This window comes from Coregonus lavaretus (genome assembly GCF_964263955.1).
Source record: "Coregonus lavaretus genome assembly, chromosome: 6".
NCBI lineage: Eukaryota > Metazoa > Chordata > Actinopteri > Salmoniformes > Salmonidae > Coregonus > Coregonus lavaretus.
In genome coordinates, this window is record NC_139993.1 from 12987700 (window position 1) to 13051486 (window position 63787).

Below are 63787 nucleotides of genomic sequence, written 5' to 3' on the forward strand. Positions count from 1 at the left end.
ACCCCAAAACAAATCAGGGGGAGAAAAATATATTTATTCAAAGAGAACAAATCATAGTTGTTATGCTTGAAAGTGGATGTTCATTCTTCCCTGTTCTCGTTGTTTCTCCACTGAACAAAGAGACAGGATGTAGTTTATACCAAAACCTAGCCTGTGGTTGACCTATTATAATTCATTGCTGTAAAATTGGGCCAATGGCCAAATATAAAGTATCCCGTTTCAGGCTTCAATGTATAGATTGTTTGGAACAATGAGAACTTGTCCCACGTAGTTTTGAGTCCGAGTTGGAACCCCTACACAGATGTTGAACTGAAAAACAACTAGTTCCATTGGTCTCTAGTTCTCTATTACAGAAAAACAACTAGTTGCATTGATCTCTAGTTCTCTGCGTTGTATATTTACATTTTTGAATATTCTTACAGAAGGTTTAGGCCTACTGTAGACATGAGCAACATTTTGCGATTTCAATCTTCTGAATATGCTAATTCTGCATTGGATCTGGAATTTTCAACTCCCTACTTGCAGTAAATATCATATTTTAACTTGGCCCCCAGTTTAGTGTGAGCCAGGTACTTTTCAAACTCCTCGTCCATCTGTTTACTTTGGGCTTCACTTAGATGGTTCTTCCAATCTCCAACTTCACCTAGGTAGAAAAGCAAGAGGGAATAATCAAAGGCGAAGCTCATACTACTGTTTACAATTAAACAAATGTTTTTAAATAATACTATCATTTGGCAGACTTTCTTCCAATATAACACACCAATTCAATGTGACTTGTGCAGGAATTAAACCCACAATTGTACTACAAATTTCAATTCATTTTAAATCCGTGTGGGGCATATTCTAATTTCACTGTGCAGAGCACATTGTTTGCACATTTGATCATGCACTTCCCAAAATTCGGTATACCCATTTTGAGTCATGTGCGCGCATCTCCAGAAACAGGTTTTCCAGATTTTACACACCTTGGAAGTCACACCAACTCCCCCAAAGTCACCTCTGGTGGACAACAGAAATAATCTCAGGGTTGAAATCTAGATGCTATGAACCTGCATTCTCAGGTTGTAAAAGCTATATTTAAGGTAGGCTTTAGCGGTGGGAAAGTGCTTGTCTGAAGTATTTCAAAAATAAAAAATCAGAATCATCATGTAAAACAGTCAGCCTATAGGCCAATGGAAATGTTGGCTAATGTGCTTTGTTAAGATACTTATGTAATTGTGGAATGGGAATTATGTAACGATATTGCATATTTTTTAAGAGTTTATATTTGACCAAATGTATAGCTTACTCCCCAATGTGAGGCACGTGGTAGAATAGGCCTAAATTGTGTTAAATTATCCTACATTTTAGAGCAGCTTAGATTGTATTTGAAGATCCTAAGTACTTAATTACTTTCTCCACCAACCATGGAGTATGGGCCTGAGGGCACACACTTATAAAATCGAGCACACAGACATGCAATCTCCAGACAAACCTTGGCAGTAGAATGGCCCGTACTGAAGAGCTCAGTGACTTTCAACGTGGCACCGTCATAGGATGCCACCTTTCCAACAAGTCAGTTCGTCAAATTTCTGCCCTGCCAGAGCTGCCCTGGTCAACTGTAAGTGCTGCTATTGAGACGTGGAAACGTCTAGGAGCAACAACGGCTCAGCGGTGAAGTGGTAGACCACACAAGCTCACAGAACGGGACCGCCGAGTGCTGAAGCACGTATAAATGGTCTGTACTCGGTTGCAACACTCACTACCGAGTTCCAAACTGCCTCTGGAAGCAACGTCAGCACAAAAACTGTTCGTCGGGAGCTTCATGAAATGGGTTTCCATGGCCGAGCAGCCGCACAAATCCTAAAATCACCATGCGCCATGCCAAGCGTCGGCTGGAGTGGTGTAAAGCTCGCCGCCATTGGACTCTGGAGCAGTGGAAACGCGTCCTCTGGAGTGATGAATCACGCTTCACCATCTGGTAGTCCGACGGACAAATCTGGGTTTTGTGGATGCCAGGGGAACGCTACCTGTCCGAATGAATAGTGCCAACTGTAAAGTTTGTAGGAGGAATAATGGTCTGGGGCCGTTTTTCATGGTTCGGGCTAGGCCCCTTAGTTCCAGTGAAGGGAAATCTTAACGCTACAGCATACAATGACATTCTAGACGATTCTGTGCTTCCAACTTCGTGGCAACAGTTTGGGGAAGGCCCTTTCCTGTTTCAGCATGACAATGCCCCTGTTCACAAAGTGAGGTCCATACAGAAAAGGTTTGTCGAGATTGGTGTGGAAGAACTTGACTGGCCTGCAGCCCTGACCTCAACCCCATCGAACACCTTTGGGATGAATTGGAACGCCGACTGCGAGCCAGGCCTAATCGCCCAACATCAGTGCCTGACCTCACTAATGCTCGTGGTTGAATGGTAGCAAGTCCCCGCAGCAATGTTCCAAAATCTAGCGGAAAGCCTTCCCAGAAGAGTGGAGGCTGTTATAGCAACAAAGAGGGGACCAACTCCATATTATTGCCCATGATTTTGGAATGAGATGTTCGAAGAGCAAATGTCCACATACTTTTGACCATGTAGTGTACACTCACTGGCCAGTTTATTAGGTACACCATCTAGTACTGGGTTGGACTGCCCTTTGCCTCCAGAACAGCCTGAATTCTTCTGGGTAGTCTATAAGGTGTCGGAAACGTTCCACATGGATGTTGGTCCATGCTGTCGCTATGGCATCATACAGTTGCTGCGGATTGGACGGCGGTACATTCATGCTGTGAACAGCCCATTCCATCTCATCCCAAAGATGCTCTATTGGCCACTCAAGTAAGTCATGTTCTAGGCGATGTTTTTCCTCTCCTCAGTTGTCCAGACTTAGTAATCACGTGCCCACTGGAGCCACTTCTTCTTGTTTTTAGCTGACAGGAGTGGAACCCTGTGTGGTCGTCTGCTGCAATAGCCCATCCGTGACAAGGATCGACGAGTTGTGCGTTATCAGATGCCATTCTGCACACCACTGTTGTACTACTCCGTTAATTGTCTGTTTGTGGCCCGCCTGTTAGCTTGCACGATTCTTGCCATTCTCCTTCGACCTCTCTTATCAACGAGCTTTCGCCCACAGGACTGCCCCTGTAAACCTTAGACACTGTTGTGCATGAAAAGCCTAGGAGGGCGGCCATTTCTGAGATACTGGATCCGGCGCACCTGGCACCGACGATCATACCACGCTCAAAGTCGTTTAGGTCACTTGTTTTGCCCATTCTAACATTAAATTGAACAGTAACTGAATGCCTCGATGGCTGTCTGCCTGCTTTAAATAGCAAGCCACAGCCACGTGACTCACTGTCTGTAGAAGCGATCCATTTGTGAACAGGGTGGTTGGTGGTCAATGTAAATAGTCCGAGATACGCCGTCGATTTTCCAGATCATCGACGTCATCCCAGAAATGAGCACACCTGGAGATATTATCTTATATTATCTGATTACTAAAAACAAATGATATCAGATATTTTGATACCCTTAAATATATATAGATATTTTTTTATATTATGTTATCACATTGAACTAACTGCTTCCCGTAAAGATATTGATGGCAAAAGGTGTAATTTCAACTGTTGCTGATAGCGATACTGGACTTATTGCAACGATACGGGTGCACAGAGAAAAGGGAGATTGTCTGCATAAAACATCAGATGAGTTTCGAATGCACACAGGAGACACACACACTTTTGATGCAGAATCAGATGTTACACGCACGTAGAGGGGTGCACAGTGAAATTAAAATATGCCCCTGAATGAATGACTATTCTATCCCGGTCCAAAATTCTGGCATAATTCTGAATTCTGGGTCAGATCTGATAATATTGTCACGTATCTCGTGAATGTGTAAGTATAACTGATTTGCCCGTAAGGACCCGAATGCAACTGCTGCAGTAGAGAGAGAGAGAATTGTATAATTTATGCTGCTGCTCTTGCTTTTCACGAGAATGGCTCATGTAGCTTGTTGTTGTTGTTGGCCAATCACAAGTCATCAAAGCAGCACTACTGTCAAAGAGCCTCCGTGTGTAGCAAGCAAGTTAAGAGATATCTATTGAAAAATGGAATTTAAATGACGGAATTAAAAGTTCAATGAGAAGGACAGGCTGCAATGACCAAGAGCCAACATGTAGGCTGCTACTTACTAATTTGAATGCAGTTGTTATTATTTTTAGCTAATTGTAGAAGGACAGGAAGAAAGCGCCTTAAAATGTAGCCTACCTAGCTAACTAGCTTAAATAGCTCTATTTACTCTATTTGATGCAGTCAAGACAGGTACCATGTAATCAAGTGGGATGATAAATAATCTATGGTTCTGGTTGTCCTCGGGTCCGTTCAGAATGGGTCTCTATATTTAAAAAACATATTTATCGGGTCCGGGTAGGAAAGCCACAGGTCCATTTGGAACGGGTCCAACTTTTCTTGAATAGGAAAAAATAATATGATTTTTTATATTTTCATAATATTTGTACTATGTACTTGAGCTGGTCTCCTCAAAGGTGAGTACACCTCAGCAATTTATAACTCTCTTTCCCAGAAAGGTGAGTTCCAGACCTTTCTAGAACTATGTAGGATTACTAATTGTTTTTGGCCATCTCATCAAAAATAATTACTTTTGGGTATGTCTATTTAGGCAGAAATCATACAAGCTAGCAGACCCGGTCTCAGGGAGTTCTAATCTGGAGATCCCTTTGATCTTCACTGAGTTAGGTAAATCTGCTTTTTTGCACCTTACTTGTGGAATAATCTCCAAAACTCTTAAATTGGAAGAGTTGGTGCCTCTAGGGCAATTCAGACAGCTGAGGGCCTTTTTACTGAAGAATGGGTTTGTTTTATATGACTGTTTTGCTTTTTGTGTATTGATGTGTATATTGATGTGTTTAAACTGTACACTGAGTATAACAAACATTAGGAACACCAGAATACTTTTGGTTATGTCTATTTAGGCGGAAATCTCCATTTTATATTATCATTCAAGAGGTTAACCGGTCAATTGCAACTAACATTGTCTCAACACAAGGTGATTTCTTGTTAAACTATTAATATATGCTAAAATCACCCACACTGCTAATCTCAATAGCAACCACTATTGGCCACCGTATTACTGCTCCCTAAAGCTGTTGTTGGTGTTACATTTTAGTCCTGGATGCTGCCAACATTTTTCAAGACTATTTATGGTGGGTATTATCTTCGGTATAAACTAAACCTACTATTTGAGCAGACTAAGCACAGACTTAACTATTTGACAATCATTCCGTACAACGGAATTGAAGTATTTCCTTGTTTACCACAGATAATCTACTGTAGCAATTTACTCTACACATTTTATGAATGGAAAGCTTATGTTGGTGTACTTATGTTCTCATTTCCAATTAATGTAATCCATGAAGAACTACTTGTCTTAATACAATACTGTAATTTCTTATATATATATATATATATATATATATATATATATATATATATATATATATATATATATATATATATATATATATATATATATATATATCCATCCCTGAACTGTCCACATCTAAAATTAGTAACTACATCAAGCCAATCATTGAGTTAATATAATCTGTTTTCATTCAATTATAGTTTAATCAAAGATATTTCAAGTGACAAAGTATACTCTAATGTGTCACATTCATATTCTAATCATGTTGACATTTAAGATGAAATGTTTGTATGAATATATAATCCTATATTCTTACCATAAATAGTTGCGATTTCCAATGTTACTGATAGGTCGATAATATAATTGGGGATGGCAATAGAGAACCTAAACGCAGCTGTCTGCTGTCTAACTCACTTGACATATTCACAACGTGAGATCAACTGGTCTGCTGTTTTATTCTTGTGGGTTTTTGGTTGCAAGCTAATTTGTTTTAACATCCTGCTGCATGTCATCTCCCGTTAGTAGTATTTTAAGAAATCCAGCACTAACCTGCATCTGTGCATTAGGTTCTGCCTGTTGGTTGCAACTTGCAATTGACCTAACCAATTTTAGGATCTTACCTAAACTTTGTTTTTACCACCATGAGGCAAAAAATCCATTTAAATTACAGGTTGTAATGCAACAAAATAGGAAAAAGGGGGATGAATACTTTTGCAAGGCACTGTATATACAAGGTGGTGTCAGAGGAAGGCCCAAAAAATGGTCAAAGACTCGCAGTCATCCAAGTTATAGACTGTTCTTTCTGCTACCGCACGGCAAGCGGTACCGGAACGCCAAGCCTAGGTCCAAAAGGCTCCTTAACAGCTTCTACCCCCAAACCATAAGACTGCTGAACAATTAATCAAATGGCACCCGGACTATTTACATTGACCCCCCCTTTGTTTTTAACACTGCTGCTACTCGCTGTTTATTATCTATGCATAGTCACTTTACCCCTACCAACATGTACAAATTACCTCAACTACCCCCGCACATTGACTCGGTACCAGTACCCCCTGTATATAGCATTGTTATTGTTATTTTATTGTGTGACTTTTTATTTAGTAAATATTATCTTAACTCTATTTCCTGAACTGCATTGTTGGTTAAGGACTTGTAAGTAAGCATTTCACGGTAAGGTCTACACCTGTTGTATTCGGCGCATGTAACAAATACATTTCATTTGTACAATCATGTGTGATAAGTGAATTTGAAGGGCGAACTCTGCCTGGGTCAATAGTTCAACAAGGCAACATTAAACATGTTGTTCTATATCGTGGAGCTCCGCCCCATAGGGGAGCTCTGCTCCTATTGGTTTACCCACTGCCCTAAGGCAGCATCAGGCTGAGACAAAATTATGCACACACCTGCAGCCAATAGGAGTAACCGTTTTTAACCAATGACGCAGTATATTGTGACACTTGTATGGTTTACAGTGGTTGCAGTACTGCGGGAATTGGTTGCAGCCATTGCTAGGCCTGACCTTTTCATTTCGATGGGAAGTGTTGGGCTCGGCAGGGAGTACATTTTGGAGCGCTACGCTCCGCCTTAAACCAATAGGAGCAGAGCTCCCCTATGTGGCGGAGCTCCACGATATAGAACGATTAGTTACCGGAGAGTAACTCCAGTTCTATGAGTGGAGCGGAGCCCCATAGGACTTAAGGCCCTGCCGACCCTCTCTAGTCTCGCTGAAGATAAATATCTCAGGAGGCTGATTGAGGGGAGGCATCCCCTCTTATAGGGACACCTGTACTCCTATTGGCTGCAGGTGTGTGCATAATTTTGTCTCAGGCTGATGCTGCCTTAGGGCAGTGGGTAAACCAATAGGAGCAGAGCTCCCCTATGGGGCTCCGCTCCACTCATAGAACTGGAGTTACACTCCGGTAACTAATCGTTTGGGCCAATTGAAACATTGCATGTGACTAAGAAATGTCAGTTATCGTGTTTGACCACAGATTATCCATTATATTGACCAGGTACTCAAGTGGCTGCTCTTACAATGAAAAGAAATGTCAAAAGAAATGGAATGCAGTTAGCCTGGGTACCAGTTTCTTCAGCTAATCCACTCCCTGTACTCCATGTCATGTGCCAATGAGTCTGGCCTTTCTGCCATCTTCAAATATGAACGGTCTGTCATTTGGTGTGTTCGTAAATTCACTCTGGAGTATCAGAGTGCGCTCAGAGTGCGCTCTGGGCATTCATAAATTCAGAGCATTGTCAGATTGTCAGTTCTTAAATTCAGTGCATTTCGCTCTCAGAGCGTTCAGAGCGCACACTGGACACTCTGGCTGAGGAGTAGAGTTTGTTCTGAACGGCAGCCAAGCCCCAAGCTAACTGGCTAAACACAAATGAGAGAACACCTCACTCTGACTATTTTACTCACCCTAGAAGAGCTGGTTAGACTGTTATCATGTTATCTAGAGCGTTAGTGACTGTAACTGTGCTGCTAGCAACAATTGAATTACGTTTTTGTCCAGATGTTTACTAATACCTGTGTTGCGTGTTCATAAATTCATCTGTTTTTCTGCACTCTGGCACACTCAAACAGAATGCTCAGAAATCAGAGTAGATAGCCAAAGTGAATTTATGAACGCACACATTAATGAACTCGAGGAAAACAGAGGATTTGATCCTTTTTCGATCACCCTCACAGCTATGCTCCAATCACAAGGATTATGCAAATATTGGAACCGGTTTTTGTTTGTCCGGTCTGTCAAAAGTTGCTAGCTCACGTCTATATTCTCAAAGTAAATACATACTGCATTTCCAACTACTAAACGTCTTAGTTTTGATTTTAAGCCTCAAAATACAACAACTTGCCTAGCTAACAGATAAATCGTTGTTTTTGTCTATGTTATCAATTCTAATTCTATTCTCGAGGCTCCACATGTTGTCATGGAAAACATTGAGATTGCCGAAAGGCCAGTCTCTTTGGCAATAACAAGGAGTGGCAAAGAGTGGAATTTTAGCTAAAGAGACTGGGACTAAGACTAGAAGGCAGTCAGGAGGCAAGATCAGGTGGGAACATTCTAGGCAATAAAGCTACAATATGTAACTTTTCGGGCGACCAAACAAAATGCACATAATGTGAGTTATCGATCTGTCATTCTCATTGAAACTAAGTCTAAGAAGCGGTAGATCTGTTCTATTTGTGCTATTTCTATGCTTCCCGTTCTTATATTTAGTTTTTGCGTCTTTTACTTTCGGTTTAGTACACCAGCTTCAAAAAGCTGAAAATACAATATTTTTGGTTATGGAAAGATATTTCACAGCGGTTTAGATGGTACAATGATTCTCTACACAATAACTGCTTGTTTTGTCACATAAACTGAAATTAGGCAATCTATTTGAATTTTAGCAACCAGGAAATGGCGGAGCGATTCGACATTCTCATTGACTGCCATACAAAAACATCACCTGCTGGAAAGACAGATTTTGGACCAAGTTATCCCTCACTTCACCTCTTCACTGGTGTGATTCAGTAAATTACTACAGTAAATTACTATAGCTCCCACCTTGGGCCAATCAGTGTAATTTTGGAAAATCCAAATCTGTATGGGAAGACACATCATTTACCCAAGTGTCGTCAAAATCGGCCCAGTGCTTTCTGAGACATCGCGTGTAACTTACGGACGGATGGACGGACAGAGACCATTCCACAGTCCACTCCCCAATTTCATCGTGGGGACAATAACGAGAGGAATTAAGTAAAGTTTTTGTTTTTCAACATTTAACAACATTTTGTGAATACAATTTATTATAAATGTACCTTTTCGGAAAAACACATTGCCATGTTTTCCATGGGTGTTCTTGGAGCTGTCCTTCATAGCATTGAAGGTACTCTGCCCTGCAATTGTCTGGACTTGCTCTTCAGTCAATGGGAAACCAAAGAACTTGGATATCTGCTGCACCCCTTGACCTAGATTCTGAAGAATAAACAGAGTGGAGTTTAAACTTGTACATCCAACATTGTGCATTTCACAACTCTCAAAAAAGCCAGGAGGTATGTGATGTACAATATGATGTATGAAAAAAATCATAAAAAAATGTGAATGTTAATGACATTTATACAACGGGTGGGTATAATCCTGAATGCTGATTGGTTAAAACCGCATTCAGCCGGTGTCTGTTCCACAAGTTGCCACCGGCTAAATCTATGATGTTAAAATGCCTATTTACTCTGTTCCATCTGACTGCGCAATCCACTTTCTCATCAGCCCAGCCAGGCAACTTATAAACTTGACCTCTACTATAAAAAGCATCTAGACATTATCTCACATTTCTTTTAGACTAACATTTCGTTTTCTACAGCAGAGATTTGAATAAACCTTGCTGTCTGTCTCTCCGACATTTGCAACATTGTTTCAATATTGAAATTCGATCTCCTGCTGTCCCATCGTAATGAACGTGTCGGGAGTCGGGACGAGACAGACAGGCAGGCAGGGTTTCTCAGCCAGTCAAAATCATGAATCAGCTGGCATCATTTTTATGGATATATACAAAAAAATGTCAATTGAAAAAAGGTAAAACAAAACGCAGCTAATTTGCAGTATTTCCAGCTTCAGTTTGAAGTGTTTGTGTTACTGTAGCTGTGTTGTTGGCTAGCTCCACTGAAAAACAGTGTCCTGACGAGTAAGCACATTTTCTATGCCAGGCGAAATCGCGCCTCATTAGCTCATTTTTATGGATGTATCTAAATAAATCTCACTAGAAAACAGTTTAAACATCTCTTGCTGTTATTCTGGCTGCACTTTTTGACGTGACTATAAGTTAGCTGTAGTTGGCTAGCTAGCAAGCAAGGGATGAGAACGTTGCCAGCCAGTATGGCAATGGAACATTTAGAATGAACAAATGGGTCGCGTCCATAGATACAGAACGACTGGGTCGTGTCTCTAGTAACCCTAGATTTGTGTCGGGATTATATCTTCTGGAAGGATGAAACAGCATGAATAAATTAATAAAATAATGTTTTTTATGAAAATATGTAAATCATTATTTGAATATGTTGGTAACCCGTTGTCCTCGAAGCCGGTGTTTGGAGGATATATTGGCACAGTTTGCCAGTCCTCAACTTCGTCTCGGGCCTAACAACACACATGCCAATATATCCTCCAAACACCGGCTTCTCTGGCATTATCACTTAAATAAATGTACATTACTGACACATAATTAGGGTTGTAAAACTCCCAGTAATTTACCAAATCGGAAATGTTGGTAATAAAATCCTTAAGAGTCAATTGACGCACCCGTGATTCAATATAATTAACATAATACAAAAATCCCCATAAAAATCTGTCTGTACTTGAATATTTTTATTCACGTAGTAATATATATTTATTTCTTTTGGTCTGTGTCTAGTAGTTAGACCACGTGGTTCAGGAGAGCCTAATTAATGAAAATATATATAATCAACAATGATGTAATTTCCAATTATCTCTGGAACTCTTCCAACTATTGACTTTTCACAACTGCCACCAGTTCGGCCCCAAAACATTTACAACAAAGATATATTGGCATAGTAAAATAAAATAAAAATATATAGGATATTCCATGCTGAAACCCTCATGTTAAACAACAACGGTATTCAGTAAGTTGATTGGTTATATTTAGGATTCTGTTTTACAGCTATGTGTATCTATTGTTTTATATTACATTTTTCTTTATTGTATTTTATGTCTTTAACATGTTATGAAAACTCGTAGAAATTCAGGTAGTTTACTGGTACATTTCAAACGTTAGGTCTAATATTCACTCTTTTTGCAACCCTATACATAATAATATGTGTTTTACCTCCTTCATTTGCTCATAAGTGATCATCATTATGTTAGGATTGCCCATTAGTTTCTCCCAGGCCAGGGCATGGTCGAAGTAAGAACCCCAAGCCACTGTAAAAAAAGAAACACAAATACCATAAGGTGAATACATTCATGTTTTTGTAGTGTGCTGTATTGTACCATAACTATAGTGTAATTATCCATTTGTTAGTGTGAGACTGTGGAAAGAATTTCATTTTCATTAATTGCATTTATCTGAGAGGGATCTGACATCAATGAAGACTTCTGTAAATGTGCCAGACGTAGCCAGCTAGCTAGTTTTCAACTGTAGTCCCTGAGGCATTTAATTAACAAACATTTAAACTCGCATAATGACAAGTTAGAGCACACATTTTATTTAGGAAATGTAATTTTCTAGTTGTAGTATTTATTACATTCAGCCTATCCAACACGACACTGCATTTCTGTCAAACAATACGAATGTGTTGCGTAGTTCTTTATCCGTTTTTCCTCACCTTCACCCTTCATGAAGTCTGTGAAAAATGAATCCCAGGATTTGGCATTAGGCAAAACAGGGTTTGTGTTCTGAAGTGGTAGTATGATACGACTGTATCTTTTGGGTTTCGGAACACAACCAGCATCTGAAAGTCAAAATTACCACAGATAATTGTTATAATATTGGTGCAATTGAGTTCTAAAGTTTGTTGTAAAACAACAACATAATTAAGATGAACATGGACAGAATATTTTCAGGCATTTCTCAGTAAAAAACAAAAATATTTAGCAGTGAACAGTTAGTCGCCTACAATAGCAGATGACTAACTTACATTATTAGCTTACTTATCTACCGTAAATGCAGTCACTTGGAATCTGCATCCGAAGATGGAATCCGCAGTAGGCGAAACAGCCACTGTCCGCCCCACCAAGGTGAGGAGCGTCGTGCAACGTGCAGTACATATTTGCTGTTCTATCGCGCGTGCAATGATGTAAAAAAATAAACGGTGTTTGTTTTTTGCAGGAACTTCTTTGTTGTTGTAATATCGCAAATGTACATGGCAGTTTCACCATTAAGGATTCCAGCTTTAAACATGTGTTTAATTATTAAGTCCAACATTCCTAATACAAAAGTCAATTCAGATTCAGACACAAAATACGCAACCCCTGTCAACTCCAGGGGAAGTATAATACCCCCGCCTGATTGGCTGGATTTATTCCACATTAAATCAAAATATTTATTTTAAACATCTCAGGACCGTTTGCCTATTTTTAGGAAAGCTTACTCTACCTGCCGAACTTACTTTTATTTTATCCTAGAATTGAGATGAAAATTGCTCTATAATTCCAACGCAAGGCTTGAATTTCAATTGAAAGTGTCAACAGGATGTATAATTAAAATGTGTATTGGAATAAGAGGAATACAATAGATTAAATGAAAAATCAAATGCGCCATTCATTCTACACAGGGGCCCAACTTTGGTTTTAGAAGTGGGGGGAACGTATATATATATATATATATTTTTTTTTCCCCCAGTCGGATAAACACTCCAAACAGCCTACCCGACCGCTCGGAGGCGTCCGCATGGTCCTAAAGCACACCGTAGCCTCATTTTGTTTCACATTCCAATGATAAAAATGCAATTTCAGAATGTGGGGATGTCCCCCCCTTCCCAGTGAAATTTGCGTCCCTGACTCTACACGTCACAATACATTAAATTAAACAAATTTGACATAATATTACATAGATCCAAATAATATGTATAACATTTGGTTCAAACATTTCATTTTAAAAATCCTTCTCCTATTAAAGGCCTAGTGCAGCTGTTTTTAGCTCAATATCAAATCATTTCTGGGTAACAATTAATGTATTTACTGTAACAGTTTTCCATAAATAAAAAATTAATAAAAACAGTTAAAAAATCTCAAGCAAGAATATTGCCCAAGACTGTCTGGGTGTGGTCTGAGTGGTGTGGGGTAGGATCCTAAGCAAGCTATTACCATAGGTTGTGTTCCCCTGCTCGTGGCATGGTTGCATGCCACAACATCGACTGTGCCATCGGGTACCAGATTGCTATAACATTTGATGTGGTTAGCTGATAGGTAAAATACCTATCCAGGCATTGCAATATCTGGCATGCGTCCGCAATGTCTGAGCAGAGGAACACGACCATTGTGTGGATCAATCCACTAGAGCGGAGGGGCCTAATGAGTGGGATATGTAACCTGAAAACTAGCTGTTATTGGCAGAGCGGTTTGGAACTCTCTTTGCAATTGGTCTATAAAAAGGTCCAATACAGAAGGTAAAAAAAAAATCTCGATATCAAATCATTTCTGGGTAACAATGACCTTTTACTGCAGTGGGCTAAATCAGGGTCACACAGAGTGCTTCTTAGTACTCTTAAACACATCTACTTTGAAACAATAGTATACACCTCACACACATGGTTATGGCCTTAAAAAAAGACACCTGTACCATGTCAATTGAAATGTATTCAATTTTGAGTTTGCATCCCAATATTATACATTATAGACATCACAGAAGACTGAAATAAATAGAAACACTGGATTTTCAGCTGTTTAAAAAAAAAAAGTGTTGGTCCCATGTTTCATGAGCTGAAATAAAATATTCCAGACATGTTCCATATGCACAAAAAACGTATTTCTCTCACATTTTGTGCACAAATTTGTTTACATCCCTGTTAGTGAGCATTTCTCCTTTGCCAAGATAATCCACCTGACAGGTGTGGCATATCAACAAGCTGATTAAACAGCATGATCATTACACAGGTACACCTTGTGCTGGAGACAATAAAAGGCTACTCTATATTGTGCAGTTTTGTCACACAACACAATGCCACAGATGTCTCAAGTTTTGAGGGAGCGTGCAATTGACATACTGACTGCATGACTGTCCACCAGCGCTTTTGCCAGATAATTAAATAATAATTTCTCTACCATGAGCCGCCTCCAACGTCATTTTAGAGAATTTGGCAGTAAGTCCAACTGGCCTCACAAACGCAGACCACTGTCACGCCCTGATTCAGGGGACGCTTACATGTTGAGTCAGGGTGTGTATATTCCTTGTTGTGCTTGTTCTATGGATGAGGATCTAGTATGTCTAGTTCTATGTTGGCCGGTGTGGTTCCCAATCAGAGGCAGCTGTCGCTCGTTGTCTCTGATTGGGGACCATACTTAAACAGCCTATTGGCACTGTCTAGTTGTGGGATCTTCTTCCTTGTAAGGTATGTTGTGTGTTCTACCTTAGACTTCACGTTTCGTTTCGTTTCTTGTTTTGTCGTGTGTTTATTTAGTTTAATAAACCTGTACGTATATCACGCTGCGCCTTGGTCTGACCCGTCATTCAACGAACGTGACAACCACGTGTAACCACGCCAGCCCAGGACCTCCACATCCGGCTTCTTGACCTGCGGGATCATCTGCGACCAGCCACCCGGACAGCTGATGAAATTTGTTATTATTTGATCCCCTGCTGATTTTGTACGTTTGCCCACTGACAAATAAATGATCAGTCTATAATTTTAATGGTAGGTTTATTTGAACAGTGACAGACAAGAAAAATCCAGAAAACGAATGTCAAAAATGTTATAAATTGATTAGCATTTTAATGAGGGGAAATAAGTATTTGACCCCCTCTCAATCAGAAAGATTTCTGGCTCCCAGGTGTCTTTTATACAGGTAACGAGCTGAGATTAGGAGCACACTCTTAAAGGGAGTGCTCCTAATCTCAGTTTGTTACCTGTATAAAAGACACCTGTCCACAGAAGCAATCAATCAGATTCCAAATTCTCCACCATGGCCAAGACCAAAGAGCTCTCCAAGGATGTCAGGGACAAGATTGTAGACCTACACAAGGCTGGAATGGGCTACAAGACCATCGCCAAGCAGCTTGGTGAGAAGGTAACAACAGTTGGTGCGATTATTCGCAAATGGAAGAAACCCAAAATAACTGTCAATCTCCCTCGGCCTGGGGCTCCATGCAAGATCTCACCTCGTGGAGTTGCAATGATCATGAGAACGGTGAGGAATCAGCCCAGAACTACACGGGAGGATCTTGTCAATGATCTCAAGGCAGCTGGGACCATAGTCACCAAGAAAACAATTGGTAACACACTGCGCTGTGAAGGACTGAAATCCTTCAGCGCCCGCAAGGTTCCCCTGCTCAAGAAAGCACATTTACAGGGCCGTCTGAAGTTTGCCAATGAACATCTGAATGATTCAGAGGAGAAGTGTTGTGGTCAGATGAGACCAAAATCGAGCTCTTTGGCATCAACTCAACTCGCCGTGTTTGGAGGAGGAGGAATGCTGCCTATGACCCCAAGAACACCATCCCCACCGTCAAACATGGAGGTGGAAACATTATGCTTTGGGGGTGTTTTTCTGCTAAGGGGACAGGACAACTTCACCGCATCAAAGGGACGATGGACAGGGCCATGTACCGTCAAATCTTGGGTGAGGACCTCCTTCCCTCAGCCAGGGCATTGAAAATGGGTCATGGATGGGTATTCCAGCATGACAATGACCCAAAACACACGACAAAGGCAACAAAGGAGTGGCTCAAGAAGAAGCACATTAAGGTTCTGGAGTGGCCTAGCCAGTCTCCAGACCTTAATCCCATAGAAAATCTGTGGAGGGAGCTGAAGGTTCGAGTTGCCAAACGTCAGCCTCGAAACCTTAATGACTTGGAGAAGATCTGCAAAGAGGAGTGGGACAAAATCCCTCCTGAGATGTGTGCAAACCTGCTGGCCAACTACAAGAAACGTCTGACCTCTGTGATTGCCAACAAGGGTTTTACCACCAAGTACTAAGTCATGTTTTGCAGAGGGGTCAAATACTTATTTCCCTTATTAAAATGCGTTTTTCTGGATTTTTTTGTTGTCATTCTGTCTCTCACTGTTCAAATAAACCTACCATTAAAGTTATAGACTGATCATGTCTTTGTCAGTGGGCAAACGTACAATATCAGCAGGGGATCAAATAATTTTTTCCCTCACTGTATACTTAGATCATGTGACAGATCATGTGACACTTAAAGTCCACCTGTGTGCAATCTATTTAACTAATTATGTGACTTCTGAAGGTAATTGGTTGCACCAGATCTTATTTAGGGGCTTCATAGCAAAGGGGGTGAATACATATGCACACACCACTTTTCCGCTATTTATTGTTTAGAATTTTTTGAAACAAGTAATTTTTTTCATTTCACTTCACCAATTTGGACTATTTTGTGTATGTCCATTACATGAAATCCAAATAGAAAGCCATTTAAATTACAGGTTGTAATGCAACAAAATAGGAAAAACGCCAAGGGGGATGAATACTTTTGCAAGACACTGTACATATCTTACTGTGATTGTTTTCAGTTAAAATGGTCAAAAAGTGACAAAATAGCTTCTTAGCAAAGAACAATTCCTCAACCAAGAATGTTGCTAGGACTGTCTGGGAGTGGTGTGAGCGAGGGGCGTTATTGGACAAGCCTAATGGGAGGAATATGTAGTGGAAGAATGAGAGAAGGTGATACTCGCAACTGGCGACTTGCTGGCGTGGGAGCACAGCGTGATGACTCAATCACAATTTATGACATTGTTTGGATGGCAGACCATTTATAGGCTATAACAGTTATCAAACACACCTTATCTGTGGCTTTCTCCAGGAAGGGACGTTCCCACAGAACCCTGGCAGCATGGACACCGTTGGAGGTGTGAAGATAGATGAAAACGTGAAATCGACAGAATGAATGTTAATGTGTGAATTACATTTTCATGTTTGGATTGTTTCAAGAGTTTATAAAGAGCTATGAATTTTGACATGTTGTACTGTATGTTTATTGTACTGTAAGTTCTATGGATTCATTGTTACAAGGAAACTTATTTTGTTCGTCGGATGGTGGATAGTTCAAAGAGGAGCGACACAAGGGTGCGCTCCTGTTATTTAAATTGGATGAATAGATTAAAATCTGGGTGTGTTTTCCTGTCTTTTGTTTTTACTAGCAAAGTGCAAATACATGCTAATTTAGGTTGGGGGGTGAGTTTCTGCTTGAATCTGGTTAAAAGGGCAGCAGTGAATTTTTGTATACTTTGAGAACTTGCTACCAAGCTCCTGTGTGTACCACAAACACATTTTTTCTCTTAGAGATTATTCTGAACTGAAGACACGTTACAAAATAAATCTTAGCCTGTGTGTGTTATTCTGTAATGTATAATGTATTTCATGTACAATGTACTTGTTTGAGTGTCAATTATTTTGTGACTAATAAATTATATTAGTTGAATTGAGTAAATGCATTCCTTGTTTTACAGAGTCATTCTTTGATTGACTATACACTTAACATTTAGTAGGTATATTGGTAGTTGCTATATACACTATACACATAGCATATGCTTGCCTCAATAAATTAATGCTAGAACATTGGTCGGCAGGATTAGCTATTTGTATCTAGTCTCTTAATAATTGCATAACGGTGCAAGTTAGACATGTTCATGTTCATTATAATCATACTGAGTGGTGATGCAAAGTTCGCTACCTTGACTAGATTCCTCCAGAGACATACAGGACATGTTGCATTTATTCACATAATATTGGAGTCAGATTAATGAATGCAGTGTATTATTACAGTGCCTTTGGAAAGTATTCAGACCCCTTGGCTTTTTCCACATTTTGTTAGGTTACAGCCTTATTCTAAAATTAATTAATTAAAACATTTTCCTCAGCAATCTACACACAATACCCCATAATGACAACATATTCTTCAGACCCTTTGCTATGAGACTCAAAATTGAGCTCATGCAACCTGTTTCCATTGATCATCCTTGAGATGTTTCTACTACTTGATTGGAGTCCACCTGTGGTAAATTGAATTGATTGGACATGATTTGGAAAGGCACACACCTGTCTAAATAAGGTTCCACAGTTGACCGTGCATGTCAGAGCAAAAACCAAGCTATGAGGTCAAAGCAACTGTCCGTAGAGCTCCGAGACAGGATTGTGTCGAGGCACAGATCTGGGGAAGGGTACCGAAACATTTCTGCAGCATTGAAGGTCCCCAAGAACACAGTGGCCTCCATCATTCTTAAATGGAAGATGTTTGGAACCACCCAGATTCTTCCTAGAGCTGGCCGCACGGCCAAACTGAGCAATCGAGGGAGAAGGGCCTTGGTCAGGGAGGTGACCAAGAACCCGATGGTCACTCTGACATAGCTCCAGAGTTCCTCTGTGGATATGGGAGAACCTTCCAGAAGGACAACCATCTCTGCAGCACTCCACCAATCAGGCCTTTATGGTAGAGTGGCCAGACAGAAGCCACTCTTCAGTAAAAGGCACGACAGCCCACTTGGAGTTTGCCAAAAGGCACCTAAAGGACTCTCAGACCATGAGAAACAAGATTCTCTGATCTGATGAAATCAAGATTGAACTCTTTGGCCTGAATGCCAAGCGTGACGTCTGGAGGAAACCTGGCACCATCCCTACGGTGAAGCATGGTGGTGGCAGAATCATGCTGTGGGGATGTTTTTCAGCTGCAAGGACTGGGATACTAGTCAGGATCGAGGGAAAGATGAACGGAGCCAAGTTCAGAGAGATCCTTGATGAAAACCTGCTCCAGAGCGCTCAAGACTTCAGACAGGGGCAAAGGTTCACCTTCCAGCAGGACAACGACCATAAGCACACAGCCAAGACAACGCAGGAATGGCTTCGAGACAGGTCTCTGAATGTCCTTGAGTGTCCCAACCAGAGCCCGTACTTGAACCCAATCTAACATCTCTGGAGAGACCTTGTAAATAGCTGTTAAGCAACGCTCCCCATCCAACCTGACAGAGCTTGAGAGGATCTGCAGAGAACAATAGGAAAAACTCCCCAAATATAGGTGTGCCAAGCTTGTAGAGTCATACCCAAGATAGTTTGAGGCAGTAAAACTATTTGACGCTCAAGTAGTAAGACACATCGCCAAAAGTTTGAAAAGTCTTATTTGAATTAGCATGCTGGATTATGCCTGCTCGAGCCGAGGACTCACAGGACTGTAAGAACCCACTTGCTACAGGCCGTTTTCTGGGTTTTGTATTAGATTATTTTAGAATGTTGCCATCCAGTACTTTCTGGAAATGCTAAATAAAAATACAAATGGCAAGCTGTCGAAAGCGAGACAATACACAGCTGCTGGGAGTTGTAGTTCATGTGTGTAGTTCCAATTAAACAGTTGTAACTTTTCGGTTTCGTGCTTTTTCTTCGCCATCAAACACGTTGAAAATGTAAATTCACCCGCAAACACGTATACATTTTATATCTTAAATTATTGCGTTTTCATTGACGATGCAAATTTCAGGCTCATTCATAGCCTACAAAACGAAGATACGGAAGTGAAATTGACCTGTCACTTTCATATCGTATTCATTTCCTATGTTATTATAAAAATAAAAATGTCCCAGACTGCATTAGATTAAGCACTCCACAATTGAAGGGAGGCTAGATTCAAGTTGTTGTGACATGTTCTCTAGCAAAGCTATTAACACTGACCTTTGCTTTCTTCGCAATAAAAGTGCCAGGGATGTTATCAGGGTGCAAATGTGTGCCCAGTAACCACGGAGAAGGCATTTCTCCCACCACCTGTAAAACAAACAGAGGGAATGGACAAATGTTTGGGCCTGCCTTAGTAAAAGCCTTGTGGTGAACCAAACTTTTTGTTATAATCCTACAGAATGATTCCACTGGAATTCCACAAGCCTATCCTCTAACTTCTGCTATAACATAATAGTCCATAGGGCTCCATGGGTCTCGTCAACATCAAGGCTGCACAGGCCATACTATAAGACACTTTTGAAGAGTTTGATAAATGTTGAGATACACTCTGCTAGACACCTTTTTGTATGTTGTGCACTTGTTAAACTATTATTCAAAATGAACTAGTGTCAATGTTGATTAATCACATATCACAATCCTGCAAAAAGGGGAAGGGATTATGTCTCTAATGTGTCTTTGTTGCCGTGTTGTATTCTCAAATGAACATTTCCTTTTTGTCTAGTTGTAAGATCTCCAATCTGTGTTATTTGATTGTCACTCTCTCAGTATATAAGCTATGTGAATCCATTTAGCAGCTTATCATATGGCATACAAAAATGCAGCAGAAAACCACAAGGTACATCATTTGTAAAAAAAAATATTTAAAAAAAGTACATAAAAAGAAATGCTAATTTAGCAGACGGTTTTATCCAGATTAATTTACAGGCGCAATTAGGGTTAAGTGCCTTGCTCAAGGGCACATCGACAGATTATTCACCTAGTAGGCTTGGGGATTCGAACCAGCGACCTTTTGGTTACTGAACCAACACTCTTAGCCAGTGGCAGAATTATAACAATCAAAAGGCAGGAGCATGAGAAATACAAAAATAAAATGTTTGATCCTTTGTGAACAGGTCATTTACAAATACCTTGAAATGCCCGATAAGCACTAGTGCATCCTATTGTAGGTTATTCTGAAATTGTTCTGTGTGTGGCACTTAAAAACTAAAGGCTGATTTACCTCAATTGGTAGCGACAAAAGGAATTCCAAGAATTAGCCAATTCCTGTGAACGAGTAATTTAAAAATATATATTTTTCAGGATAAATAATTACTTTTGGGTATGTATATTAGGCAGAATTTTGACATCACATTTAACCTAAAGATCTGTCATTCTCATTGAAAGCAAGTCTGATAAAGAGAGCGATTTTGATTGACTAGGTATTGACTTAGTTCTGTTATAGAAAACTGTTACGGCATACATACCTTCTGCATGTCCGGAGAGAAAAACTCCATCAGTGGAGGTATTTGAGACACTTCTTGTTGCCCAGAGGCTGCAGCCATGATTTTGCGTAGCACAGCAACCATCCAGTTGAACCCTGGAAAAGCACACTCATTTAGGGCTTTATTGGCAAAAGGAGTATAGGGCAGACTATAAAGTTGATAGTGTCCACAAAAGTGTGTGTACAATGTTTTTAAGGCTGACTAATTCATGTGAGTATCTTCATGGGTGGCAGTTGGGACACATTGATTCTGCAAAGAATGCTCATGATGTGGTTTCAGGAGACACATATTCCAATGCACATGCTCCTGTGGGCTCTTTATACATTTGTTAATGTTCAACAACCAACTGTTGGCTTCTTAGATGTAGAAGCATTTTGTATTAAGTCCTGTAAACATTTAGTCATGGCCAGGACTATATAACAGCAGTATTGTGTTCTGCACTTCTATTTCCACTATGCAGTCCAGTTCACACTAACTACCACAACAGCAGGGATGGTTGCATTTACCACATTTTGGGTAGGCCACCAGTAAAATGTCATCTGGCCTGCCCTCCAGCTCCTTCAGGCCTTTAAGATTTTCTGGGGGACTCATGATTGTAGAGTAGAGGATCCCCTCATGCAAGTACAGCTTATCCTCATCCTTCACATTCTTTGCCTCCTCCATTTTGGACATGCCTTGCACGGACATTGGTTTGCTCATTTTATATCCTCGTGACTTTAACTCCTAATGACAGCCTATTTATGTATTCAGACCACAATGGAGATGCAAAAAAAGGTGCTAGTATTTGCGTTCCCTGCCTTTACAGTAAAACAAGACTTTCCAGTTCACTGGTGTGATATTGCTGAAGGGAGGGACTAGTTCCCTGTGCACAGTGATTGATATGGAGAGAGTGACTTGCTCATAAAATGGGTGAGAGTTCAATTCCAGTCTAGGTTAGATTTGTCTCAGTAAATTGGAATATTCTTAAAGGAAAAGCAACAAAGGGCAACACACGTGGAATGTTAATGACTCATACTAACACTGACCTCACACTCGCTCTTACAATGTATCAATATTCTGCCAACTCACACATCTGTAAACACATGAAAATAGCTTTGTCACTGTGACTATGCTCTCTCTTGTTGAGGCTTATAAAAGCTGAAGCGTATGGGGGTGTGTCTGTTGAAAGAGATTGTCAAAGTTTACATTCCATTTTCTGGTCACAAATGTATGCAGCTTATATCCTTCACATGACTACATCAGCTTGACAAAGCCTGCTCAATGCCAGATTCAAAGATACTTAAAACTTAAGAGTTTTTCCATTACAAATGTCTTCCTATTAAAAAGGTACTATGCCTAACTTTGCTTTCCTCTTGAGAAAGCTAGGCAAATTGCAGCAACACTTAGGCTGAATATAAACAACTCTACCCCCTCCCCCTCATCCCATTTTTCTTTGTGGCTATGGGATCTTGTGGAAGCCAGCGGAGAGCTCGCACTCGATTCTTTTACTTTGTTTGGTCCACCAGCTTCAAACAGCTGAAAATGTGATATTTTAGATGCACATTTTAGATGATTCTCTACACTCTCAACTGCTTGTTTTCTTACATGAACTGAAATTGAGCGACTTCTAATTTACATGTTGGGCGCATTGGATTGGGCGCTTGCCCCAGTCTGCCATTGCTAGTTTTTGTATTTGTATTTATTATGGATCCCCATTAGCTGCTGCCAAGGCAGCAGCTACTCTTCCTGGGGTCCAGCAAATTTAAGGCAGTTGTACAATTTTTAAAACATTACAAAACATTCACAACAGATTTCACAATACATTAAGTGTGTGCCCTCAGGTCACTACTCTATTACCACATATCTACAACACAAAATCCATGTGTACGTGTGTGTATAGTGTGTATGTTATTGTGTGTGTGTATGCATGTGGCTTTGCGTCTCTTCACAGTCCCTGCTGTTCCATAAGGTGTATTTGTATCTCTTTTTTAAATCAAATTTTACTGCTTGCATGAGTTACTTGATGTGGAATAGAGTTCCATGTAGTCATGGCTCTATGGAGTATTGTGCGCCTCCCATAGTCTGTTATGGACTTGGGGACTGTGAAGAGACTTCTGGTGGCATGCCTTGTGGGGTATGCATGGGTGTCTGAGCTGTGTGCCAGTAGTTCAAATAGACAGCTCGGTGCATTCAACAAGTAGTGATGAAGTCAATCTCTCCTCTACTTTGAGCCAAGAAAGATTTACATGCATATTATTAATGTTAGCTCTCTGTGTACATCCAAGGGCCAGCTGTGTTGCCTGTTCTGAGTCAATTGCAATTTGTGGCACCTGACTACACGACCGAACAGTAGTCCAGGTGCGACAAAACTAGGAACTGTAGGACCTGCATTGTTGATAGTGCTGTTAAAAAGGCAGAGGAGCGCTTTATTGTGGACAGACTTCTCCCCATCTTAGCTACTGTTGTATCAATATGTTTTGACCATGGCAGTTTACAATCCAGGGTTACTCCAAGCAGTTTAGTCACCTCAACTTGCTCAATTTCCACATTATTCATTACAATATTTTGTTGAGGGTTAGGGTTTAGTGAATGATTTGTCCCAAATACAATGCCACCCATTCTGAAACTAACTGTAGCTCTTTGTTGAGTGTTGCAGTCATTTCAGTCGCTGTAGTAGCTGACGTGTATAGTGTTGAGTCATCCGCATACGTAGACACACTGGCTTCACTCAAAGCCATTGGTATGTCGTTAGTAAAGATTGAAAAAAGTAAGGGGCCTGGACAGCTACCCTGGGGAATTCATGATTCTACCTGGAGTATGTTGGAGAGGCTTCCATTAAAGAACACCCTCTGTGTTCTGTTAGACAGGTAACTCTTTATCCACAATATAGCAGGGGGTGTAAAGCCATAACACATACATTTTTCCAGTAGCAGACTACGATCGATAATGTCAAAAGCCGCACTAAAGTCTAACAAAGTTGTGCTCGAGGAGATGACCACACCTCTGAGTGACGCTGATGAGAGAGAGATGGTGCAACTTTTCCATTTGACAAGATACCCAACATTTTTGTATCTCAAACAGACTGTTTAAAAAATGTTTGCTATTTCCTAGATGATGTCATCTTCCTGAAGAAAATGAGCTGGCCAATCAGCTGTTTGCTCGCATTAATATTTTTAATGACGGGTATACACCCAAACAATTCTGTTCTTGGGTTACGCCCACACCATTCCAACACAGAAAAGCTTTTTAACATACTTAATTATAATTTTTGGGAAGGAAAACTATTTCACTCATACTGTAAGTAATTATATGTCATATTTCATAGAAGTCTGCAAACACTGGACAGTTACTTTAAACTCTGACACCTTCTGGTGGCATTTTCAAAACAGCACAACATTTTGTTCTTGCCATATTACACACATAACGATTTCAAAACTATAACTCCTACAAACATATGTGGTGCATTCAGTTCCATTCAACGTTTTCTACGTTGCGTGACGGTTTGTGGAAACGTGTCATTCAGTACAAACCGGTGCTCACTGTTCAACAGCCTTTTAGGTACGTTGGTAATGCATTAAAAACAAAAAGCTACGTTTTAAGTGAGAAGTAAGCATTGGTCTGAAGCCGAAAAAGAAAGGAAATTCACATGAGCATCCCAATGCCTACTCCACCCATGCTCTACCAAGGTTTTCCAGCACACAGCTTTGACCTACTACAGTAGCTATATTGGTATGTTGTATTTCAAACAAATCTAAAAGAACTGACCAGACCGCAACGGCTTCAAGTGATTCCTCTTATCAACATGAATTCAACCATACGTTTCAACCGAAATATAGCAAAGAGGATTTTAAACAAAGAGTTGGATTTAGCTAGAAGCACAGCTACTGCCGATGTCTGCATCAAGACGGTCGATGACAAATACGGTGGCTTGCTAAGTAAGGTATTTTTCCTGCAAGCCACCTAGCTAGCTAGCTAACTTTAGTTTATCTACTGAAACCAATATTGTGTATTGCTGGCTAACATACTACTGTGCTACAGTGAGGGGAAATCTAATTATTTTTCTGTTTGCCAACTTAGGTAGCTAGCTAGGTAGGTAGCTAGCTAGCTAGTCTAGTTAACTAGCAAAGTTAGCTAAACAACTACAGGTAGCCATATGTATGACTAAAGTTATGATTATGACCGTGGATGCTTTTCAATCTCACAATATTATAGGCATGACGCAATATATGATTACAAACTATTGTTCTAAATGTAATCTCTGTGCCTGTGCACATCTATGCATGTTCAACTATTCGACCCTAATGTAGATGTTATGCTGGCACAGTTCAACTGTTGTTCAAACTGTACAATAGAGTATAATTTATTACCGTGTGGCGTCTTCCTGGAGTGGATTCTAGATGGAGAGAAACCGTCTTCCTTTGCCTGCATGTGTCATTGTAGCAGAGCTGTATCCCGTGAACAGTATCCCTCTCAATGGATTGGACATTATGATGGATTTCAAGCAGAAGATGACTCAAGAGGAGCTGAATGGCAGTTTGATCATGACAACAGTCCTCCCACAACTGTACTCCCTGAACTTTACTAAAATGATCATATTGTATGTTTCTTTGTGGATGGCAATTTCCTCATGACCACTTCTCCCATCATCCACTGATTACCAGTTCTCTTAGCTATAGATTGTTACACCAGATAATGTAATTTAAACAAAGATTTTTGGTATCCATTACTGGGAGTTGCAGAATAGGTACTGTTCGGCGTAGCACAGATACTTTTTGACCAATCTTAGCTTGGCGATGCAGTCTTCCTCCTCGATTTGGGACCTACAGTTTTAGTCGGAAGTTTACATACACTTAGGTTGGAGTCATTAAAGCCCGTTTTTCAACCACTCCACAAATTTCTTTTTAACAAACTATAGTTTTGGCAAGTAGGTTAGGACATCTACTTTGTGCATGACAAGTAATTTTTCCAACAATTGTTTACAGACAGATTATTTCACTTATAATTCACTGTATCACAATTCCAGTGGGTCAGAAGTTTACATACACTAAAGTTGACTGTGCCTTTAAACAGCTTAGAAAATTCCAGAAAATGATGTCATGGCTTTAGAAGCTTCCGTTAGGCTAATTGACATCATTAGAGTCAATTGAAGGTGTACCTGTGGATGTATTTCAAGGCCTACCTTCAAACTCTGTGGCTCTTTGCTTGACATCATGGGAAAATCAAAATAAATCAGCCAAGACCTCAGAAAAAAGATGGTAGACCTCCACAAGTCTGGTTCATCCTTGGGAGCAATTTCCAAACGCCTGAAGGTACCACGTTCATCTGTACAAAAAAATAGTACGCAAGTATAAACACCATGGGACCACGCAGCCATCATACCGCTGAGGAAGGAGACGCGTTCTGTTTCCTAGAGATGAACGTACTTTGGTGCGAAAAGTGGAAATCAATCCCAGAACAACTGCAAAGGACCTTGTGAAGATGCTGGAGGAAAGAGGTACAAAAGTATCTATATCCACAGTAAAACAAGTCCTATATCGACATAACCTGAAAGGCCGCTCAGCAAGGAAGAAGCCACTGCTCCAAAACCGCCATAAAAAAGCTAGACTGCGGTTTGCAACTGCACATGGGGACAAAGATCTTACTTTTTGGAGAAATGTCCTCTGGTCTGATGAAACAAAAATAGAATTGTTTGGCCATAATGACCATCGTTATGTTTGGAGGGAAAACAGGGTGGCTTGCAAGCCGAAGAACACCATTCCAACCATGAGGCACGGGGGTGGCAGCATCATGCTGTGGGGGTGCTTTGCTGCAGGAGGGACTGGTGCACTTCACAAAATAGATGGCATCATGAGGAAGGAAAATTATGAGGATATATTGAAGCAACATCTCAAGACATCAGTCAGGAAGTTAAAGGTTGGTCACAAATGGGTCTTCCAAATGGACAATGACCCCAAGCATACTTCCAAAGTTGTGGCAAAATGGCTTAAGGACAACAAAGTCAAGGTATTGGAGTGGCCATCACAAAGCCCTGACCTCAATCCTATAGAACATTTGTGGGCAGAACTGAAAAAGCGTGTGCGAGCAAGGAGGCCTACAAACATGACTCAGTTACACCAGCTCTGTCAGGAGGAATGGGCCAAAATTCACCCAATTTATTGTGGGAAGCTTGTGGATGGCTACCAGAAACATTTGACCCAAGTTAAACAATTTAAAGGCAATGCTACCAAATACTAATTGAGTGTATGTAAACTTCTGACCCACTGGGAATGTGATGAAAGAAATAAAAGCTGAAATAAGTCAATCATTCTCGCTATTATTATTCTGACATTCTTAAAATAAAAGTGGTGATCTAACTAACCTAAGACAGGGAATTTTTACTAGGATTAAATGTCAGGAATTGTGAAAAACTGAGTTTAAATGTATTTGGCTAAGGTGTATGTAAACTTCTGACTTCAACTGTAAGTGTTTAGAGCGACTGGTGTATTGTTTAGGGACAATGAGGGACATTGGGAGATGCTTTTGAGAGGAAGGTTCAGTCAACAAAGTGAATGGGCTGGAGGGCAGTTCTTACACAGCATGTATTGTTGTGTATGGAAGATTGAGGAGAAATGGCACAATCATTCTCATACACAACAATAAATTTACTCTAAGCACAACACTGCACAACCAAAAAAAACCTTCCTAATCACAAAAACCTATCTGTAAACCTCCCCTAGCCCATTGACTTGCCCTTGGCAGGGGACTTTTGTAGATGTGCCTTTATGTTGGGTTTTGAGACTCTGCAGAGAGAAGAATGAGGTGGTTGTGTCCATTACTTGATTTTATACATTTCAGTGTCCCTTGCTGGTTTTTGTCCCACAAACTTGTTGTTCTCCATAATCTCAAGGTGTGTCCCCTCCCTCATGTTCGTGTCCCCAAAGTTCCGCCGCTTTGAGGTATTTTTCAGCATGGCACTGTGGAAGGACTCCAGATATGTATACATTTTTTTGTATTTTACCCCCATTTTCTCCACAATTTCGTGGTATCCAATTGGTAGTTACAGTCTTGTCCTGCAACTCCCGTACGGACAAGGAGAGGTGAAGGTCGAGAGTCGTGCGTCCTCCAAAACACAACCCAACCGAGCCGCACTGCTTCTTGACACAGTGCCCTCTTAACCCGGAAGCCAGCCGCACCAATGTCTCGGAGGAAACACTGTACACCTGCCGACCGAGTCAGCATGCACTGTGCCCGGCCCGCCACAGGAGTCGCTAGTGCGCGATGGGACAAGAACATCCCTGCTGGCCTACCCTACCCTGGACGACGCTGTGCAATTGTGCGTCGCCCCATGGGTCTCCCGGTCGCGGCCGGCTACGACAGAGCCTGGACTCGAACCAGGATCTCTAGTAGCACAGCTGGCACTGCGTTGCAGCCTAGTGGTCCAAAATAGCATAACTGGTGTATTTTAACACCAATAAACTGATCAGTTTAAAAATGAATTTAGTATATAAATCTAGCAAACCAGGCAACTAACATCAACTTTCTAAACAATGTTTTGGTTAGTTTCTAGCTTGTTAGCTAGCTAGCTAACGTTAAGTCAGCTGGCTAGCCAGTTCAAATAATGAGCTGACAAAGTCTTAACTTTAGTTCATTTGTATTCGTTATTACAGGAAAATAAACTCACAACAAGATCATTATTTACAAGTTAATGGTAAGCTAATTACAAAAAATTGCTTACGGTTGTGAATGTGACAAAATAAAAGCAGGGCATTCTACCGGAGAATTTTAGAACTTGGACACTGTCTCGTTGGCCTACCGTTATATCCTAATTTGACTTCGATGCAGGTCATGTTGTTCTTCACATTACCGTCTCTGGTAAACAAACACTATATCAAATAAAATCTATGTTTATTTGTCCCATGCACAGAAGGTGTAAGCGGTACAGTGAAATGGTTACTTGCATAGTGGAGTATTTTGTTTAGACATGTAGCTAGCTAGCTAAACAATTAACCATAATCCCAACTCATAACATTACTACCCTGCATGAATCTGCAGGTAATTAAAGCTAACCAAATAGCTAGGTTCAATGTTAGCTAGCTAGCTAACATTAGGCTATAACTAGCAATGCAAATGGCTCTGAGATACGAATAATATTACTACACAGATCATACACGTAACGTTAGCTAGCTAGCGAGCCAGACAGCTAATGTTAACTAGCTAGCAAACAGTATGCTTTAACTTGCAATGAATATGACTTTCTGACCAAATTAGAAATGTATAATATCTGAAAATGTAGCTAGCTAGACTCTCTTACCTGTGTACATGGATGAACGCTTCTCCCTCTATGTCACGGATGCCATGGTTGCCCTTAGTTTGAAGATGTAATCCGGAGACAGGTATTTTATACAACACCCTTCTTCTGTATGTTATCTTTGACTCCCTCTACATTATTTGTATTCAAACACCAGATTTTTTTCCATCTCCTTAACTAACATACTCTGCTTCCACTGGGCATTTCACTGATTTCAAAACTCGGTCCTCCAGAAAGTGGAGAGCATTAGCAACACATATGCAGGTGTGATATCTTTTTTTTTTTTAAAGCAGTGTTAGAAAGGATTATCTACACATACTGAGCAGGTCATGTTATAGACAGAAGCGTGCTACATGGTAGACCAATCCAAACTCATCTCTCGGGATGTCCAGCCCATCCATTATCTCAGCCAATCATGGCTAGCGGGAAGGTTCCTGTCTTTTTCTGTGGCTAAACCAACTAGGCTCATAATTTTAACAATTGTATTCATATTTACAGATGGGATAAACGTTTCTTATTAAGGCACATGCAAGTTCACATGTTCCAGAAGGCATTTCTGCAACAACAACAAAAACGCATTTTGATAAGAAAATGTATGTTTACGTTCAAATTCCTCTCCTGTGAAGTAGTGACGTGCGACATACGCCTAATTTCCTGAAACAAGTCACATATAGGAACTGGTGCTTTTCTTTTTTACCCGTCTTTATTTTCATAAGTAGGAGAGAAAAAGTTCAGCAAACTTAACTACCAGAACCATCTGAAGAATCTTTTTGGTTCCAAATATAACCTTTTCATAAATAACAGATTCTATTTGGAACCAAAAAGGGTTCTTAAAGCATTCTTCAGATGGTGAGGAAAATCTATGAAGAAAATAAATGAAACAAATGTAAATACAAAAATCAAAGTGCATTAAAATGAAAAATAATATAAATAAAAGAGAAGGGAGAAGAGAATGAAAAATAAGGGAAGGGAATTAAATGTAATGGCCATCGCCAATGTCTTGCTTGCTTTTTGGCCTGACTGTCATAACCGCTTGTGGTTAACTCTTCTATTCTGCAAGGGAATTGGTTGCAGTTTCTTTACAAAACCAGTTCCCAAAGTATTGTTGATAGGTGTATTTTTTTGGTCACATCTGTTCTTGTACTGTCTGCTGAAAGTGCATGCCTGCTCCCTCTTCCTTTGAAGATGTGTGCTGTAAGGCACAGGTTGAACCGGTATGTTTGGAGGACCTGTTGTCATGCTCTGTGTGGAAGAGAGACCTAAGACAAATGTGACTTGAGCAGCAGGATTGGAGGGATGTTGGAGGATGAGAGGGAGAGAGGGACTAGGGGTGGAAGATATAGGCTGTACTGAGGGGAGAGCTGGGTGGATTGGGTGTATGTCAAGGAGAGGTGGCAGAGGTGGCACTGATGTTTCAGGTACAGATGGTACCTCTGCCTGTGGTGGAGGTGGTGCAGGGACATGCCTCTCAAGATCCTTCGCAAATAAATCATTCCAATGCCGAAATTGCTAAAAGTATGGCCATCTCTCAAGTGTCTGTCAACGGAATCAACATGTAGTTGAAGAATCTGATGATGTACGGTGTAGAGATTTTGGTGGAAATCATGTTGCCCTACTAGGGTAAATGAGTTTAAAGTTGCAAGGATCCGAGATGCACAACAGGTCTCCTACAGAGGTACGGGAAATAGTTTAAGGAGCAAGTGGAGCTGAAGAAACTACGGCAGTGGATGACCCGCAAGCGGTTCAGAATGTCGCTCAACAGTTGAGGGATATTGAAACATTGATTATAATGGATTTAGTGGCGGTTATTGCGCAGATGATGAATTGTACTGCCCAAACAAACAAGAAGTCTAAGAAACTGGACAGAATTGTAGGTGAGTCTGAAAGGTTTTTGGGTTTGCAGGAATTAATATAGGCTTTACTGTCGCATACACCGGTGCAGTGAAATGTGTTGTTTTAACAGCTGAAGCATTGCAGGGAATACTGAATGAACATGTTCCTCCATCCCAGGACCCTGAACCTGTGTAGTGATTTGATTTGGATTAGATTGGATTGTGACTGAAGGAGTGGGATGATTTTTGATTCATCTGTTGTTATTTGTGCAAAAAAATTACATTACGCAACAGACATTTTTTTTCTACAGTTTACTATCCGTACAGTAGGTGGTGGAATAGACAATAAATGTGTGTGAACGCCATTATACCAAAGAAGAAGAAGAAGTCTGGAGTGGTATTTACCCAAATGATTGACGGGAAGCAGGAAAGCCTATTGGTTTTACATTTACGTCATTTAGCAGACGCTCTTATCCAGAGCGACTTACAAATTGGTGGATTCAACTTATGATAGCCAGTGGGACAACCACTTTTATTTTTTTATTGTATTTTTTATGGGGGGGGGGGGGGGGGGGGGGGGGGGGAAGGATTACTTTTATACTATTCCAGGTATTCCTTAAAGAGGTAGGGTTTCAAGTGTCTCCGGAAGGTGGTCAGTGACTCCGCTGTCCTGGCGACGTGGGGGAGCTTGTTCCACCATTGGGGTGCCAGAGCAGCGAATAGCTTTGACTGGGCTGAGTGGGAACTGTGCTTCCGTAGAGGTAGGAGGGTATCGTATATGAAGATTATGTCTTTGTTAAATGTTTTTCATGAAGAAATGGAATGTTGTTTATGTTAGTATCAAGAGGGAATGTTTTAGTGTAACGCCACATACAACAGACAGGAAGTGTGTTGTAGACAGGGGAGACTGGTGATTGGCCAGAAGAGGGAGCATCTTTTTGCATTGTTTATAAATAGGGGCTAGACTACAGAAAGGGCAGAACGGCCATGGCAATCTGGGAAGCCGTTCTCCGGACACCGCGGGTCTGTAACTTATGCTGTAACCTCGTGATTTTAATAAAAGCCTCTAACACGGTGCAGCTTGAACGGACTCTTTGTTGACAGCAATAATGGCCACCATTCACCCGATACGACAAGGGCTAGCAGGCCAGAGGTGGATGAATGAAGTGCCCTCGATTGGTTGTAGGGTCTGATCAGAGCCTGAAGGTAAGGAGGTGCCGTTCCCCTCACAGCTCCATAGGCAAGCACCATGGTCTTGTAGTTTTGCTGTTGTTTGATGACGTTTTTCTAGCGACTCGTGTAAAATCTGGGTATGTGAGATATGCGGTGAGACTGTATGTACAAAAGCGCTTCAGTGTTATAATTGTAAAAGGTTTGGACACGTGGCAAGTGTTTGCCCGGATCCTGTACTTTTCGCGGCATCATTTATTAATTGTTTCACATTCTAATAAAAGTGATCAGCATTAAATCAAGTTGCCTCCTCGTTATTTCTCCCGTCCCCCAGAAAGACTATCATGTAAAAGCACGTGATCCTTCTGTGTAATCATGCTATCCTGCCACACTGATTCCAGACCTGCTCTCTTATTTGTGAGGGGCAAACTGTTCCTGATGGCAAGCCTTAGCTAGTAGCGCTGCTAATCCCACCAGTTCAGCATCACCACCGTCACCTCCACTAGCTAGTAGGCCTGCTAGCGAGTCAGACTCAGCGGGAGAGGGAGATGGGGAGCTGTGGGGGAGGGGGGTAGTGCATCCACCAACGAAGTGCTCGGAGCAGGTGCAATTTGCAGTTCAAGAACAAGCAAACATATAAATCCTGGCTTGTCATGTAGAATTAGAAGTTGGGCTGTACAACATGCAAAAAAGTAGGGAGCTTGTGTATAGAAATGACTGAAGGGATTAAACTAGCAAAAGAGTGGGTGGGATGTACAGTAAATTAACATCCTATGCCTCAGACGTAAAAAAAAACAAAAACAAAGAGCCCTCCGAAAAAAGGTTTTTGAACATGTGCAAGGCGCATTTGGTGGCAGCAAGCCTTGTAGACAAGGCTAAAGAGGACACCCAGGTTAAAGTTAACACTCAAAATGAAAAAACACTACAGCCAGAGTCATCAGAACAGCCTTAGAAGGAGGCTAAACGTCACAGCCACATGCCCGCTCATGGCTTTGAGCAAGAAATTGACTCTCAGGAGTTAAATAGACTTGACATGGGGAGAGTCATTGTGGGAGGTTTTGAAAACTAAGGTAGGAAAAAATATCTTCACAAACTTGTTCGGTACTGTGAAGGTAATCTGAATATGTGCTTCATATTATCACGTAGGCAGGAGGCCTATATATTCTCATATGTGTGTTCTGCTGTAGCCTACATTGATTTATTTTATTTGAAGTTAAATTCTGATATTGCGATATTTGTTCTACTGCTATATTGATGTCTTGAAAATTATATGAAATTCAGATCTTGTAAGGCCACAGCTGAGTATGTGTGCATATACAGTGAGGGAAAAAAGTATTTGCTCCCCTGCTGATTTTGTACGTTTGCCCACTGACAAAGACATGATCAGTCTATAATTTTAAATGGTAGGTTTATTTGAACAGTGAGACAGAATAACAACAAAAAAATCCAGAAAAATGCATGTCAAAAATGTTATAAATTGATTTGCATTTTAATGAGGGAAATAAGTATTTGACCCCTCTGCAAAACATGACTTAGTACTTGGTGGCAAAACCCTTGTTGGCAATCACAGAGGTCAGACATTTCTTGTAGTTGGTCACCAGGTTTGCACACATCTCAGGAGGGATTTTGTCCCACTCCTCTTTGCAGATCTTCTCCAAGTCATTAAGGTTTCGAGGCTGACGTTTGGCAACTAGAACCTTCAGCTCCCTCCACAGATTTTCTATGGGATTAAGGTCTGGAGACTGGTTAGGGAACTCCAGGACCTTAATGTGCTTCTTCTTGAGCCACTCCTTTGTTGCCTTGGCCGTGTGTGGAGAGTTGGTCATTGTCATGCTGGAATACCCATCCACAACCCATTTTCAATGCCCTGGCTGAGGGAAGGAGGTTCTCACCTAAGATTTGACGGTACATTTTCCCGTCCATCGTCCCTTTGATGCGGTGAAGTTGTCCTGTCCCCTTAGCAGAAAAACACACCCAAAGCATATTGTTCCACCTCCATGTTTAACGGTGGGGATGGTGTTCTTCGGGTCATAGGCAGCATTCCTCCTCCTCCAAACACGGCGAGTTGAATTGATGCCAAAGAGCTCGATTTTGGTGTCATCTGACCACAACACTTTCACCCAGTTCTCCTCTGAATCATTCAGATGTTCATTTGCAAACTTCAGACGGCCCTGTATATGTACTTTCTTGAGCAAGGGGACCTTGCGGGCGCTGCAGGATTTCAGTCCTTCACAGCGTAGTGTGTTACCAATTGTTTTCTTGGTGACTATGGTCCCAGCTGCCTTGAGATCATTGACAAGATCCTCCTGTGTAGTTCTGGGCTGATTCCTCACCGTTCTCATGATCATTGCAACTCCACGAGGGGAGATCTTGCATGGAGCCCCAGGCCGAGGGAGATTGACAGGTCTTTTGTGTTTCTTCCATTTGCGAATAATCGCGCCAACTGTTGTCACCTTCTCACCAAGCTGCTTGGCGATGGTCTTGTAGCCCATTCCAGCCTTGTGTAGGTCTACAATCTTGTCCCTGACACCCTTGGAGAGCTCTTTGGTCTTGGCCATGGTGGAGAGTTTGGAATCTGATTGATTGATTGCTTCTGTGGACAGGTGTCTTTTATACAGGTAACAAGCTGAGATTAGGAGCACTCCCTTTAAGAGTGTGCTCCTAATCTCAACTCGTTACCTGTATAAAAGACACCTGGGAGCCAGACATTTTTCTGATTGAGAGGGGTCAAATACTTATTCACATCATTAAAATGCAAATCAGTTTGTATAAAAAAACTGGATTTTTTTGTTGTTATTCTGTCTCGCCCTGTTCAAATAAACCTACCATAAAAATTATAGACTGATCATTTCTTTGTCAGTGGGCAGACGTACAAAATCAGCAGGGGATCAAATACTTTTTTCCCTCACTGTACATATGGTGGGTGTTCTGCAGTGTCATTTAAAAATGTTGCTGTACGTTGATGTCTAGAAGATTAGGCTATAAGAAATTGGGACTTGTGTAAGCCCCACAGCTATACTCAAGTATGTGGGCATACTGCAGTGATGTCTAAAATGCTTTGAATTACTCAGCAACTTGGAGAGTGCTGTCCATTTCAGCACCATAGACAGTAGGCTACTTGGCTGTTTACTCTGTCTGCTTTGCTGCCACGTTGTGTTTGACACTTTTTTTCTCAATTTTTTCCGGTACCTCAGCTATGTGTTCCGGGACCTCCCGATTGACAAATTAAGCACTGATCAGGGCTATCCAGCAGGTCTTCTATGTGGAGGCAGTGCAAATAGCGGAAGGAGCAAGTGGAGATGAGAGAGAGGCCCCACAGCCTGCAGTGAATGTAATTTTTCAGAGGGCTCCTGAGATACTAACAGTGAAGAAGGTAGACTTTGTTCTGATTGTTGTGCAAGTGATAAATTGCTCTAGACAAACTAATAAAACATAGAAGAAACTAGAAAATCATTGTGAAGGTGTCAAAATGATTTTTGGATCTTCAGGAGATCACTGAAGATCCAAAAATGTTACAGAAATACTAAATGAAGAGGATCCCCCCTCTCAGGCTCCTGAGCCTGTGTAGGGATCTGAGAAGACATTTGAATCCGATTGAAGGAGTAAAGTTGTTGTTTTTGTTCACCCTTCCCCAAGTATTGCTGCATTAAAGTTCTATCAGTTTTCACCCATCCCAGTAGGTGATTGCATGCATCTCTAACGTTGGTTGCGGACCGCCATAATACCATAGAAGGAGAAACATTTGAAGTAACCATTGAGTAGTAACTTTAGGACATTGTCAGAGATTGGATTATTGTACCAATGTTGAATATCCAAACTGAAATAGCTAACTAGCTATTATGTTAAGGTAAGAATTATTTAAGGTACAAAGTTGTTGCTTTGTTTGTCACTGGGCAGTGATGTTGTATTGCCAATATTAGCGGACACGTTAACTAGCAAATTAGCTAACGTTAGGTCACAGACAACTAGCTAGCTAGCCAAGTTATCTAGCTAGCTTGGCCCTGTTTCCCAAAAGCATAGCTAAGGCTAAGTTCATCGTTAGAACCTACGTAGGAGTCTCCGAGCTGTTTCTCAAAACCATCGTTACGAAAGTTGCTCTTGAAAACACTCGTTACTTAACGACATTCTCAGACCAATACTACTAGAACAGCTAAGTCAGTCGTTAATGCTTTTTTGCACTTCATTCACAGAAGATTTTCACTAAACAAAAAATCAAGATGCTTTTCAGTCTTTCCATTAACTTGTCTAAGTGATTTGTTTGTCAGCATTTAGAAAGTTGGCATAGAAAATAGATGCAACAATGCCCTGCTAGGGTGCGTTTCCATTGAACTATCTTGTGTTGATAAAAACTGTTGGACGTAATGATGTCCAAAACAAATATATACAGTGTCGAATAAAACTGTACTGGTTGAAGTGTTCCCACAATTCCCATTTAGGCAAATTGCACATTAATAAATTGGTGACAGCCTGTATGCCCTCCCACCTATCTGTTTAATGTCTCAGGTAGCCAGCGAAGGCCAGCATAGATAGAATACAATAATTGACTAATATTTGACATATTCTAATAATTCTCATGTGCCTACGTATTTCCACGGATCATAATGCCCATGGGCATGCACTATCGGCTGCCTAGGCTAGTCTGTGCCATGGTGAAACTTGCACTCCTTTAGATCTGAAATAATTGGATGGTGAAACTTGCCAGCCAACCAGAAAAGCAAGGCGAAGCAATTCAGGCATTCTTGAAAGTCAGAAAAATCCTTGTCCTGCAAAGAAACATTTTTATAGTTAGAATTTTACAAATATAATTTTGCAAGCAGTAGGCATTTATAATTAAATGTGGAGTGGAGCTTATAGTTATGCGATGACATCACTTGCCCCGCGTACCTTCATAAGTATTCGGCAATCATAATTTCTACGAAGAACAGTTTCCATCTTCATTTCTTGCAATAAACCAAGTTAGACAAAAGTAAAATCCATCCCTGTCGAACGGATACAAATATTGTCGATCTTTAGAAAATGTTTCCTATACAGTGCCTTGCAAAAGTATTCATCCCCCTTGGCATTTTTCCTATTTTGTTGCATTACAACCTGTAATTTAAATAGATTTTTGTTTGCATTTCATGTAATGGACATACACAAAATATAAGTGAAATGAAAATAATAACTTGTTTCAAAAAATGAAAAAAATAAATAAGGGAATAGTGGTGCGTGCATATGTATTCACCCCCTTTGCTATGAAGCCTCTAAATAAGATCTGGTGCAACCAATTACCTTCAGAAGTCACATAATTAGTTAAATAAAGTCCACCTGTGTGCAATCTAAGTGTCACATGATCTCAGTATATATACACACCTTTTCTGAAAGGCCCCCGAGTCTGAAACTCCACTAAGCAATGGGCACCACCAAGCAAGCGGCACCATGAAGACCAAGGAGCTCTCCAAACAGGTCAGGGACAAAGTTGCGGAGAAGTACAGGTCAGGGTTGGGTTATAAAAAAATATCAGAAACTTTTAACATCCCACGGAGGACCATTAAATCCATTATTAAAAAAAGGAAAGAATATGGCACCACAACAAACCTGCCAAGAGAGGGCCGCCCAACCGACCAGGCAAGGAGGGCATTAATCAGAGAGGCAACAAAGAGACCAAAGATAACCCTGAAGGAGCTGCAAAGCTCCACAGCGGAGATAGGAGTATCTGTCCATAGGACCACTTTAAGCCGTACACTCCACAGAGCTGGGCTTTACGGAAGAGTGGCCAGAAAAAAAGCCATTGCTTAAAGAAAAAAATAAGCAAACACGTTTGGTGTTCGCCAAAAGGCATGTGGGAGACTCCCCAAGCATATGCAAGAAGGTACTCTGGTCTGAGACTAAAATTGAGCTTTTTGGCCATCAAGGAAAACGCTATGTCTGGCGCAAACCCAACACCTCTCATTACCCCGAGAACACCATCCCCACAGTGAAGCATGGTGGTGGCAGCATCATGCTGTGGGGATGTTTTTCATCCGCAGGGACTGGGAAACTGGTTAGAATTGAAGGAATGATGGATGGCGCTAAATACAGGGAAATTCTTGAGGGAAACCTGTTTCAGTCTTCTAGAGATTTGAGACTGGGACGGAGGTTCACCTTCCAGCAGGACAATGACCTTAAGCATACTGCTAAAGCAACACTCGAGTGGTTTAAGGGGAAATGTCTTGGAATGGGCTAGTCAAAGGCCAGACCTCAATCCAATTGAGAATCTGTGGTATGACTTAAAGATTGCTGTACACCAGCAGAACCCATCCAACTTGAAGGAGCTGGAGCAGTTTTGCCTTGAAGAATGGGCAAGAATCCCAGTGGCTAGATGTGCCAAGCTTATAGAGACATACCCCAAGAGACTTGCAGCTTTAATTGCTTCAAAAGGTGGCTCTACAAAGTATTGACTTTGGGGGGTTGAATAGTTGTGCACACTCAAGTTCTGTTTTTTTTGTCTTATTTGTTGTTTGTGTCACAAGAAAAAATATTTGGCATCTTCAAAGTGGTAGGCATGTTGTGTAAATCAAATGATACAAATCCCACAAAAATCAATTTTAATTAACTAATTATGACAAATGTTAAGAAAATGTTGAGCAATGTAATAAAGTAATGACTTTTAAATAAGTTACCTTACACGTTATGTTGGCTGACAATTTGTTAGCTACGCTATCCTTAAGAACCGCATTGCATATCATTACAGCAGTATGTACTGTATGTTAGCTAGCTACCTAAAGTTGGTTACTAATACATCGGACTTGCCAGTATATTATAAACTAACTAACTAACCAATTGTGTGTTTGTAAATTCAGTCTGGAGTGCCAGAGTGTGCTCTGGTCGTTTGTAAATTAAGAGCTTTGTCAGACTGTCCATTCGTAAATTCAGAGCGTTTCGCTCTCTGAACGTTCAGAGCGCACACTGGACGCTCTGGCTGAGGAGAAGGGTTGATCTCAGTGTTCTGATCTCACAATGGCAGTCAAGCACCCAAGCTAACTTGCTAACGTTGGCTAGCTTGCTAGCTACTTGCAGACACAAATAAGAGAACACCTCACTCTGACCATTTTACTCACCCTAGCAGAGCAGGTTAGGCTGTTTTCATGTTATCCGTAGCGTTGGTGACTAACTGGGCTGCTGGCAACAATTTAATTATGCTTTTTTGCTGATATTTACTGACACTGGCCATATTCAACGGGTGTTGAGCATTTGTAAATTCGTCAGTTATTCTGCGCTCTTGCACACTCAGAAGAGAGTGCTCTGAAATTGGAATAGACAGCCAGAGTGAATTTACGAACGCAACCTATTGACTTAATTAGTCACGTCATTCTTGGCTTAGCTAAGTGGTATAGTCGTTGTGCGTTCTTAATGGACATTGTTAATGAAGTCGTAAGATGTCTAGCTAGTAATTTGTTATGCTAACAAGCTAGCAAGAAGTTGCATAGCAACAGCATCAACTTCCAGTGGACAGGCGAAGCGCTAGTATGCTCAACTGAAAGGATACCGTTCGTTTACAGTATACTAAATTAACTAATAGTATACAGTATGTTAGTATGGGTATTCGAACTCAGCTATAGCCCAATGTTTGTATCACAACTGAAGTTGCATAAATAACTAAATTAAGCATATAGGAGGACCAGTTTCTTTGTTAACCCCTCAACACAGAATAGCCACATGTGCGCACTTCCTTTGAAATTGTTTGAAGAAAAGATCGTTAAAATTTTATTGAGCTATGTTCAATTGTATTCTTCATACTATAAATATATAAATATATATATGCCACGGAATTCTAAGCAAATCTTGTCTGCTAAATGAACTAGTGTAGCCCCCAGCCATATGGCATAGCCATATCAGGGCCTAACATAAGGACAACTCAGAGTATGCTATTCTGTTGAACTGAAATAGACTACATTTTCTTCATATCATGTTTCTTTAGACCTGTCTAAAATAAAGAATTGATTTATTGTGATGGTGTAGGCTATATTAAAAATTGATTTATTAGTCTTTTTCAAATGTAGATGTTCCAAAGGGTCTGCATTAGTGGCTTGTAGGCTATGCGTGGAAGCCAGGAGATTCTAAACGTATTTATGCCAATTAACGGTCAATTACCATGAGACCGTCAATTATTTGCTTGACAATCATCAGCTGACAAGATTGAATGATCGCCATAGCACTATGCACGGCCACATGTCGCAAGGATCTGTACACAATTCCTGGCCTGCGTACTCGCCAGACATGTCACTCGTTGAGCATGTCTGGGATGCTTTAAGGTATCTGTAACCAACAGATGCATAACTGTATTCCCAGTCATGTGAAATCTATAGATTTGGGCGAAATCCATAGATTAGGGCCGAATGAATTTATTTCAATTGACTGATTTCCTTATATGAACTGTAACACAGTAAAATCTTTGAAATTGTTGCATGTTGTGTTTTGATTTGTGTTCAGTATTTTCATTATATTTGTACGCTACTGTCTGTAATGTTTGCCACAATATACACTCAGTGGTCAGTTATTAGGTACACCACCCCGTTCATGAAAATGGTTAGCTCCTGCAGACAGTGAGTTCCGTGACCATGGCTTGCTATATAAATTAGGCATAGAGGCATTTAGTTATTGTTCAATTGAACATTAGAATGGGCAAAACGAGTGACCTAAGCGATGTTGAGCGTGGTATGATCTTCGGTGCCAGGTGCGCCAGTTCCAGTATCTCAGAAACAGCCGGCCTCCTGGCCTTTTCACGCATGACAGTGTCTAGGGTTTACAGAGAATGTTGCGACAAACAAAAGACATCCGGTCAGTGGCAGTCCTGTCGGCGAAAACAGCTCGTTGATGAGAGAGGTCGAAGGAGAATGACAAGAATCACGCAAGCTAACTGGCGGGCCAAAAACTGACAAATAACGGTGCAGAGCGGCATCTCGGAACGCATAAGTCATCGGTCCTTGTCACCGATGGGTTATTGCAGCAGACGACCACACCGGTTTCCACTCGTACCAGCTAAAAACAAGAAGAAGCTGCTCAAGTGGGCTCGTGAACACCAACACTTGACAACTGAGGAGTGGAAAACATTGTCTGGTCCGAGAAATCCCGGTTCTTGTTGTGTCATCATGATGGCAGTCAGGATTTAGCTTCGGCAGCATGAGTCCATGGCCTCATTCTGCCTGGTGTCAACGGTACAGGTTGGTAGCGGTGGTGTAAAGATGTGGGGAATGTTTTCCTGGCACACGTTAGGTCCCTTAATACCATTTGAGCAACGTTTGAATGCCTCACCTTGTAGAATCCATGCCCCGAAGAATTCAGGCTGTTCTGAATCCAGGTACTAGGTGGGTGTACCTAATAAACTTGTCACTGAACGCATTTCATGATGGCTAACTTGCGCAATGATTTAGTGAATTATTATAGGGTAAGCATTAGAATAAGACACCTCAATATTTGTAGCCATAGGTGAAAAGACTCAGTAGTCAACTGATAAAAGCTTCAAAGCACGCAAACTTCCTGTCAGAGTTTCAGTGCCTGTGCCAGGAATGGTAAACCATGGTTGAGAGCAATAAAAGTTTGGAAGACCCAGCTTTGGCCTTGATCAAAGCTTTTGATAAAATCAAAGACTTCAAAACTAACATCAGCAATGCATGTTTTGGCTGACATGGCAGTGTGAACTTAGCTAAGAGATCCAGTGCCATCTGGAGAGCCTCCAGGCACGCAGGACCCCAAATCTCAGCGCAATCAACATCAGTCGCATGCAGGAAGGTCAGGCACCTGGCTGCAGGACGACCCACAAGAATAACATCAGGACCATGAATACAATCAGCCACAGAAGAAAGTCTGGACTAAAGCCCCTGACAACCTGGCACATTATGTGGCAGTGCTTAAAGCCACCCACAATGAAGTTAATGGAGCATCATTGGTTTACTCTAATAGTTGTTTGTGTTGTTGAACTTGTTTTTCCAAGGTGAAAGATGAAACCCGACCCCACAGTAAAGACCCACTCCAACTGTCCAATGCTGCACTTCTACTAGAAGCTCACAGAGTGGTTTATTTAGCGTCAGAATTGAGATAGCCAGGGATTCCAGACCCTGGTGGAATTAAAGTTTTGGTGTAGATATTTCACTGAACAGCCTCTTTTAAGTATTATTAATGTAACATGTACAGTTGATTGATCCAAATAATGAATGTACAGTATGTATTTATTGGTTAATGTGAGATTGCACAGTAGATTGATTTTGAATTAACATTCTACATTACCATGGCAAAGCAGCATCGGTTGATTGACCATTCCAAAATACCATGGAAATTATTGCATCACAATACTAGGCAGCCATTGGGAGTGAACCAGTGAGTCATGAGTTTACCAGTCAATGTCCAGGGTTCGAGCTTCCAAGCCATTTTATGTATTCTTATTTCTATGGCAAAACCTCTGCAGGTCTTCTTCTTCTTCTATGGTATTATGGCAGCCACAAAAAAATGTTAGAGGTGAATGCTGCCACCTACTGTACTGGAGTGTGTAGTCAATCACATCTTAAAGACTAAATGAATAAAGAAACAAACATTAAGAAAAACTAAACCCTTCTACCTAATCCTGTACTACTAAGAAAAAAGAAAAGAAAAATAGCCCTACTAACTTCTAACAAACCATCCCCCATACCCAAATCCCTTCCAACCTCCACCCATCCAACCTCAATAACCCTACACATCAATCTTTCCCTCTCTTCCACAAACCGGTAGTTACAACAATACATCAACACATGCGATATTCAGAAAATCCATCATGGGTGAAGTTAGGTACGTACTGTGGTAAATGTATTCCTTTTATGCACGTAGCACATTTATGCATCATTATAGCCATTGACAGCCATGTTGTTTTATGGAATTTCAAATGGTTATAATGCACAGTAATAATGTTTGGTGGGAGGACTTGTGCTATTATCAGACCTTCCGGGAGAAAATGGTGGAAATTAATATAAAGAACTACGTTTTAAGTGGTTTATTAGCTTTTGTCTGAAGCCAAAAAACACGTTTCCATTACCAAGTATATTAATGGGGTAAACCTACTCTAAGAGTATGTATTAGGCTGTTTGAGAGAAGGTTTGAATATGCAATGTGAGTACATCTGTTACTGAAGTACAGTAGATCAATTAAGCTACAGTACTGTAGCAGTAGTCAATCTGCTTATGCTGAGGAGCCTTGTTGGCGCATAGGTTAAATGAGCTTTTGAATGTCCTGTCTTTTTTGGCTTCAGACAAAAGCTAATATTTCACTTAACTTTGTTTTTTGCATTAATTGTCTTGCTAGTCAGAGGTAATTTGTTACCTGTCATCACTCGACTAGTCAAAATGTCATGTTGATAGTTCAATTGAAAGTCTTACTAGTCAGAATCAAAATGTTACTTGTTTCAAATGGAATAACAGCTAGTAGTTGTTGAAATAGTGACTAGTAACAATAGAATAAGGACTAGTAACTTTAGAAATTGCAACTAGTAGTTAATGAAATGTGACTAGTCTGGAAAAGTGACTAGTACAAATTCATAACAATGATTAGTAAGAGCTAAATAGTTGATATCAAGGATTGGAATAACTAAATTACTAGTCCCAATTCTGTTTTAGATATATTCAACTTGAAATAGAACTGGATTACTGGCAAGTTTTGGTAGGTTGACATCAGGAATCTGCTTTTGAGTGGACCATTCTGCTGCTAGACCTTTATCATCAGGGAGAAGAGAGTCCTGGGATAACTCCGCACCGGTGAGCTCGGAACCGTCATCACCATCGTCACTCCTACTCTCTGATGTGCTGTCAGACTAACTGCAAGACTGGCTGTAGGACTGGCTGCCGCTCTCCGGTTCGTGTTTTTTTTCTTCACCTTTCTCTGTTCCCTTGTCCTTCTCAAATCAAATCAAATGTATTGGTCACATACACACGGTTAGCAGATGTTTTTGCAAGTGTAGCGAAATGCTTGCGCTTCTAGTTCCGATAGTGTAGGAATATCTAGCAAGTACTATCTAACAGTTCTACAACAAAAACCTAATACACACAAATCTAAGTAAAGGAATGGAATAAGAATATATAAATATATGGATGAGCAATGTCATAATCAGAGTGGCATAGTCTAAGATGCAATAGATAGTATAGAATACAGTATATACATATGAGATGGGTAATGCAAGATATGTAAACAAAGTGGCATTGCTAAAATGACTAGTGTTCCATTTATTAAAGTGGCCAGTGATTTTCAAGTCTGTATGTAGGCAGCAGCCGCTCTGTGCTAGTGATGGCTGTTTAACAGTCTGATGGCCTTGAGATGTAAGCCGTTTCAGTCTCTCGGTCCCAGCTTTGATGCACCTGTACTGTCCTCGCCTTCTGGGTGATAGCGGGGTGAACAGGCAGTGGCTCTTCCTCACCTCTCTGCTGCTCATCTTGTTTGGGGAAGTGCTGTGGGATATCTAGCTCTTCGGGCTTATCTGGTGGCTGTGTTTGTTGTTGCTCATCAGGTCCTGCTCCCCTTCAACCATTCTTTGCTCAGTTGTTGTATGCTTGTGGACAGTTGAAGTAGGTGTGCCCATCACCACTTGCTTTCACTCTTGCACTCTTTGGATTTGTGACCGAACTCACTGCATCTCCAGCACTTGACAATCTTATAATCCTTTGCTTGATGGTCAGTGGCGTTACAGACATAGCAGCGTGTGGTCTGGGTAGAAGATTCTACCGCTGTGTGGCCCCAACATTATATTGTTAGGGATCTCTACGTTTTCACCATCGGTCCGGACCTTATACCTCCTTAGGCCATACCATAATCCATTGTTGTCTGCTGGTTTCATGGCTGGCTGAAGGCAAGTGCAGTAGAGTTGCTGATACAACTCTGTCATGCTCATATGCTCTTCCTGTCCAGAACTTGACCGTTATAGTTTTCTCATCCACGTTGAATGGCTATGTTGGGGATAGGGGATCTGTTGGTTCATTTTCAGCCATTTTGGACATGGACATGGGTGTGTCTGTGGTCCTTTTGGCCTCTTACACAGCTTCCTTCAACGATTGGCTTCCAAGACCAGACATCGAACAACTCCCTTTGGCGTGTGAGTGCGAGGCTCTGCTGTTGAGTCATGAAATGTTGTCAGCCGGTGATTGTCATGCAAATAACTGCCGGTCTCACAGTAATTTACCGTTAATTAACAAACAGGTTTAGCATCTCCCGGCTTCCACGCATAGCCTACAAGCCACTGATGCAGACCATTGGAACATCTACATTTAAAAAAGTCAAATAAATCAATTTAATATAGCCTACATCACAATAAATACCTTATTTTTGACAGGTCTAAAGAAACGTGATATGAAGAAAATGTAGCCTATTTCAGAAGAACATTCTGAGTTATCCATATGGCTGTGGGGTACACAGTTCATTTAGAAGACAAGATTTTCTTAGAATTCCGTGGCATTATTTTACAGTAAGAAGAATACAATTGAAGATAGCAGAATAAAACAGAAAGGATATTTTCTTCAAACTATTTCCGTGGGAGTGGGCACATGCGGCTATTCAGTTTGGAGCAGTTAACAACGAAACAGATCCTCCTATATGCTTAATTTATAGTTATTTATGCAACTTTAGTTGTGATACAAATGTTACTTATTAAAAACCAAAACATATAGCCTAAGGCTGCATGATGCGACTAATGATGATTTCATGAAAGATGTGCTCTGCTCCTTGCGCAGGCTGCACACACTTCAGTCTCTCATTCACAATTTGTTCAGCACTTGAAAATATTATCACCCATCAGACTACTCTTAAATTTTATCTGGTCTTTACATATAGTGTATGTTTTTTGTTTTTTTTGAACGGCCCACAACAACAAAAAAAACGTCATCCATAACCTGCACTCGAATAGCGAATGGAGTTTACGTGCTGTTCAAATCAAATCAAGCTTTATTTATACAGCATATTTCAGACATGGAATGCAACACAATGTGCTTCACAAGAAAATAAAAAAAACATGAAAACGCAGGACTGAGTATGGAAAATTTGTACAATAACATTTCTCAGACACGTGTTGCTGTTTGTATTACATATAAAAGCGGTAGATTATTAATATTGACATTACCAGTCTATTTGCATGGAACTTTAAGAGACCATATGCTTTCCAAGCATCTTTTTGACAATAACATTTCTCAAAAGACACGTGTTGCGGACTGAGGTCCTGAGCACTCCGGAACAGGTTTTCATCAAGGATCTCTGTACTTTGCTCCGTCCATCTTTCCCTCGAGCCTGACTAGTCTCTCAGTCGCTGCCGCTGAATAACAATCACCACAGCATGATGATGCCACAACCATGCTTCACCGTAGGTGCCAGGTTTCCTCCAGATGTGACGCTTGGCTTTCAGGGCAAAGAAATCCATCTTAGTTTCATCAGACCAGAGAATCTTGTTTCTCATGATCCGAGAGTCCTTTAGGTACCTTTTGGCAAACTCCAAGCGGGCTGTCGTGCCTTTTACTGAGGAGTGGCTTCCATCTGGCCACTCTACCATAAAGGCCTGATTGGTGGAGTGCTGCAGAGATTGGAGAACCTTCCAGAAAGACAACCATCTCCACAGAGGAACTCGAGCTCTGTCAGTGACCATCGGGTTCTTGGTCACCTCCCTGACCAAGACCCTTCTTCCACGATTGCTCAGTTTGGCCGGGCGGCCAGCTCTAGGATGAGTATCGGTGGTTCCAAACTTCTTCCATTTAAGAATGATGGAGGCAACTGTGTTCTTGGTGACCTTCAATGCTGCAGAAAGTTTTTGGTACCCTTCCCCAGATCTGTGCCTCCACACGATCCTGTCTCGGAGCTCTACAAACAATTCCTTCAAACTCACGGCTTGGTTTTTGCTCTCACATGCACTGTCAACTGTGGGACCTTATATAGACTGGTGTACCGCGCCTTTCCAAATCATGTCCAACCAATTTAATTTACCACAGGTTTACTCCAATCAAGTTGAAGAAACATCAAGGATGATCAATGGAAACAGGAGTCACCTGAGCTCAATTTCAATTTCAAGTGTCATAGCAAAGGTTCTGAATACGTATTTAAATAAGGTATTTGTTTATTTTGTTCACATTTTGCAAACATATCTAAAAATCTGTTTTTACTTTGTCATTATGGGCTATTGTGTGTAGATTGATGAGGTGCAAAACCGGACAAGATGATCACGTCTGTGACTCATCCCACTCAAATGACGCACCCCTCCTAAGGACAGCATGGATGAGCACTAGTAAGCCAGGGACTCAGCCCCTGTAATAGGGTCAGAGGCAGAGATTCCCAGTGGAGACGGGGGAGCCGGCCAGGCAAAGACAGCAAAGGCAGTTTGTCGCTCCAGCGTCTTGCCGTTCAACGTCGCACTCCTTTGCCAGACTACACTACAATTGTAGGGACAATAAGGAGGCCTGCGTCTTGTGACTGTAGTGTACGTGTAGGTATGTGCGGCCGGACCAAAGCGGAGAGATACACTATCGTTCAAAAGTTTGGGGTCACTTAGAAATGTCCTTGTGTTTGAAAGAAAAGCAATATTTTCTCCATTGAAATAACATAAAATGAATCAGAAATACCGTGTAGACATTGCTAATGTTGTAAATGGCTATTGTAGCTGGAAACGGCTGATTTTTTATTGAATATTCATAACAGGTTTCACAACACACTACGTGTGTGCCCTCAGGCCCCTACTCCACTACCACATATCTACAACACAAAATCCATGTGTACATGTGTGTATAGTACGTATGTTATCGTGTGTGTGTATGCATGTGTTTATGTTTGTGTTGTTTCACAGTCCGCACTGTTCCATAAGGTCTATCTGTTTTTTAATGTCTGATTCTACTGCTTGCATCTGTTACCTGATGTGGAATAGAGTTCCATGTAGTCATGGCTCTATGTAGTACTGTTTGCATCCCATAGTCTGTTCTGGACTTGGGGACTGTGAAGAGACATGCGTCTGAGCTGTGTGCTAGTCGTTTAAACAGACAGCTCGGCGCTTTCAACATGTTAATACTTTGCACTAATACAAATAATTATGAAGTTAATCTCTCCTCCACTTCTCCACAGCCAGGAGAGATTGACATGGATATTATTAATGTTTGCTCTCTCTGTACATCCAAGCGCCAGCCGTGCTGCCCTGTTCGGAGCCCATTGCAATTTTCCTTAGTCCCTCTTTGTGGCACCTGACCACACGACTGAACAGTAGTCCAGGTGCAACAAAACAAGACCTGTACGACCTGCCTTATTGATAGTGCTGTTAAGAAGGTAGAGCAGCTTTTTATTATGGACAGACTTCTCCCATCTTAGCTACTGTTGTATCATTATGATGTTTTGACCATGACAGTTTACAATCCAGGGTTACTCCAAGCAGTTGAGTCACCTCAACTTGCTCAATTGACACATTATTTATTACAAGATTTAACTGCAGCTCTTTGTTAAGTGTTGTAGTCATTTCAGTCGCTGTAGTAGCTGACGTGTACGGTGTTGAGTAATCCACATACATAGACACACTGGCTTTACTGAAAGCCAGTGGCATGTCATTAGTAAAGATTGGAAAAAGTAAGAGGCCTAGACAGCTGCCCTGGGGAATTCCTGATTCTATTTGGAATATGTTAGAGGCTTCCATTAAAAGAACATCCTCTGTGTTCTGTTAGACAGGTAAACTCTTTATCCACAATATAGCAGGGGATATAAAGCCATAAAACATTTTTCCAGCAGCAGATTATGATTGATAATGTTAAAAGCCGCACTGAAGTTTTTATAAAACATCCCCCGCAATCTTTTAATGTTCAATTTCTCTCAGCCAGTCAGTCATTTGTGTTAGTGCTGTGCTTGTTTGAATGTCCTTCCCTATAAGCGTGCTTAAAGTCTGTTTACTGTGAAATAGCATTGTATCTGGTCAAACACAATTTTTACCAAAATGTTACTAAGGGCTGGTAACAGGCTGATTGGTTGGCTATTTGAGCCAGTAAAGGGGTGTTGTGGAAATTCTAACCAAAAGGAAGAGAGAGACTGTAGAGTCCTCAAATGGAGCAATCAACAATCACTCAAATAGTGCAGAGTTAAAAAGCCAACGAACAGAGCTTGGCTTTCTGCTTTTATAGAAAGTACAACCTCTCTCTTTGTGGCAGTTTAGCAGATGTGTGGGGAAAAGGGTGGAACATAGTGTATAAAAGGCGATTGGTTTGTCTTTGCAGATTAAGAGCCCGAGGTCGATAGCATGAGGGCTCAACCGTCTAACTGCGTTTTGTCACAGTTCACACTATAATGTGCTCTTTCCTGCAAGTTTCCATACAGCAAACTTCCCGCAGATAGTACAACCACGGGATGTCTCCCATGCTGCGGTCGCACCCAAACGGATCTTAGCTATACGCCCAGTCTTATGACTAAGTCACACAAAATCAAGTTTATACAGTGGGGAAAAAAAGTATTTAGTCAGCCACCAATTGTGCAAGTTCTCCCACTTAAAAAGATGAGAGAGGCCTGTAATTTTCATCATAGGTACACGTCAACTATGACAGACAAATTGAGAAAAAAAAAATCCAGAAAATCACATTGTAGGATTTTTAATGAATTTATTTGCAAATGATGGTGGAAAATAAGTATTTAGTCACCTACAAACAAGCAAGATTTCTGGCTCTCACAGACCTGTAACTTCTTCTTTAAGAGGCTCCTCTGTCTTCCACTCGTTACCTGTATTAATGGCACCTGTTTGAACTTGTTATCAGTATAAAAGACACCTGTCCACAACCTCAAACAGTCACACTCCAAACTCCACTATGGCCAAGACCAAAGAGCTGTCAAAGGACACCAGAAACAAAATTGTAGACCTGCACCAGGCTGGGAAGACTGAATCTGCAATAGGTAAGCAGCTTGGTTTGAAGAAATCAACTGTGGGAGCAATTATTAGGAAATGGAAGACATACAAGACCACTGATAATCTCCCTCGATCTGGGGCTCCACGCAAGATCTCACCCGGTGGGGTCAAAATGATCACAAGAACGGTGAGCAAAAATCCCAGAACCACACGGGTGGACCTAGTGAATATCCTGCAGAGAGCTGGGACCAAAGTAACAAAGCCTACCATCAGTAACACACTACGCCGCCAGGGACTCAAATCCTGCAGTGCCAGACGTGTCCCCCTGCTTAAGCCAGTACATGTCCAGGCCCGTCTGAAGTTTGTTTGAGTGCATTTGGATGATCCAGAAGAGGATTGGGAGAATGTCATATGGTCAGATGAAACCAAAATATAACTTTTTGGTAAAAACTCAACTCGTCGTGTTTGGAGGACAAAGAATGCTGAGTTGCATCCAAAGAACACCATACCTACTGTGAAGCATGGGGGTGGAAACATCATGCTTTGGGGCTGTTTTTCTGCAAAGGGACCAGGACGACTGATCCGTGTAAAGGAAAGAATGAATGGGGCCATGTATCGTGAGATTTTGAGTGAAAACCTCCTTCCATCAGCAAGGGCATTGAAGATGAAACGTGGCTGGGTCTTTCAGCATGACAATGATCCCAAACACACCGCCCGGGCAATGAAGGAGTGGCTTCGTAAGAAGCATTTCAAGGTCCTGGAGTGGCCTAGCCAGTCTCCAGATCTCAACCCCATAGAAAATCTTTGGAGGGAGTTGAAAGTCCGTGTTGCCCAGCGACAGCCCCAAAACATCACTGCTCTAGAGGAGATCTGCATGGAGGAATGGGCCAAAATACCAGCAACAGTGTGTGAAAACCTTGTGAAGACTTACAGAAAATGTATGACCTGTGTCATTGCCAACAAAGGGTATATAACAAAGTATTGAGAAACTTTTGTTATTGACCAAATACTTATTTTCCACCATAATTTGCTAATAAAATCATTAAAAATCCTACAATGTGATTTTCTGGAATTTTTTTTCTCATTTTGTCTGTCACAGTTGACGTGTACCTATGATGAAAATTACAGGCCTCTCTCATCTTTTTAAGTGGGAGAACTTGCACAATTGGTGGCTGACTAAATACTTTTTTTCCCCACTGTATATCAGGTTAGAAAAAAACACTAGCATATAACAAGAGGCAATTCTTTAAGTAGTAAAACACGGGATAGCATGACTAATTTGTAAGTTACCCCCGCAGGGTGCTTTACTATTCCTAGGTAAATTATTTTTGCTTCCCTCCAGGCCTGAGAAGTACTTTCTAGTAGGCTTAAATTGAAGATATGGCAATCATTCTTGGTCATTTATTTAATTATGTAGTTTTTTTAAATTCAATTTATTCACACGATTTCTCAATTTGCAGTATGTTTTCCCAATCGGTTCTGCAGCCAGAATTATTTGCCTCATTCCTCGCATTCATAGAATTTATCAATTCCTCATCAATCCATGGGGATTCAACAGTTTTTACAGTGATTTTCTCAATAGGTACATGCTTATTAGTAACTGGGATAAGCAATTTCATAAATGTGTCAAGTGAAATGGCTATATTGTAATCACTACATCTGATGGATCTGGACCACTGCTTTCAAGCACATTTCTGCAGCATGAGTAAAGATGTGATTGTGCTTTTCTAATAACCAATTTTGGTTTTCATGCAAGTGACTGACTGAATGAATCTGCAATTTGGCAGTACGCCCAGAACCTTGTTTAGAGAAAGGGATCTCTCAGTTTCAAGGTCTCAGCTTAGAGAGAATAAGCTATAACTTGTCAGTATATAAAGGGAAGTAATGGGACTGGGCTGGTAGAGCTCCTAATTGACATGTGTACTTGGTGCATTGAGTTTGTTGGAACCTCTCCAGTGCGTTGACAATAAATAATGATTGATTTAAGATTCACTTTGAGTGTCCCTGTGTAAGAATTTCCACAACATGATCAACACAGGGTGATGATTTAATTCCGGTGCTGTTTTTAACTACCCTGGTAGGTTGACTGATAACCTGAACCAAGTTGCAGGCACTGGGTACAGTTTGAAGTTTTTTTTGACGTGGGCAGCTAGGTGAAAGCCAATCAATATTTAAGTCACCCAGAAAATATACCTATTTTGAGATCATATACATTAGCAAGCATTTCACAGATGTTATTCAGATACTGACTGTTAGCACTTGGTGGTCTATAGCAGATTCCCACAAGAATGGGCTTTAGGTGAGGCAGGTAAACCTGTAGCCATATTACTTCAACAGTATCGTGACTGCGCAAAGTCGACACTTTCAAAGTCGATGTGCGGAATCCCATTCCACGACCACCCGAACAATGCTTTGGACAGCCAGGCACATTTGGCAAAGTGCGTTGCCATCCCTTTGGGAGGCTTATGTTTCTCCCTGATATTAAAAGACATGAGAAATAACGCATTGCTAAAAGTGGAAACGTTAAAGAAATTATATCAATAGATTAAACAACATCATAAAATGAAAATGTATTATCTATCATCTCCATAAACTAAACAATAATAATGGTAATGTAATGGATATAATTTAGAAGTTACTAGGTTGAAACTTCTGAGGAGACACGAGCGTCCTTATTGTCCCGTCAAGGTTCTGGGAAGGGCATGGTTTTCCAACCAGCAATAACCTGAGTGAGGATGTTGAGGACCTCTGGAACCAGTTGTCACCTGTTTTTGCCATTGCTGGGTGCTGGAGGATATCTGGCACCAGGGGTGCGTTCAGTTAGATGAAATGTTTGCTATGTTGCGTAATACTTTGTACCGAGTGACACATTTTCCCAAAACACTAATGTTCTTTAACAGACTTTGAGGTATGTTTCTCTGTTTGGTGGGTGTGGTGTGATTTGAAGTAACGAATGTTGTATTTAAAAGAGAGTCACGCTTGCAGCACTCCAACCCACAAACCAGCCCGTCCCTGTTTTTCAACCGGTCCTCCAAAACAGCACTATATCCATTTAATTATAGTTAATTTTCTCAGAATGTAAATGAACAACCCAAATTTCAGTGAATTCCCTTAGTATCTGAACATGTCATGACTACAACCCATTGAAAGTTAAACTGATTTAGCTTATTATTCCCACTATATTATTTTCACTACACCCAATGGGAACTGATACAACCTTTGAACATACTGTAGTTCTGCAGCATTAGTGAAGAGGTGGGTATATGTAATTACATATAGGTCCAGCATGGTTAGCGCTGCTTCATTCCAATCTCCATCAAATACCTAAACAGCAATGAGTCAAGAGGAGCACTGTTAGTATACCAATGTTGCTATATGATAAGGGTCATGTCTGATGTATGTATTATGTTGTGTGTATTGTTGAGTGTGTAATGTACAGTGTCAATGCTTTATAAAATCAGTACTTTGCGTCTAAGATAATTTTACCCTCGGGGACATTAAAGTTTGATCCTATCTTAGTACAAACTTTAGTCATTTTAGGCAATCTGAGATTACATGCATTGGTTAGTGATAAATTGTCTTGGGAGGAATCATATTTGAAATCTTGTCAATGTTTGGGTGAAACTGGGAGCAAGAGGGATGAATGTTTGATAGATTTGTGACATTTGTATTGAAGCTGAAAAGGATTGTTGAGAAATAGAAGTTGGAATGATGGTGACATTTTCTCTCTCTATAATGTTTACTTTGTGTGAAGGAGTTATAAATCAAGTTCTAACAATACATGTGTCAATAAAGTCTACCTAACCGTAATCACTATATGGGTAGTGTAGGTCAGTTGTTTAATTTCCAACAAATGTAGAGGTTTCCCTGCCTTGAAGCATAAGTCTTCCATATAAATGGGGCAAATTCAATTGAATTACAAATGTTCTATAACTAGGCCTAACACCGCCAAACAGTAATAGGTCATCACCAATAAACCCGGATCTGACTGATCATTCTGTACCACACAAATTGATTCAATTATTTATTTACTGACTAATTCAAAATCATAACACAAGATAAACACATACATGGAATAGGTAGGGATTAGAAACGTAATACAATGAAAATGGGTCCCTAGTGGACTAACACAATATGACACTTGTTACAAAAGATGGAGATTTAAAGAGAGAGTGAGAGAAAACACTTGGATACACATGGACCTACGCTCATAGTAATTGTCGTGTATGACGATTATGACTATTTTAGAGGAACAAAGAAAATATGTTTATCTTAGTTCAAAAGTAGCCAGTTGTAGGGTGACGCCCCAGGGGAGACAGGTGATTGGACAGAAGAGGGAGCAACCCATATTTTTACATTGTTTATAAGTATATGCTGGAGGCAGGAGAAGTTAGAGCAGCCATTACAATTCGAGGACACTGCTCTCCGGGTCTCATGACGCCTGTAACTCATGCTGAAAGCTTGTGATATGAATAAACGTATGATCAAAGGTTCAGTATGAGCGGACTCCTTTGTTTATCAGCAATAATTGCCAGCATTTACTCGATACGACATAATCCTAATAATTGACAGAGAACCGCTGCCCTTTTGTTAAGAAGTAAAGCAGGTATTTACGCGTTAGTCTTTGTCGTCTCTGTTGGACCCAGGGCTTCGTGGGAAGGGTCGATCGGGCGTTGTCTTTTCCGATGGCCTTTTAGATGTAAGGCTCAGACATAAGGCTCAGATTGTCTACAAGAGGTCACAATGTCCTTCTTCTTGGTCATCTGTTTACTTTCACTCGTTCTGGAAGTGGTCTTCTGAGGATGGATAATCAGCTGCGTCGACGATCCCCCGCGGGGTGATGAGAGCAGTGTAGTAGACAACGGTTTGAAGAGAGTAACAGGACGGTCCCACTTAAAATCACCTTCTTAGATACCGTACTTAGAACAGCTACACAGCCGTAACATTGTTAGCGGAGGCAACCGCGTCGTCTTCACCTCGTGATGTTTTTCAGGTCGGGACTAATATATGCAACAGCTGCAGATCGGGGTCCCTCTAGTCTGATCTGATAATTCTTATCTCAGTCTTTTATTCACTCTGGTAAAGATGTGCGTAAGTATTATTATCCATATGATTTTGTTAGAAAGCTAAAATCACATGTTTGTCTTCACAAAAACATTGTCTTCCTCCTTGATATTTTCTACACAACATAAAGGATTTAAACCTGATATACACAGTGTAAAAGCTCTTCAAGTGGCAATGTTTTCATTATAACACCTTTATGCAATGTTTTATGACATCACAAAATACACATTCATTTTCCATTTCTCATCATTCCCAACATTAGGATGTTGAAATATTTTCCCAATGGTAATTTTTGGATGTAGAAGTCTTTGGGTCGCAAAAGCGTATGAAACAAAGGACATTCCTTTCACCGTACTAGAGGGCCAGAGATAGCTTCTCCCATCTCTAATTTACGGTAGTATTAAGGTGTCAAGACCGGCACAGCCCCACGTAGGTAAGAGGGTGTGGTTGTCGTCTGCCATTTACCAAGCTGATACGAGTCCTTTGATCCTCACCCAGGGAGAGTCACGACACCAACATACCACGGCTAAGGGCTGCGTCCAGGCATTCCGCGATGCGTCGTGCCTAAGAACAGCCCTTAGCCGTGGTACATTTTCCACATACCACAACCCCTCGTGCTTTATCGCTTAAATAAAGTGAGGTAGATAAATCAAATACATTTTACCTAAGATCTGAAACTATAGGACTTTTATCTTTGTTTTCACCTGTCATTTGTAAGGTGCAGCCGTAACTTATAACAAGCATACCTTTCAACGCAGACCAGTAATTTTGATATAAAAAAGGTCAACGTATAGGACACAGCTCCCATATTTGTTTGTATATTATCTCGGCTGTTCATATTTCATTTTATCATCATTTATAATGATCAAACGCAGAATGATTTATGTTGCAGTCACAATCTTATTATATTGACAATGAAAACATTTACGCTGAGTGCAGGTTGAATAGAGTCTATCAAGAAAATGTAGACTAAAGCCATATAAATCTACCAATGGCCAAGTAAAGCAGTACATTCTTACAGGTACCTTTTGTGAGCGCCCTGCAAAGCTACCATATGCCTATTGAAAAGTGAAGTAGCAAACTGGTAATATTTCAATTCAACTCTTTATTTACTTTTATGCAAGATTGTGATGAGAAAGCATAATGTGTTTAAGTGTAAACTAATATTGCCCTAGTTATTCACGGACTGCAGTTAACTGCTGTCATATATCTGGGGTAATGTAATCATTGTGGTGTAAGTTAAACTACAAAAATCTAAGTATTGTAGGATGAATACAAATCTATGGATTTAATGTGAAGAAGTATAATATTTTAAATGCATAGCTCTGATAAGATAGGAACATGGTTAATCGTCAGCTGAGGTCATATTGAAGTCAACAGACTTTAAACATTCACCTAGGAATCCGTGTGGGTATGGCAAGCTATGTTAATTTATTTCAATAGCATTTGGAGTATTTTAGAATGATATGCCATAATACTTACCACAGGCCATTGATTGATATGCGGTTACCAGATTTGGAGGGTAGCCTTGGGTTTATCAAGTGGATTTCACCAAAAAAGAAACAGTGACATGGTGTCAATAGGCTACGTGAAGGATAAGTGACATGTGAAGGCAGTCAATCTCAACCAGATCTTACCTGCAAAAGTATATTCCATACAATGATTTGCCAACAGTGTGTAAAAGGCATAAATGCGAAGGGCATTTTATCCATTATTTCTAGGTCAGGCTCCTTGAAGACAATCCATGTCAATTACAGCTTATACTAAGTAGCGAGTGAATAAGAATGATAAACATATGAGGCGTCATAGTTGCTTTAATGCTTTTGAGATATAACCTACCATACTATAGCTACCCAGCGATGTGTTTGCTGTTGAGGGGGCATTTTAGTAGGAAGTGCACTTGTGAAGTAACATCCAGCTCTGTCATGCAAATTACTTGCAGGTGTTCACACCACTGTGTGTAGTTGTGTCAATTAATATGAAACTGTAATGTGGTTTTGTTGAAAAGGAAGCAATCATTAGTTCACTCACTGGAGTGTAAAAGTCAAACATAAGGCTTAACTGCAGGCTTCAACCATTTGCACTCGAGCGGTGTTTACACAGGCATGCCAAACCTGATCTTTTGGTTGTCACTAATTGGTATTTTCATCAATCAGCTCCAAATCAGCTCCAGCGTTGGAAAAGATCTGATGTGTTGAATGCCATATTAAAATGGTTTTCATTTCGTGTCCTACTTGAATGATAGCTTTATTTCTGAAACTGAATAACAATGCTCTTACATTTCACAGAGACACATTTGGAAAATGTTGCCCTAATGCGCAGCTCCAAAAGATGATTGTCATGAAGAGTAATTAGTAAATACACTTTGAACCAGAACAGCCACCTGTTGCATGCCTTCACTGTGCAGAGTGGTTATCAACTGTGAAACGGTAGGCTAGTCATGTGAGAAAAGGTGCTTACATCATGGGGTTTGAAGAAAATGGCATTCCTCAAATGTGATAGCAAAGTCCATGGGTGTTAGCCAATTAATGGTAGTGTACGGTTTTCTAAGCATTTGTTCTGTTCAGGCCGGTTGTTTAGTATTGCGATGGTTTAATTCTGGTGGCATGGCAATGGTTAAAATAGGTTTCAGTGCTAATGCTCACTTTATCTCGTTAGGAATTATCTCAAGCGATTGAAGGCAGATTAGGGAAAGGTCGGTGCTATCTGAAATCCTTTGGATCTCACTACCCTTACCATAACCATTTTAAATGTCCACTTCAATTGGGTAGTGATGTCCCAAGGATGTAGAATAGCATCGACCATTAGCTTAAGGAGTAGGCTAACCTAGCATAACTAAAACGCTGTAGGAAGCATAAAGGGAACATGACCAACAGACAAGGTTTGATTAATTAATTGTATACTGAAGAATCAGACAGTAGTTGTTACAACAGCATCTAGGTTTACATGGTACCAAACATTCACAAAAGCATTAGCACAGAGGAGAAATTGGTCAAACATCCAGTTTGTAGCAAGTCTAACAGGTGAAAGATATACTCCAACCCCCCCCCCAAAAAAAGAAAATGTAATTAACTAGCATGAGACAGGATGAATATATGCCAGGGGTATTAAACTCGTAACCTATGATATGTGGATGCTGGTGATTTGTGGTTCTACCTGATAATGTTTCAGGTCTAAATTAGTACATGAATGGTGGGGGGGGGTTAAAGTAAAAAAGCAGTTGAAATTGCGTTGATTGCCAGAGTTGCATTAAAGTGGTGTAGGCTCGGAGTTGGTCCCAATAGATAACAGTTGATAGGGAAACACAGAATCCGAATGCAAAGTGAAGAAAGTCAAATCCAATATGTCTGTTAGTGGTCACTTTGGTGTGTGGTCTTGCTCAGGAGTTGTTCCACCTGTAGGTAGAGGCAAAAGACATGTGTATAGGGGAGTTTCAATGCAAACACAAATCCCTTCACGTTTTATACTGGTTAGGTGAAGGCAATATTTGTTTGGTTGACTCAGGTCAATAGGGGAATATGCAAGAATGACATATAGGAGTGGTGAAAAACTCACCTTATGTGGTTTTTCTTGAAGATGTGCATAGGTTTGTTCCCTTCTCGCCTGCCTTCCTCGCTTGACTCCGCAGCGTGACTCGCCTCGGTCTTTGTGTCTGTGGGTCTTGGTGTCTGGCTGGCGCTATGGAGGCTGGCGCCCCATGGGTCATGGCGCGTTGATATAGGCCTAGATAGAGGGAGTCTCTCTCTCTGTCTGTCTCTCTCTCTCTCTCTCCCCCCAAGTGGGACAAGGGCTGCATATGTGGTTGGACTGGGAGAAGAATCCCAGCAGGTGCATGTGGGTCAGAAGGTTGATTGCGGCCTCTTTTCTTTTCCTTGTTGTATATATGTATGGGGCGGCAGGTAGCTTAGTGGTTAAGAGTGGTTAAGAGCGTTGTGCCAGTAACCGAAAGGTGGCTGGTTCTAATCCCCGAGGCGACTAGGTGAAAAATCTGTCGATGTGCCCTTGAGCAAGGCACTTAACCCTAATTGCTCATGTAAGTCGCTCTGGATAAGAGTGTCTGCTAAATGACTAAAATGTAAATGTATAGGCTATCCCCAAGGTAGTCATTGGGATCCGCTGCTGCTCCAACGACTATCGCAAGGGCCGCCCGCTCGCTCACTGTGTTATACTGTGACTTGGCCTACAGACACATTCATATCCTCACGTGGAAGCAACTGCCTTAGCTGGTAGAGCACGGCGCTTGTAACGCCAAGGTAGTGGGTTCGATCCCCGGGACCACCCATACACAAAAATGTATGCACGCATGACTGTAAGTCGCTTTGGATAAAAGCGTCTGCTAAATGGCATATTATATTATTATATTTATCCTGTTGCCTCATGAGGGTAGTAGGAAGGAAAATACACTATGTGCCTCAAATGTACTACACTTTACATGGACATTTTGAGTCATGTAGCAGACGATCTTATCCAGAGCCACTTACAGTTAAGTGTGTGCCTACATTTTCATACTGGCCCCCCTTGGGAAACGAACCCGCAACCCTGGCGTTGCAAGCGCAGTGCTCTACCAACTGAGCTACAGGGGACTATATATGTATGATGCGACCTGGACCGGAAATGACCCGTTGGCAATAAGGGCTACGTATATATATATATATATATATATATATATATATATATGCCTACTCCTATTCTTCCTAGACGGGATTATTCACCCCCTTTTTATTCTTGCCATTATCGTTCTCATTCACATCATTAGGGTATAGTCCAATGATGGAGCGTCCATTCTCCCCGTCCGTGTCCTACCGATTCAGGAAGTCGACTCAAAATGACTATCCGCTCATTAAACGACAAAAGGCATTTCTTTCCATTCAAACCCAACAGACTGCTTTTTTTATTTACACCCTTTGTCAAATGGTGCCATTTTTCATTGCCTTCACCTGGAATGGAGGCCGACAAACATGGGTTACTATTCAGCGTGCAGAGACAACAAAAAAGGCGCGCTAAACCCCTACGCTGGAACGGGCGGGGGAAATGATACAATGTAGCCGTTCTCCGAGCCGGCGCGCGCCGCCCATTAAACAATGATACAATGTAACGCAGCCTACCTGCGCATTCATTCGGTGGCGATGGAAATGCTCTTTTTACTGACAGAGTGGGTGGCTCTTAAAAGAGCCTTTGGGTTAGTAGAGCAGTCCAAATGCGCTGTTTACTTGGAGCTGGTGTACTTGGTTACGGCCTTGGTGCCCTCGGACACGGCGTGTTTGGCAAGTTCACCGGGGAGTAGCAGGCGCACGGCGGTCTGGATCTCCCTAGAGGTGATGGTAGAACGCTTGTTGTAGTGGGCCAGGCGAGAGGACTCTCCGGCGATACGCTCGAAGATGTCGTTCACGAACGAGTTCATGATTCCCATGGCCTTGGAGGAGATGCCGGTGTCGGGGTGGACCTGCTTCAGGACCTTGTACACGTAGATGGCGTAACTCTCCTTCCTGGACTTTCTGCGCTTCTTGCCGCCCTTCCCTGCGGTCTTGGTGACGGCTTTCTTGGAGCCCTTCTTGGGCGCTGACTTTGCTGGCTCGGGCATGATGATGTCTCGTTGCTTCTCAGAAACGAATGAGGGGGTGAAGGGCGCTTACCCGTCTTATGAAGAGGAAGCTAATCAAAGTCGGCGGCCGTGGACACTCCCCTGCTTGCTCGTAGGCGCCCCTGCTATTTGCCCAGTGGAGCTCTAGCGCTCAAAAGAGCCTTCCGCTCAGAGGCTAGCTTCCCGAACAAAGACAATTGAGGGCGCGCGCGCGGGTCCTCACCCCCTCCCTCCTCTCTATAGCCTATGCTCTGTGACCGATGGGGAATTGTGTGTTTCAAAAGGGGGGCCTGAATAGTTGTCCGAATGGCACGATTGTTGTGCCACATAATGCTGGTGATAGAATTGCCCACGTTGGCACCGTCAGACATAGGGCTCCCATTTTGGACTGTGTGTGTGTGTGTGTGTGCGCGCGCGCGCGCGCGCGAACGCTGTCCCCCTCTTTTCGAGCCACATCTACCGACGGGTGGTGGTTTTATGTTGTCCAAATGCCACTATTGCTTGACCCAAAATAACAACGTCACTACACTTTGCCACTGTCAGATATAGGCCTCCCTCTGTGCGCTAAAACGGGAAGGGACATTAGAATCCGCTATTTAATACTCCCTGTCCACTCGAAGTGGCTCATACTTTCCTACCAAATAGCATACGGAAGAAAAGAAAAAAACACTATATGGAATGGGCCCTTTTGAAGCGGATGTGGGTGGCTCTTAAAAGAGCCTTTGGGTTCGAGTCGGGGTGTTGAGGTTCCGAAGAGAGTGCGTTTAACCGCCGAAACCGTACAGGGTGCGTCCCTGTCGTTTCAGAGCGTAGACCACGTCCATGGCGGTAACGGTCTTCCTCTTGGCGTGCTCGGTGTAGGTGACTGCGTCACGGATCACGTTCTCCAGGAACACCTTTAGGACACCGCGGGTCTCCTCATAGATCAGACCGGAAATACGCTTCACGCCGCCGCGGCGAGCCAGACGGCGGATAGCGGGTTTGGTGATTCCCTGGATGTTATCGCGGAGAACTTTTCGGTGACGCTTGGCGCCTCCTTTTCCAAGTCCCTTGCCGCCTTTGCCTCTTCCAGACATGGTGTGTTCGCTAGTTGAGTTCAAGTGAATGAATGACTTCAGCGCCGGTGCGTGGTGCGCTATTATCTGCGTTTGGTCGACCTGATTGAGGCCATCGGCACAGAAAGCGCGCCTCTGTGATATGTTCGGAGGCGTTGCAAAGGGGAGGGCGCTCGTTCTAGGGGACTAGGGAGGAGCGATTACAAAGGTGACGTGAAAGCAACTACCGTGCGCGGGAAACATACTCCAATACTGATATAGGCTATGTGGAACACAAGGCCAAACGGTGACAACTGGGAGATCAGCTAGTACACTGTGTCCCTGTCCTCATATTGTTGTTGTTGTTGTTGTTGTTGTTGTTGTTGTTGTTGTTGTTGTTGTTGTTGTTGTTGCACCTGATTTTACTCATTGAGGACTTGCTAATTAGGTGACAGGTTGTTCAGTCAGCTGTGGCTCTCCAGGGCTACAAGAAAAATGGGTATTGTTGGGGGTAGGCTACTCTACCGCTGGAGTTGGGAAACACTGACCTAGTAGGATGAGTCTGTTTAGCTATGGAAGGACGTGTCGTATTGACTGTCATTAATAAACATCACTCTTCTTCTTTCTTCTCTAGACACCACTCGGCCTGACAGTAAGGGGGCCAAGAGGACCTGGGGTGCGGATGGGAGGGGTGGTGATCCCTCTGCAAGCTGGAGCGTTTACAAAATAGTTGTCATCATCCTTATGCCTAATGTGTGTTGCAGCCAAACAGCACACACTGTTTGTGTGACTCCCTGACATTACGCAATGATGTAAGCACATTTGGGAATGTCTTCCATATTGTTGCATAAAGACGACCGTGTGCATAAACTGTGAGACCGAGAGTGGCGTACCTTTACCCACACACACACACCCACACACACACACACACACACACACACAATGAAGGGATTGATTTCCTACGCATACAGAGGTGATAGTGATGTGCCAATATTGTATGGTACCTTTCTTAGCAAACCAATAATAAAGCTTCTTATAATGGAATTATTGTTATGATGTTGATCATTTGTATTGCCGCAGGATAGCCTCAGATGTGTCGTCAAAGAAAGGCCACAGAAAGAGGGCCCGTCTCAACTGTTCATTTCAAAAGGGACAAATTGGGGGGGTGCACTGATGCCTTAAGGGCCCAAGAGCACAGACTGCCACTTTATCATTCAGTGCAGTTGAACATCTCACATTTGACTAGCTTTCATAGGACAACTTATTGTTGCCATAATTGTCTCTTACCTGTACTTACTGGCTGCCGGCCCTCGGTGGAGTATATCGAGGAACAGAGGGTGCCTTTTAGGATAAGGACTAACAAGGTTTTGACTAGGTGGGATACAGCTACGACCGGAAGTGACTTTTCCCTAGCAGTTTAGGCTAATTAGGCTAGAGTGCAGATACTTGACATGTACAGTACAACAACAAATCACAGAGGGCCTGTTACCACACCCTATAGGCTTGAACATCATAATATCACAATATATAATAATACTCATACATAATAATCGAAAATCACCTTTGACTACAGTGACATTGGTAGTAAGTAGGCTACAGTATAATGGATAGCTACCCAACTGGGACAGAAAGTGGAAATTGAAGGGGGACACGCAGTGAGCAAAACTCCTAACGACATAAAAACACAGACACTTCAGTGGAACGCACAGGGCTAGACGGGAAGGAAGACGTGGAGAAGGACTATTGAAGAGGAGATGAAGAACACCGGAAGCATCGAGTGAAGAAATGGGCCCGGAACAGGGTTAGGCCGAGATGCACTGTTGACGCCCTATCCTTCATTTAGGACCTCAAAGAAATGAGTCAACTCCTATAGGGACTATTTTCACCGCCACCTGCTGGACCAGAGGTCATGTGGCCAACACTCTGCTTGAGATCATTAAGAGCTATAAGGAGTCCATCAACTACCTGGTCAGTCAAGTCATATAGGGGGGGATTTCATGGCCACCTGCTGGA

General features: G+C 41.5%; 2 protein-coding genes and 1 pseudogene across 3 annotated transcripts; all 3 read right to left on the reverse strand.

Moving 5' to 3' along the window:
• Window positions 1–515: 515 nt before the first annotated feature.
• LOC311130884 (sulfotransferase 6B1-like) lies at window positions 516–21711 on the reverse strand (annotated as a pseudogene). Its single transcript has 7 exons — window positions 21519–21711; window positions 20995–21107; window positions 19748–19837; window positions 11740–11865; window positions 11241–11335; window positions 9220–9376; window positions 516–643 (listed from the first exon to the last, which is right to left on the reverse strand). The product of its transcript is annotated as a sulfotransferase 6B1-like (transcript).
• A 38654-nt stretch (window positions 21712–60365) lies between these two features.
• Window positions 60366–60740, reverse strand: LOC311130541 (histone H2B; the record flags this gene model as incomplete). The annotated part of the gene is made up of 1 exon (XM_084163302.1): window positions 60366–60740. The coding sequence occupies one exon, from the start codon at window positions 60738–60740 to the stop codon at window positions 60366–60368; it is 375 nt and encodes a 124-aa protein (XP_084019428.1).
• Window positions 60741–61504: 764 nt separating this feature from the next.
• On the reverse strand, window positions 61505–61816 carry LOC311130679 (histone H4; the record flags this gene model as incomplete). Its single annotated transcript, XM_084163465.1, has 1 exon — window positions 61505–61816. One exon carries the CDS (start codon window positions 61814–61816, stop codon window positions 61505–61507), a length of 312 nt encoding a protein of 103 aa, XP_084019591.1.
• Between the last annotated feature and the right edge of the window lie 1971 nt (window positions 61817–63787).